Source organism: Somniosus microcephalus, unplaced genomic scaffold, assembly GCF_052327205.1.
Source record: "Somniosus microcephalus isolate GS21.2 unplaced genomic scaffold, FLI_Smic_1.0 unresolved_chr4, whole genome shotgun sequence".
Lineage (NCBI taxonomy): Eukaryota > Metazoa > Chordata > Chondrichthyes > Squaliformes > Somniosidae > Somniosus > Somniosus microcephalus.
The window spans coordinates 6,470,668-6,542,756 of NW_028225182.1; the positions used below are offsets into that span (position 1 = coordinate 6,470,668).

The 72,089-nt window shown below is 46.4% G+C and overlaps 5 non-coding genes across 5 annotated transcripts; 2 read left to right on the plus strand and 3 right to left on the minus strand.

Annotated features, from left to right (window-relative positions):
• Positions 1–3,615: 3,615 nt before the first annotated feature.
• trnan-guu (transfer RNA asparagine (anticodon GUU)) lies at positions 3,616–3,689 on the minus strand. Its single transcript has one exon. It is a non-coding gene; the product is annotated as a tRNA-Asn (tRNA).
• Positions 3,690–12,719: 9,030 nt separating this feature from the next.
• On the minus strand, positions 12,720–12,792 carry trnav-uac (transfer RNA valine (anticodon UAC)). Its single transcript has one exon. It is a non-coding gene; the product is annotated as a tRNA-Val (tRNA).
• Positions 12,793–26,756: 13,964 nt separating this feature from the next.
• On the minus strand, positions 26,757–26,829 carry trnaq-uug (transfer RNA glutamine (anticodon UUG)). The gene has a single exon. It is a non-coding gene; the product is annotated as a tRNA-Gln (tRNA).
• Positions 26,830–57,904: 31,075 nt separating this feature from the next.
• trnae-cuc (transfer RNA glutamic acid (anticodon CUC)) lies at positions 57,905–57,976 on the plus strand. Its single transcript has one exon. It is a non-coding gene; the product is annotated as a tRNA-Glu (tRNA).
• Positions 57,977–58,839: 863 nt separating this feature from the next.
• Positions 58,840–58,912, plus strand: trnaf-gaa (transfer RNA phenylalanine (anticodon GAA)). The gene has a single exon. It is a non-coding gene; the product is annotated as a tRNA-Phe (tRNA).
• The last annotated feature ends 13,177 nt before the right edge of the window (positions 58,913–72,089 follow it).

A 72,089-nucleotide genomic window follows, 5' to 3' on the forward strand; every position in this document is an offset into this window, starting at 1 on the left:
TCACTGTTAACGGAGAGACTGAAAGTTTGTCCCGCGCCGCAGAGAGAAAGCGGCGGCTCATCGGGTGCCTCAGGTGCGCATGTGCGAGCTCTGCCCCCAGAGTGCAGTGCGGCCTGTGTCACAGAGATAGGGCCCTTTCGCTGTCGCTCGGCATTGTGGGAGCTGCAGTCCGCCATTGCGGCCCGGCTACAATTCATTTCGAAAGCGTCAGAATGAAGATCTAAAGGTCCCTGGTTCAATCCAGGGTCTCGCCAATTTTGTTTAATTTGTTTCTCCTTCACCATAAGGGGAGAGGATCAGGAGAGATTTTCCGATCTTGAACTCGCGCCTCCCAGATCAATAGGATGAGGGGACCAAATGTTGTATACAAAGCTGGATGGGAATATTAAGTTGTATGTAAGCTGATGATACAAAGTTGTTAGGAGGATGCAAGTAGGCTTCAGGGGGATATAAACAGGCTACTTGAGTGGGCAAGAACATGGCAAATGAATATAATCTAGAGAAATGTGAAGTTATCCAATTTGGTAGGAAAAACAGAAAAGCAGAGTATTTTTGAAATGGTGAGAGATTGGGAAATGTTGTTGTTCAGAGGGACCTGGGTGTCCTTGTAAACGAATCATGGAAAGTTAAGCAAGCAATTAGGAAAGCAAATGGTATGTTGGCCTTTATTACAAGAGGATTTGATTATAACAGTAAAGACTTCTTACTGCAATTATATAGGACCCTGGTGAGACCATTCTTGAAGTATTGTGTACAGTTTTGATCTCCTTACCTCAAGAAGGATATACTTACCATAGAGGGAGTGCAACGAAGGTTCACCACACTGGTTCCTGGGCTGGGTTGATTGTCCTATGAGGAGAGATTGAGTAGACTAGGCCTATATGCTCTGGAATTTATAAGAATGAGAGGTGACCTCATTGAAACATACACAATTCTTACAGGGCTTGACTGGTTGGATGCAGGGAGGATGTTTCCCCTGGCTGGGGGAGTCTAGATCCAGGGGTAACAGTCTCAGAGTAAGGTGTTGGCCATTTAGGGCTGAGATGAGGAGACATTTCTTCACTCAGAGGGTGGTGCATCTTTGGAATTCTCTACCCCAGGGGGCTATGGAAGCTCAGTCATTGACTATATTCAAGACAGAGATCGATAGATTTTTGAATATTAAAGGAATCAATTATGTTCTTATGATATGGGGATAGTGCAGGAAAGTGGAGATGAGATAGACGATCAGCCATGATCTTATTGAATGGTGGAACAGGTTTGAAGGGCCAAATGGACTACTCCTGCTCCTATTTCTTATGTTCTTATATGTAAACCACATCTGACCCTTTGGATCCGGCTCCAGACGCCCGCTGCGTGTTCGAGTCCGGTTGTGGTGACAGCGGCTCAGGGTCGCGCCGGCTGGTTTTATATCAGGGCAGTGTTTGAGGGAGGGGCTGTTCAGCGGTGGTGTGATAATAACTTTCAGAATTAAGTTTAATAGATTAAAGAGCTCTTTTTCTGTTACTTTCGATTTTCACTCTGCCCAGTTTTATATACGAACAGTTAACAATGTTTAAGCGATGTGGTGTGTTGATTGTTTGTGCAGTAACTCTGTCACCCAGTGGGAGCCTGAAATACAACCACCCAGCCTGGGCTCGAACCTTTCCAAGGGGTACTTTGTTGCCGGTTACCTCAATTGCTGAGAGTGTGGTGCTAATAACGCCAAGGTCACAGGTTCAATCCCCTTTCGGGTCATCAGAATATTTTCAGCAATTTACGGTTTTTCATGAAATTTATAATACAAACTTTATAAGGAAACAAATCCACACCGAATCTCAATGGGGAATTATTTGGATGAACATCCATTGCACCTTCGACCCCAGGGCGGAGAGACTCATAGACCATGGATTTATAGATTGATACGACACAGAAGGAGGCCATTCGGCCAATCAAGTCAGCGCTGGCACATTGAAAGAGCTCTCCAATCAGTCCCGCTCCCCTGCTCTTTCCCCACAGCCCTGGAAATTTCTCCTTTTCAATAGTAAACCAATTCTCTTTTGAAAGTTACTATTGAATCTGCTTCCACTGACCTTTCAGGCAGCACATTCCCAATCACAATAACTCGCAGCGTAAAAAAATTCTCCTCATCTCCCCTCTGGTTCTTTTGCCGGCTATCTTCAATTAGTTTCCTCTGGTTACTGACCCTCCTGCCACTGGATTCTCCTTATTTTGAAAACCTCCATTAAATTTCCTCTTAACCTTCTGAGGAAAAGAATCCCAGCTTCTCCAGTCTCTGCATATAACTGAAGTCCCTCATCCCTGGGCCCACTCTGTGAGACGTCAAACTGAGGATCTCGCTCTTCGTGTCCGTCTCTCTCTCTCTTTGTCTCTGTCTCTCTCTTTGTCTCTTTCTCTCTCTATGTCCGTCTCTTCTGTGTCCTTCTCACTCTGTTCACAGCTCGACTGTTGCTCTGACAGATTTTGTATTTGTTAGTTCTCCTTAGTAGAGTTGTGAGTATCTTTGCCTGTCACGAGAGAGACCGGGCTTCATATTCCCCGATGGAAAGGATGCATTTTAACATCCACAATTTTAAACCTTTGTGATGTTCCTTGGAATAGTTAACAGAGAAAATGAATAGGGGACACAGATTTAAGATTTTTGGCAAGAGATATAGGGGGGATGTGAGGGAAAACTTTTTTACGCAGCGAGTGGTGAGGACCTGGAATTGACTGCCGACGGAAGTAGTGGAAGCGGAGACACTCAGTTTTCAAGGGAAGGCTGGATAGGCACTTGAGGGAAATAAACTTGCAGGGATACTGGGATAGAGCGGGGGAATGGGGCTGATTGGATTGCTCTACAGAGAGCCAGCACAGACTCGATGGGCCGAATGCCCTCCTTCTGTGCCGTGTGACTCTGTGACTCTATGATTCTATTACCTGCATTTGTAGACTGCGGTTCTCTTCTGTGATGTTCTAACGACAGCTCACGGAGCAGAGTTTCCGCAGTGTAGTGGTTATCACATTCACCTAACGCACGAAAGGTCCCATTAGAAACCGGGCGGAAACATTTTGTAAAATATTCCCCATTAAAATTGAATCAATATGAAAAAGTTGAAATCATTTTGTGATTAAATATTAATAAAATAAAATATCTCATAAAACACGTGTATTTTCTCTGTACAATTCTGGGCCATCAGCAGCAGTAGAATTGTATTCAACCACAATCTGTAGCCTCCTAGCCCGGCAGATCCCTCACTCTACCATTACCGTCAAACCAGGGGACCAAACCTGGTTCAGTGAGATGTGTGGAAGAGCAGGCCAGGAGCGGCACCAGGCGCACCTAAAAATGAGACCATTCCAAACTGGTGAAGCTGGATATGGAACCAAGGCGGGCCAATGCAGCTGAGATACAGATTATCCAGGATCTAATTGAATGAAGGAACAGGGCTGAGGTGCTGAAGGGCCTCCTCATGTTGCTATTAGTCTGTCACCATTAAGAAAATGTTACGAAACGGTTTTTTCGGATCCCAGTAGATGATTTCATACTCACCGACATTGTAGCCAGTGCTACAGTTTATCCCATGATCTTGCAGCCAAAATGCACATTTTGAAAACCTGGAAAAGTTAAAACACCGTCCCTGGGTGGGCTCGAACCACCAACCTTTCGGTTAACAGCCGAACGCGCTAACCGATTGCGCCACAGAGACCTGTTCCAAAATTATTTACAACATATACTAAAGCCGGAGATTACCGAGATAAAACCTCAGGTCACGGAGAGCAAGATAGTAACTGTCCAAACTCTGTTTACTTGTGCAAATTAAAGAAATGTAACATTTATTGTCGGAACATGGAAATAGTCGCTGAAAGAAAATCCGTTAAACAAACTGATGTGAAAACCCGCTTTGAGCCATTAGATCGGTTCATCGACCAATGGTGACGGTGAGATATTAACATGGTGTCTGGGTTTCTCACAACTGTTGGAATCTTCCCACGAGTTCTTTTGCTGTTGTATTTGTTCATCAATGTGGAGATCAGATATACACGTGGTCGCTTCACTGTGAGCCCTGGGAACCAGATACACCAGAGCACAGGCCAATGATGGGACTCTGCCCTGTCTGCTCTATGTGGGGGTCAGTAGAAACTGAATGAGAACAACGAACCTACCACGGCCCGTAAAGCCGAAACAGCTTAGTTGGGCAAGCGTTAGATTGACCATTCCAGGTTTCGGCAGGTTTTAGTTACTTTTTGTCTCCTTCACTGTAAGGGGAGCGAATCAGGAGAGATTTTTCGTACCCGAACCCGCGTTTCCTAAAGGAATGAGCGTGAAACCACATCTGAGCCGGGGATTCGGCTCCAGCCGCCGGCTGGGGGTTGGAATCCAGTCGGGGTCCCACCGGCTGTTTTAATACCGGGACTGAGGGAGGGGCTGTTCAGCGGTGGTGCAATAATAATTTTTAGAATGAGGTTTGTTAAACTAAAGAGCTCTTTCTCTGTTACTTTTGATTTACACTCTGCCCAGTTGTATATACGAACAGTTAACCATGTTTAAGCGATGTGGTCTGTTCAATGTTTGTGCAGTAAGTCGGTCACCCAGTATGAGCCTGAACGATAATTCCCCAGCCTGGGTTCAAGACTGGCCAATAGGAGCTTTGTGGCCGGTTAGCTCAGTTGGTGTGAGCGTGGTGCCAATAATGCCAAACTCGCGGGTTCAATCCCCGTATAAACCATCAGGATGTTTTCATTATTTTACGCAATTTCTAAATATTTAAAATACAAACTTTATAAGTAAACCAATCCACACAGAATCTCACGGGGGCTTTATTTGGATTAACATCCATTGCACCTTTACCACCGGGGCTGAGAGACACATCTTTCTGTTTATTTGTGTTTCTGGGTTTGCTGATGAACGTTAAACAGGCGGCCTGTTCCCGATAATGGTCACAAGCAGGTGAGAGACAGACAGAGCGGCTCTGACCCCGCGAGATGGGCAAAAGGCTTCAGTTCAGGACAAATGCATCAATGAAATGTTCGCCGGCACCGAGAGAGACAACATCCAGAGAAAAGCACAGGAGGAAATCGATCAATCTAAAACGTTATAAATATTTCCCGTGCTTGATGTCTCTCTATTCAATCGCCAAACTTTCAGTGCCGGAGAAATAATTCCAGTTTAAATCGTTCAGTTCGAGAATGGCAGCGGAAAGAAACTCAAATGAACTGAAAACTGCCGAATCCCGGGATTGAATCCGGGACCATTATTAAATCTGTGGAGAGAAAAACAGAGTTAACGTTTCAGGTCGATGACCGTTCGTCTGACGTTAACTCTGTTTCTCTCTCTACAGATGCTGCCTGACCTGCTGAGTATTTCCAGCAGTTTCTGTTTTTATTTCAAATTTCCAGCATCCGCAGTATTTTGCTTTTGTACTTTTATAAATCTTCAAGTCGCTCCCCCCAACTGAGCTATTGCGGCTACGGAGCAACCTACAGTGCGTCATCCTCTCGGAGGGAAAGGGAAGGGTTTGTGTCATGAACCCGCTGCGTTTACATCAGGCATCTAATTCACCTGCAGGCTGGAGGAGCAGAGGCAGCTGGAGGGAAAGAAGTGATAGGAGCAGAAGGAGAAGACATTGGAAACTGGCAGAATCTTGTGTCTGACTGTTGTTTCAAATGATGCAGGACAGCCCTGCGTGGATTTGCAGTTTTCCCAGGAGCTGCATTGTTCGGTGCGTGCATTTTAGACATGGAAACATGTCCATCAGGAGCTTGTGGTAATATTTCACCTCACTGTACATTTCAAGTGGATGCCTACCCACACTTGGTGCTGTGGTTGCGCGAACATGTCTTTTGTTATTGTTAGTGCACAAGTGCAGTACAACGAAATGTAGGCTTGCGGCTCGAGCGTGTATGTCTTAATCTAAATGTGCACTCTCGGGAGCCGCAAGCCTACATTTCGTTGTACTGCACTTGTGCACTTACAATGACAATAAAAGGTGATTTGATTTGATTTTTGATTTTGATTTGTGTTTTCACCTAAAATGTAATTTTGTACAAACAGTTTGCCTGGCGCGAAAGAGTTAAAAAGGGGACTTAGACTGAAATGGACGGGGTTGCTGCGGTATGTGAAATATGGTGACGATCTATGGTTATTATCCGAGGCGACGCTGCAGGATCCTTTAAAGATCACCCGCGGATCCACTGAAACTAGCCGAATGTGCAGCTTTGAGAGGGGCTTTCGGCACCGTCAGGGCAGGAAGCGGGAGTGAGGGAGGGACACTGTCATCTGTGCTGTGTTTGAGTCTGTACAGAAATATACAGAGAAAATATACGGGTTCGTTGAGATTTTTACTTGTATTGATAATAAACACAAAATCAGTTCTTCCATATTTTTATATTAATTCAATTTTAATGGGGAAGGTTTTCATAATGTTTCCGCCCGGTATCGAACCGGGGACTATTTCGTGCGCGAGGGGAATGTGACAGCCACCACACTGCAGAAACTCTACCGCCGTTGATTATAGCAAGAGCATCACAGAAGAGAAATGTGGTTTACAAATGCAGGTCCGGGATTAACTTTTGTTTTCATACACTTTATTATCTGAATTTCGTTAAACTCTGTAAAAAGATGAACAATTGTTCTAATTGATGAATCGACTTTCTGTTTCAAACTGAAGGAAATCCTAACATGGTCACCGAGTGAAGGGCAAAACTTTTTTAAGTGGTTTGTCTTTTGCTTGTGATGAATTGTCATCAGTTCTCATTTTACAGACGATATTTGAGGAGTTGGTTAAAACTGTTCAGTGTTTATCACACCGGGAATCTGCTGCAGCCGTTGTTCAGTTTAACAGGGACCGACAATTGTCACCGCTTTTACACAGGGGGAGAAACTCACCCCTGGAGGTTCACCTGGAGCAAGTTCCAAAATCATTCATCCCGCGCTGGAGCACAACCGGGGGCATTTCGTGTGTAAGGCGAGCGGGATAATTGCTACAGTCCCGAAACCTCTGCTCAGTTTGTCAGCCGCGAGTCAGAAGGATGTGTTAAGGGAGAAGGTGACCCGCTGACTCACCTCTCTCTGCACTGATTGAGATTGTGTCGCTTCTCCGTCAAACAACATCATTTCTGTCCCACACTAAAAGCTCTCAATCCTTCTCCTCCGCTCGCTTTCTATTCAAGTAATTGGACAATGAATCAGTAATAAGGTTCCCTCGGGCTTTTGCTGGTGGATTTACTGATAAACCGGGGAATTGAGAGGAAACTGGAGCACAGGCAGGGTCCTTGCGACAGACCAGTCCGGCTAGCCCAGTCGGTGGAGTGTCGGATACTTCATCCCCACGGCGGGGAGTTTGCGTTTTAAATTTTGGGCTGATTTTAAAGGCGATTCCCAGCTCGGCCAATGAGTGTTTCATATAAATGTTGTTCAACAAAATAAGAAAATCTCTCCTTGATTCCGGAATCTTGTCTCTCTCCAGCCGCCCGCTGCTAAAGATTGAACTGACTTTAATTTCACCTTGGCTCGGGGTCAGTGCGGCTCAGTGGGACTTCGGCCCGTCTCTCCCTTCACAACCCATCAGGGCCGAGAAAACAACGGGGGATTTTACACACGTGTTGTGTTCTGTAACTTTTTATAAACACTTCAGTGTATTTCACTCTGTGTCCAACACTGTGAGGTCTTCCCTGGTGTGTCAGCTTCCGGTGTTTATAAACACTTCAGATTTCCTGATAATGTTGTTGAATCACATTTTTTGAAAGAGTCGTTGACCGAGAGGTGCCGGGGATTTAGAGCTGGGGATCGCCTGTGAAACCAGCCCAATAATTTGAAACACAAACCGCCCCTGAGATTAAGAGTCTCAGGCTCTACCGACTGAGCTAGCCGGGCCGGTCTGACCCCGCGCACTGCTTGTGTTACAAATCATGAACCAGTTTCCCCTCAATTCCCAGCTTTACCAGTAAATCTGCCAACAAAAGCCCGAGAGAACCTTATTACTGATACTTTATCCAATCACTTTAATATGTGTTTTCTGGTTAGCAACACTTCTGCCGCTGGAAAATGTTCTCCTTATTTACTTTATTAAAACTCTTCATGATGTTGAACACGTCGACAAAATCTCCCCTTATCTTCTCTGCTCTGAGGAGAACAACCTCTTCTTCTCCACTACTCCACGGAACTGAAGTCCCGCATCCGTCCTAAAGCGCAGTGCCCGAATTACACACAATACTCCAAAGGTTTGGTATAACTTCCTTCCTTTTGCCCTCTATGCCTCTGTTTATAAAGCCCAGGATCCCGTTTGCTTTTCTAAAACAAGACAAAATGCTGCGGATGCTGGAAGTTTGAAATAAAAACAGAAATTGATGGAAATGCTCAGCAGCTGTGGATGGCAGGTGAGTTGGAGAGAAGAGAATTAATTTGTAAAAAAGCAAATTGGCTTCAGAACTCTGCGTGAGGCTCCTGTGGGGTAATGGTGCGCACTCTGGACTTTGAATGCAGTGATCCGAGTTTAAATCTCGGTTGTAAAATTTGGACAAATTAAAGTGATTTTGATGGCAGCTGTGTGATTGGCTGCTCAGCAGCGGGAAGTGTAGAAGCTGAAGGTATGGATGAGAAAAGGCCGGGCCAAAATGGAATGGTGGAGATAAAATTGTCCAGTTTTTCCAATATTGCTGCTGGGCGAGGTTTACAAGTAGCCTTGAGGGGGCAGCGATGTATCGCCATTGCGGTGCTGGTCCCCGACACAAACTCCGTTCCCCAGCCACCGACTTCATCCCAATCCCTGGTCACTGAGGCTGAACCAGGCAGCTTGCAACCTTGATGCTGTATTAGAACTCAGGTCTCCAGATCATCATGAAGTCGGTGGTTGAGGAACAGAGTTTGTGGCGGTGACCAGCACTGCAATGGCGATTCATCGCTTCCCCCTCAAGGCAAACCTCTCCCACCAGCGAGCACTGGGCAATTGTCTCCCCACCATTCCAATTTTTCTCTGGATTACAAGTCGAGTAACATAATCACTGTGCCGCCAAACCCTGTAATTCACTGATTGAAGAATCATTAATGAGCAGCGCAGTGTGAACCAGGTAGAGTCAGTTAGAACAGGGAATCCGGAGTGAGACTGTCGGTATCTGTTGAGTTTGAGTCTGTGAAGAATGGTCGGGGCCCAGGTAATATACGAGCTCTATGCGATATTTTATTTATATTTAATTACAAGATGAATTTTTCCATTTTCAGATTTGTTCTATTTTAATGATAACGATTCCTATCCAGTTTCGAACCAGGAACCATTTTCGAACATAATCTTTCCCGCCCGGGATTGAATCAGGGACTTTTCGCGTGTGAGGCGAACGTGATAACCACTGCACTATAGAAACCTCTATTCAGAACTGTTTAGCGAGAAGGTGAAATGCTGAATCCCAGATTCTGGATTAATTTCCTTTCACTAACATTTCTCTGACTGAAACTGCACAAGTCAAAAATGTTCCTTTGAAAGTCATTAAACTTTCGAATTTCCGCGTCGCCCCTGAATCTTCTGAATCATATGCCTCCAGTTTGCCACTCAATCAATGTCCCTTTGCATTTCCCTGCTCCCATCCACACTAATTACTGTACCAGCGCTGATCAGTGACAATAGATACTCAAAGTGATCAGGCTATGCGAGCTCAGTCGGTAGCACGATCGTGGGACCGGGGCCCACGTTGGCCGAAGGTTTTTGTTAAACTTTTTGTTTGTTGCTTTCACGGTAAAGCATCATGAATTAACCGATAGTTTTCTTTGGCTCAATGAAAGAAATGCTAACTGAGGGAGAGTCGACAGTTCAATAACTTATACTGTTGCCCATATGTCATTTTACACACTGTGCTTTAGGAGTCTGTTTTAAATTGTTCATTGCTGATGACACCAGGAATCTGGGGCAATATTTGTCAAATCGAACAGGACCGGTTATTTCCACCGTGATCAGAAAATAGAAACAGTTGCGAACTAAAATCCCATGGTGCTGACATTCAGATTAAATGCAGTCAGCTTTGAAATAAAGTGAAAACATTTTACAGTGAAAAGATTTGTAAGTATTTGAGCCTTTAATTAAAGTTTGTGGCGTCTGATTCACACTCATGTCTCTTCTTCCTCTGTTGAATAAGAAAGGAGGGGCTTGACGTTGACCAGACTGCACTGTGCCTGATATTTGTGAGCTCATCCTTTATACTGAGCGGTTTCCCGCTTGCTGCTCGATGTCAGCTTTAGCTCAGCGGTTACTTCGCAATAGACGCGTTCCTGTCACCGCGGGAGCTATCTGGCGTTTTTTTATTGTCATGTTCAATCCCCTTCTTCAACACCGAAGCACATGGTAGCCGTGTTTTTAATTTAGCAGAGTGATATTTTTCGAGGACACCCTTAAATGATTCAATAACCTGGTCTTATCAGTGAGTGTGACCCGGGTTCGATTCCCGGTTAGGGAAATAACTTTGACATCACCGTTTTTAATTATTTAAAGTGAAGATATTTAAGTAAATAATTAACATGCAACTAATGTGAAAAAATAAGAAATGTTTTAATCACCATTAATTAACCGATAACCTTTTTTGCAGAATGAAAACTATTCTAATATGGTGACTGAGGGACAGTCGAAAGTTCAGTCATTTATTTTGCTCTTTTCATGTGCTGAACTTTTAACTCATCTCATTTTATACATTGGATTTTACGAGAGTGGTTTAAAATGTTCATTGCTTGTAAGAGCAGGGATCTGAGACAAATTTGGTAAATTTAACAGGACCTGTTTTTTCGCAGAAAAAATATTCCCTGACATAATGTTTTCAGACCAAACACTGACCGATCGTTCTTAGACCCAAAGTGGATGATCTGACACTTGCCCACATTGAACTCCATTAATCGCAGTTCAGGGGATAATTAATAGAGGTGATCGAAATTATGGGGAAACAGTTTCCACTGGCAGGAGGGTCAGCGAGGCTATGGGGGAAGAGCAGCAGAGTGGGACTAATTGGATAGCTCGTTCAAAGATGCTGCATCAATTGTTCATTTTAATCTGCGATTGATAGATTTTTGTTAACCAAAGGTAATAAGGGTCGAGTGAAGTCAGTGAGACTCTTTATAATTGTTTCAATCATCATTAATCAACCCACAACATTGTGTTGCTCACTGCAGGAATTGCTAACAAGTTTACTGGGAGACAGACAAACTGTAATAACTTATTATAGAACCATAGAATCAGCCAGCACAGAAGGAGGCCATTCGGCCCATAGTGCCTGTGCTGGCTCTTTGAAAGAGAGATCCAATTATTCCCACTCCCCTGCTCTTTTCCCAAAGCCCTGCAAGTGTTTCTTTTTCAATTTATTTCCCTTTTGAAAGTTAATATTGAATCTGCTTCCACCACCATGTCAGGCAGAAAAATATTGATATTAATGTTATCCACGTCCCATTTCACACAGTAATTTCCCTGCTTTGCATGTCATGAAATTTTATCCCTTCTGATTTTACACACTCTAATTTAGGAGTTTGCTTAAAAATGTTCGGTGCTTGTGACGTCAGCCATTGTTAGATTTAAAAGGATTGCAGCCACTTTCCTTGGAAATCTCTGCCCCAAGTGCTGTTGATGCTCATTCGTTGAGTATATTCAAGGCAGAGATCGATAGATTTTTGGACTGTAGTGGAATCAATGGATATGGAGATAGGCAGGAAAGTGGAGTTAAGGTCGATGATCAGCCATTATCTGATTGAATGGCGGAGCAGACTGGGGGGCCATATGGCCTACTCCTGCTTCTAATTCTTTTGTTCTTATGTTCTTATGTCCTTTCACAGGAGAGCAAACCGGCCCCTGGACCTGCAAGAGGAGCAAGATCCAACAAAATGATTCCGCGTACCTGATAGCTCCTACACTGCGGAAACGTCTCCACTTTCAGTACCAGGTCAGATGGAAATGTTAAGCGAGCAGGTGAACCACTGAATCCCACTTTTGAGGGATGCCCCAAAGCATTTCACAGTGGCGTCAAAAGAAATGAGTTGCACTTAGTAATTAAATATAAGCAAAGTGAGAAGTGGGATTTGAACGCACGCTTTCAGTAGAGTGCGATTTGAACGCAGCGCCATAGATCTCCCGACCAGCCTGACTGTTGGAAAGCTCACTTGCAAGTTCTCACTTCCGGATTTAGAAAGTTTCAGTCCGGGTGCTTGTTCAATGTTGCTCGGAGGCTCAGTGACCGGGATATAATCTCCCCCGGGTTTTCCTGAGCCTGTGCTCGGTGTATGGGGAGGTTTGGCCCGGGTCCCTGGGATGGACAATAACAACCTGAGCACTGCAGCTGGGGAAGAGCGAGTAATTAATGGGTTTGTCTCCGTGCCTGAAATGCGATTTAGATCTGTTGGTGTTAACCAAGGCCGGGGCTCCGAGATATTGCATTTTGTTCAAGTTTAATCAGAGGAATATCCGCAGTCAGGAGCTGAAAAGGACCAAGAGCTGAAAAAACAAAAGAAAAAAGATAAGAAATATTAGCAATTGTGATAAACTCTTTAAAGTGTTTTCTGGTAGTTTAGTGGTTTAATTGTTTTAATCACCATTCATTAACCGACAGCGTTGATTTTGCAGAATGAAAGAAATGCTCACACTGAGGGACAGTCGAAACTTCAATAACTTAACTTTAATAATTTGCGAAACTTTATTCATTGATGAAATTTTATCACCTATCTGATTTTACACACTGTATATTAATTTACTGTACGTAAATAATACTCTTGACCATAATGTTTCCGCCCGGGATCGAACCGGGGATCTTTCGCGTGTAAAGCGAACGTGATAACCGCTACACTACGGAAACCATTGATGCACGCCGCCTCCAGAAAAATCTGTTCAGGGAGAAGGTGAAATGCTGACGCCCAGATTCTGACTTAATTTCCCATCACTAACATTCTCTGAACAAAACTGTACACTTCAACAATGTTCCTTTCTGTAGTGTATGTGCCTTTAAGTCAGAACTACTTTTTACAGCTCCTGTATACTGTAGTACCGGCAGTGACCACACCGGTATATAAGCTTTGCGCATGCCTCTGTACCCCAGTCTAGAGTTTACCCTCCTCCAGTAAAGACCTGTTATTTGTTAATGTACAGCATCCGTGTGATTATGTATCCACTGAACCACGGATCTAACAGCGGCGACGAGTGTCGATTCGAATCTACCTGCAACATAAAAGAAAAAAAAAAGTAGTCGAGGTCAGGAACACGGGCGTCGACCACGAGCAACCGCCCAGCAGTCAGGCAGAGATCCAACTTCGCTGGGGAGGCTGTGGAGAGCCGGGATTGGTTCCCCAGCCACAACGAGCAGTAAGAGACCGGCGACAGATCCAGAGCATCCAGAGCAGACCCTTCCTGAGCAGTGGCAGCTGGAGCCGACTGATGGCAGAGAGCCGAGCAGCGTCGATGGGGTAAGACAGAGGGTGAAGAGCGCAGGGCGCAGCCGGGGGTTGAACACCGAGCGGCGTCGAGGAAAAATACTGCAAACCAGAAAGAGAGAGGGTAAGAAACAGCCGGGTTCTACACTGAGCGGCGTCGAAAAATATCAAAAGAAGAACACGCAGAGCACAGCCAGGGATCACGGGCTGATCAGGGTCCATGGGGCGAAGCAAGGGGAGATGCCATTGAGCCGCGGAGAAGCAGGAAGAGCGCAGGAGATGCCATTGAGCCGCGGAGAAGCAGGGACAGCACAAGGGACGCCATTGAGCCACGGAGAAGAAGGAAGAGTGTGAGAGGCGCCATTTTGAGAAACCGCAGCGGAGAAGAAGGGCGAGCGCAGGAAGGAAGGAAAGCACGGGAGATGCCATTTTGTGCCAGCGGAGAAGGAGGGGAAGCACGGGAGGCGCCATTGGTGATAGTTAATGCACAACCAAGGATGCCGAAGAGTGGCAGTATCTCTATGTTCGACAATGAAGTCAAAGATTGGGCGACATATGTGGAACGTATTGAGGTGTACTGCAGGGCGAATGAAGTGCCAGATGCTAATAAAGCGCTGGTTCTGTTAAATTCCATGGGTGCAAAAACTTATGGGTTACTGCGAAATCTAATAACCCCAGACAAGCCGGTAAACAAGAATTTTGAAAGCATAGTAGAAATCCTACAGGACCACTTAAACCCCACACCGCTGCTGATAGCAGAACGATTTAAGTTCCATAAAAGGAACCAACACAAAGACGAAAGCAATGCTGAGTACCTAACGGAAGTGCGCAAGCTATCGAAATACTGCCAGTTTGGAGCGGGACTAGCAGACACGTTAAGGGACAAGTTTTTGTGTGGGCTAAAAAGTGAAGGGACCCAGAAACGGCTTCTATCAGAAAAGGACCTTACGCTGGACAAAGCTTTCAGTATGGCAGTATCACATGAAGCAGCCGCAAGGGGCGCTGCAGAGATACAATGGAGACCGCAAGAATATGGCACCAACGAAATGACCTATGGAACAGGGAAGTGCTATCGCTGCGGCAGAACAGCACATGACCAGAAAGATTGTTGGTTCAAGGACCAAGTGTGCAGACAGTGTGGGAAAGCAGGACACATAGCAAGAGTCTGCAGGTCTGGGAAGAAAACCAACACTAAGAAATCTCCACAGGAGAAGTACAAAAAGGTATACCAGGTGATGGACAGTGGTTCAGACGAACAGAAAAGTGACACACACTCCGGAAGCAAGGAGCTGGGCTGTCTGAAACTACATAATGTAACCGAAATGGAGGATCACCAGACTATCTGGGTTACACTCAAGATAGACGGAGTCCAAGTGGAAATGGAATTGGACACAGGGTCAGCTCTAATAGTCATAAATCAAAGAGACTACAAGCGGCTATTTTCACACATACCCTTGAAAGCTACAGAGATTGTCTTGAAGATGTATACGGGGCAAAAAGTCTACCCCAAAGGAAAAATAAGGGTGAAAGTGACATATAAAGGCCAGGAAATACCTAAAATGGGTATATATGTATTGCCAAATGGAGGACCACCACTGCTAGGACGTGAATGGATCCGGAAGATACAATTAGATTGGCATTCCATACAGGCACTGAAAGTTGAGGCCAAAAAGGATGACGACGTCACACCTGGACGACTGTCAAAAATGCTAACTGACGCAAAAGAAGTGTTCCAGGAGGGACTAGGAACACTAAAAGGAATAACAGCAACGATTAAAATAGAGGAAAATGCAAGCCCAAAGTTTCTGAAGGCCACACCAGTGCCTTATGCGATCAGACCAGCTGTTGAAGCAGAGCTGGAAGGGTTGGAACGTTCAGGAGTACTGTCCAAAGTGGACTGGAGCAAGTGGGCTACACCCATCGTTCCTGTAATGAAGAGGTCGTTGAGTAATACACCTGGGGAACCAAAGAAGGTCTGCATCTGTGGGGATTTTAAGGTGACAGTGAACCCAGTCCTTCACATGGTGCAATATCCGCTTCCACGAATTGAGGATATTTTTGCCTCGCTATCTGAGGTAAACGCTTCACCAAAATTGATCTAGCCCAGGCGTACTTGCAAATGGAGGTAGAAGAAGCTTCGAAACATTACCTTACGATCAACACTCATAAAGGTCTCTATCAATACAACCGGCTGGTGTTTGGAGTAGCCTCGGCTCCGGCTATCTGGCAAAAGGCGATGGATCAGGTCCCGCAAGGGATTCCAGGGACCCAGTGTTATTTGGACGACATCTTGGTCACGGGCAAAAATTACGGTGATCACCTCGCTAACTTGGAGAAGGTGCTCACCAGATTAAAGGAGTATGGGCTACGAGCTAATCGCCACAAGTGCGAGTTGTTCCAGAAATAGATCTCGTATTGCAGCCACATCATCAATGAAGAGGTGTTACATAAGTCCCCTGACAAGATTGAGGCAGTAGTCAAGGCTCCAGCACCGGAAAATGTGTCACAACTGAGGTCGTTCCTCGGGCTGGTAAACTATTACCACAAGTTCTTACCAAATTTGTCTACACCCGCTGAACACCCTACTGCAAACAGGGTTACCATGGAGGTGGGATGACGAACGTAGACGAGCTTTCCAGAAGTGTAAAGAATTGATCATATCAAAACAGGTGTTGGCCCATTTCAACCCAGCACTACCAATTCGTTTGGCATATGATGCATCACCCTACGGCATTGGAGTGGTGCTGTCGCACAAATTCCCAGATGGGTTGGAGAGGCCAGTAGCCTTTGTGTCTCAGTCACTAATCTCAGCCGAGCGCAACTATGCCCAGATTGACAGGGAGGCCCTCAGCCTAGTATGGGAAGTAAAAAAATTCAACCGCTATCTGCATGGGCAGATGTTCACCTTGCTGACTGACCACCAACCATTTGTTTCCAACTTTAATCCTAAGAAGGACGTGCCAGTAATGACTGCACAGCAGTTACAAAGATGGTCCCTGTTTCTAGGGGCGAATCAATATGAAATAGAATATAAAGGCATGAAACAGCATGGGAATGCTGATGGGCTATCGCGCCTGCCACTGCCTACTGTGGAGGAAGCACCAGCAGTGGACCTATCAAGATATTTTATTCGTCGATAATTGAACAATTGCCAGTAACAAACGCGGATATAGAGAAGGAGACCCGCAATGATCCGACGCTGTCACGGGTATATGAATTGACAGTGAGAGGATGGCCAACACATGGCAACTCACTGTTTCCAGCATTCTCATCCAGAAGAGAACAGCTGTCAGTATGCCAGGGGACAGTAATGTGTGGATCTAGAGTGGTGATTCCACCAAGTTAAGGGAGAGAGTGCTAAATGAGCTACATGAATGTCATCTGGGGGGAGTGAAAATGAAAAGCCTTGCTACGGCTTATGTGTGGTGGCCGGGAATCGATCAACAAATCGAAGACCTAACTAAGAGCTGCTTCGGATGCCAGAAGGTCCAAAATGCACCACCACGTGCCCCTCTACACCCATGGGAGTGGCCCTACTCTCCATGGCAACGGGTGCACATTGATTTCGCTGGTCCATTCATGGACTCAATGATCTTAATAGCAGTGGATGCTCATTCAAAGTGGCCTGAGGTGATAAAGATGTCTTCAACCACTACAAAGAAAACGATTGCAGTCCTACGGACCATATTTGCCAGAAACGGTTTGCCAGAGCAGATCTGCTCTGATAATGGACCACAGTTTGTGGCCGACGAGTTCCAAAAATTCATGAAAGGAATGGGGTAAGGCATTACACATCCGCCCCATATCATCCAGCCACCAATGGATTGGCTGAGAGGTTCGTACAAACCTTTAAGAAGGCGATAAAGGCCATGTGCAATGAGGAAATTCCACTACAGCATAAGATGGACAATTTCTTATTAGCCTACCGAAACGCGACACATGCAGTTACCAACCAGACCCCGGCCATGATGTTCTTTAACCGAAGGTTGAGATCTCGTCTGGACTTGCTCAGACCAAATGTGCGAAGAAATGGTGAGGACAAACAATTCCAGCACATCAATGAGAAGCCGACAAGGAGCTTCAATGTAGGGCAACCAGTCTTGGCCCATGACTATCGAACAGAGAAGTGGCAACCCGGAACGATATGTACAAGGCAGGGGCCATTAATGTATACAGTGGATGTCGGGGAGAACATTGTGAGACGCCACGTCGATCAGATCTTAGCGTCACAGGAATGCGTCAACCCCATGTCTCGAGTACCTGGGGATGAACCCAACATACCGGTAGCATCTACTTCAGACCCAGTAGCAGTGGAACCCGATGAACTACCCAATGAAAAGGGGTCAGAATCGCCTCTGCATCAAGAACAAGAACCTCTGGAAAGGCGCTATCCCGAAAGGGTCAGGAAGCCACCCCAAAGACTGAATCCATAAATGGACTTTTCTTATTTGATGTACATGTAAAAATGTAATTGTTATTTGAATATTAAGGGGGTATTATTAATCTAAAAGGGGGGGAATTGTAGTGTATGTGCCTTTAAGTCAGAACTACTTTTTACAGCTCCTGTATACTGTAGTACCGGCAGTGACCACACCGGTATATAAGCTTTGCGCATGCCTCTGTACCCCAGTCTAGAGATTACCCTCCTTCAGTAAAGACCTGTTATTTGTTAATGTACAGCATCCGTGTGATTATTTATCCACTGAACCACGGATCGAACACTTTCTAACTCATTAAAGTCCCGAAATGTCTTCCCTCGAATCTTCTGAATCTGATGCCTCTAATTTTGCCAACTCATTCAATGTCCCTTTGCAATTTTCTGCTCCCATCCACACTACTTATTCTGCCACTAACTTAGTGTCGTTAAACTTGGTAATATATGCCTATAGAAGACTTTGGGATTACCTTTTATGTTAGCTGCCATTCTATTCTCAGACCCTCTCTTTGCCCCTCTTATTTTCCTTTTCACTTCTCCTCTGAACTTTCTATATTGAGCCTGATTCTCAGCTATATTAGGATAGTTGAAGGCTCCATTACCACTGCTCTATAGTTCATAGTCATAGAGTCATAACGGCACAGAAGGAGGCCATTCGGCCCATCGAGTTCGTGCTGGTGTTCTTTAGAGCAATCCAGTCAGTCCCATTCCCCCGCTCTATCCCCGTAGCCCGGTATGTTTATTTCCCTCAAGTGCCTATCCATTATCCACTTGAAAACAGTGTGTGTCTCCATTTCCACCACTTCTGTCGGCAGCGAATTCCAGGTCCTCAACACTCGCTGCGTAAAAAATGTTTTCCCAACGTTCCCCCTGTATCTCTTACCCAAAATCTTAAATCTGTGGCCCCTAGCCCTTTTAACATCAACTAGTCGGAACAGCCTTTCCCCGTCTAGTCTATTCAAACTCATGATAATGTTGTCCGCCTCTATCAACTCACCACTCAACTTCCTTTGTCTTAAAATACACCTGTGCCGCGCCTTGGGACGTTTTACTATGTTAAGGGCGCTATATAAATAGAAGTTGTTGTTGTTGTAATGAAAACAAATGCAGCTTCTCCAACCTGTCCTTATAGCTAAGGTCCCCCATCCCCAGAACCATTCTGGTAAATCTCCTCTGCACCCTCTCAATGGCCTTCACATCCTTCCTAAAGTGTGGTGACCAGAACTGGATGCAATACTCCAGTTGTGGCCTAACCAGCGCTTTATAAAGGTTCAGCATAACTTCTCTACTTTTGTACTCAATACCTCTATTTATGAAGTCTTATCCTATATGTTTGTTAATCACTCTATCCATATGTCCTGCCACCTTCAAGGACCTATGCACATTTACTCCCAGGTTCCTCTTTCACTGCACACTCTTTAAAACTGCCATTACGTGTGTATTGCCTCTCGCTGTTCCTTCTGCCAAACTGCATCACCTCACACCTCTCTGTATTAAATTCCATCTGCCATTTTTCTGCCCATTCTGCTACCCTTTCTATGCCCTGCTGCAGTCTATTGGTATCACCTTCACTGTTTGTTACACCCCCAAGTTTGGTGTCGTCGGCAAATTTAGAAATTATACCCTGTATTCCAATATCCAGGTAATTTATAAATATCACAAAAGCAATGGCCCCAGCACTGACCCTTAGGAAACACCATTGTGTACCATCCTCCAGTGTGAAAAACAGCCATTTACCACAACTCGCTGTTTTCTAGCCTTAAGCCAATTCGTTATCCAAGCTGCCACTGACCCACCTATTCCAACAGGCTCAATTTTATTAACCAGCCTTCTATGTGGTATTTTAATCAAACGCCTTCCTAAAATCCATGTCGGCACCATCCAATGCATTTCCTTCTGTGCAGACTTCAGCGAACATCCCCATTGCTGGCCTTATTTTGGAGGGAAGGTCATTGATGAAGCAGCTGAAGATGGTTGGGCCTAGGACACTGCCCTGTCTAGACCTCTGGTGATTTTGAACTTCTCGCAATCTCCTCTGCTCCAAGGAGAACAACCCCAGCTTCTCCAGTCTATCCACGGAACTGAAGTCCCTCATCCCCCGAAACAAGCTTGTAAATCTTTTCTGCCTTCACATCCTTCCTAAGATGTTGTGCCCAGAATCCTCCAGCTGAGGCCTAACCAATGATGTATAAAGGTTAGTGTTACTTCCTTGCTGTTGTACTCTATGGCTCTATTAATAAAGCCAAGGGTCCCGTATGCTTTTTAACAGCCTTCTCAACTTGTCCCGCCACCTTCAAAGATAGATAAATACACCCCCAGGTCTCTCTGTTCCTGCACAGGATTTAAAATTGTACCATTTAGTTTATATTGTCTCAGTTCAATCTTCCTACCAAAATGGATCACTTCACACTTCTCTGTGTTAAATTACATCTGCTGTGTCTCTGCCCATTTCACCACTCTGTAGATGTCCTCATGAAGTATGTTACTTTCCGTCTCATTATTTACTACATTTCTGAGTTTCCTGCCATTTGCAAACTTTGAAATTCTACCCAGTATATCCAAGTCCAGGTAATTAATATATATCAAAAAGTGCAGCGGTCCAAATATCGATCCCTGGGGAACACCACTGTATACTTCCCTCCAGTCTGAAAAATAACCGTTCACCACTATTTACAAATCGTACTCATTCTATAAACACCCATTTTATGTATAAACACCAGACCCATATACAAAACAACAACTTGCATTTATATAGCGCCTTTAAAGTAGTAAAACGTCCCGAGGCGCTTCACAGGAGCGATTATCAGACAGAATTTGACACCGAGCCACATAAGGAGATATTAGGACAGGTGACCGAAAGCTTGGTCAAAGCGGTAGATTTTAAGGAGCGTCTTAAAGGAGGAAAGAGAGGCGGAGATGTTTAGGGAGGGAATTCCAGAGCTTAGGGCCTCGGCTCACACACACAGTTTATATTTTTACACAGCCTTGTTTGCAGTTCCGAATATTGTTTCCCGCCGCAAGTTTAATTGTTTTTCAGAAGCTGCTCGACCAGTTGTGTATTTGGAGCAGTTTCCCAGTTTATTTCCCTGTGATGTGATGATTGTGGGGGCTCGGTGTGTGTAATTGGATTTGCTGCAGTCCGCCGGCAGCAGGTGGTGAAAGCGGGCGTGAGACGGTGAGTGACAGGTGAGCGCTGCTTCTGATGCTGTCTGACACCCGGGGGACTCGAGTGGGCGGGGATTTTAAAGCCCGTTCATTACTCCAAGGCAGGAGAAATGAAACAGTGTTTGATGAACGTGTATATATACAAACATCGCTGTTTGATCTATGGATCTCGTGGCGCAACGGTACCGTGTCTGACTCCAGATTAGAAGGCTGCGTGTTCAAATCACTTCGAAGTCATCGTTCTTTTGGATAATCCCGCAGTTAATATTTTCTTTGCTGTTTCACAATAACCTGATCCTTGCTCTAAAGTCTGTCTCACTGTTTCCCCAGTGTCAGCGAGAGAAGCGCCTGATGCCCTCATGTATTTAATTTTAATATTCACAAATACAGTTATTCGTTCAAAATCAACCTGCAGGTGGCCACACATAGAATAAACAGAGCCAGAGAGACAGACAGAATCGGGAAACACCGGGAAATAGGCAAGAGATATTGACAAGCAGATGTTTCCGAGACCAGAACCTGTCATCATTGATGAAGAACTGGAGCCTGTCCCAAAAACTATCAACACAGAGCTGGATATACTGGGGTTTATAAAGATTGCTGCTATTGCCAGCCCACCTGTCCTCTCTCGGCACTTGCTTCTACCCATAGCCCTGAATAAAGAAGGTAATGAACGGGGAGTGGATTACCTGAAGGAACTGAAGATGAGAACTCTGATTCTCAGATTGCTGGAAAGATGCCGTAGTTTTGTGTCTAAAAGCGCTTTGCGATCTGAACATTGCCTGAAGCCCTGTGGTTAATGAAAGGGCTTTTGATGCTTGATTTTCTTACACAGCTTGGAATTCAGGAGAACCTGGTTCGTGGTTTGCAGAACAAGTTAAACCCCTGGAGCGGAGCCACCAGGCGCCTGGCTGCAATCAGCAACCCAGACGGTTAAAGTAATTAGACCCGGCAAGCTCAGTCGTCCAAGTGTCAGACTCTTAATTTCAGTGTTCGTTAGTTCGAGCCCCACGTTGGACGAAAGCATTTTGTTAAACTTTTATGTTGCTTTCACGGGAAAGCATCATTAATTAACGAATAAACTTCTTTTGCACAATGAAAGAAATGCTAACTGAGGTAGAGTCGATAGTTCAATAGTTTGTACCGTTGCCCATATCTCATTAGTAGTTTAGGAGTCTGGTTTAAAAATGGTCATTACTGATGACACCAGGAATCTGGGGAGCTTTGGTCAAATTTAACAGGACCGGTTATTTCTACCGTGCACAGAAAATGGAATCAGTAGTGAACATAAAATCCCATTGTGCTGAATTTCAGATTCAACGCGATCAGCTTTGAAATAAAGTGAAATAATGTTACAGTGAAAAGATTTGGAAGTAAGTGTTACTCGTATTTGTGCCTTTAATTAAAGTTTGCGGCGTCTGACTCCCGGTCATGTCTCTGAATAAGAAAGGAGGGGCTTGACGTTGACCAGACTTCACGGGCCCTGATATCTGTGAGCTCATCCTTTATATTGAGTTGTTTCCGACTGGTTAGTTGGTGTCAGCTTTAGCTCAGCGGTTACTTCCCTAATACCTGTTTAAATTTAAGCACTGTTTTACCGCGGGCGCTGCCTAGCGTTTGTATTGTCAGTTTCAATCCCCTATTGCATCGAAGCACATTGTAACCGTGCAGTGTGAAATTTTTCTCGGCCAACTTTAAACGATTCATAACGGATTCCTTTCAACGCTGCGACCCAGGTTCGATTCCCGGTTAGGGAATTCATTTTGATATCACCGTTTTTAATTAATTAATGCGAAGTAATTTTATTAAATTAATAACATGCATCTAATGTGATAAAATAAGAATTGATTTAATAACCATTATTGAACCAATAACTTTCTTTTGCAGAATGAAATACATTAAAATATGGTTACTGAGGGAAAGTCGAAATACAGTGGATTATTTTGCTCTTGCATGTGCTGAACTTTTAACCCATATCTCATTTTACACATCGTATTTTAGGAGAATGCTTTCAAATGTTCATTGCTTGTGAGAGCAGGGGTCTGGGGCAACTTCTGTTAAATTAAACAGGACCGGCTATTTCACAGAAGAAGAATATTCTCTGCCAATGTTTTCAGATCATAGACTGACCGATCTTTCTTAGTGGATGACTTGACATTTGCCCACATTGACCTCCATTAATCACATTTCAGGGGAGATTTAAGAGAGTTGTTCAGAATTATGGGGGAAACAGTTTCCACTGGCAGGAGTGTCAGCAGGGCTATGGGGGAAGAGCAGCGGAGTGGGACTATTTGGATAGCTCTTTCAAAGGTACAACATCAATTGTTCATTTTAATCTGCGATTGAGAGATTTTTGTTAACCAAAGTTATTTAGGGATAATTCAAGTCAGTGAGACCCTTTATAATTGTTTCAATCATCACTAATCAACCCACAACATTGTGTTGTTCACTGCAGGAATTAATAACAAGTTTACTGGATGACAGACGAACTGCGATAACTTATTATAGAATCATAGAATCAGACAGCACAGAAGGAGGCCATTCGGCCCATCGTGCCTGTGCCTCTTTGAAAGAGCGATCCAATTATTCCCACTGCCCTGCTCTTTTCCCAAAGCCCTGCAAGTGTTTCTTTTTCAATTTCCTCCCCCTTTGAAAGTTAATATTGAATCTGCTTCCACCACCATGTAAGGCAGGAAAATATTGACATTATTAATATTATCCGAATCCCATTTCACACATTAATTTCCATGCTTTGCATGTCATTAATTTTTTCCCTTCTCATTTTACACACTTTGTTTTAGCAGTTTGCTCTGCAAACCATGAACTAGATTCTCCTGAATTCCAAGGTGTGTAAGGAAACCTAGCTCACCTGTCAGTCACTGTCTCTGGCCCGCTTTCACCACCTGCTGCCGGCGGACTGCAGCAAATCCAGTTACACACACCGAGCCCCCACAATCATCACATCACAGGGAAATAAACAGGGAAACTGCTCAAAATGCACAACTGGTCGAGCAGCTTCTGAACAACAATTAAACTTCCGGCGTATGGACAATATTCAGAACTGTGAACCAGGCCGTGTAAAAATAAAAACAGTGTCATAGAATCATAGATTCAACATTAACTTTCAAATGGGAAATGTAGTTGAAAAAGAAACACTTGCAGGGCTATGGGGAAAGAGCAGGGCAGTGGGACTCATTGAATAGTTCTTTCAAAGAGCCGGCACAGTCATGATGGGGCTTAATGGGTTCCTTCTGTGCTGTCTGATTCTACAAAAATGTTGCTAAAGTTTGACTCTCACCTGGAAAACATGTTAGCATTCCCTTCAGTGTGCAACAGAAAGCAGTGGGTCGATTAAGAGAATTATTAATTGTCTAACAGACTTGAAGTATTTTATTAAACAGTTTTGTAAGAACCAATGGGTCGCGGCGATGAGAGCGCCGAATCCTAACCACTAGACCACCAGGGAACACTTGTACAAACTGCAATGTCTCGCAGATCCTTGCTCGCTTACTACCAGCAGATCAAAACCGTATTTTAGTTTTGGTCACCTTACCTGTTGAAGGATATACTTGCCTTAGATGGGGTGTGAGAAGGTTCACTAGACTGATTCCTGCAATGAGAGGGCTGTCCTATGAGGAGCGATTGAGTAGATTGGGCCTATACTCTCGGGAGTTTAGAAGAACGAGAGGTGATCTCAGTGAATCATACAATCATACAGCTACTTATGCAACTGCCTTTTGAAAACCACGATTGAATCTGCCTCCAGCACCCTTTCAGGCAGTGCATTCCAGGTCCTACGATCGATAACCATAAACCAAGTCTGACAGTGGCACAGTAATTAGTGAGGATCGGAGCAGAAAATTGCAAAGGGACATTGATTGAGTGGGAAAACTGGAGGCAGCTGATACAGAAGATTCGGGGGCGACCTGGAAATTCGACAGTTTAATGACTTTGAAAGGAACATTTTTGACTTGTGCAGTTTCGGTCAGAGAAATGTTAGTGAATGGAAATAAATCCAGAATCTGGAATTCAGCATTTCACCTTCTCGCTGAACAGTTCTTTCTGGATGTTTAGCTAAGCAGAGGTTTCCGTAGTGTAGCGGTTTATCATGTTCACCTCACAGGCGAAAAGTCACCGGCTCGATCCCGGGGGGAAACATTATGTTCTAGAAATGGTGCCCGGTTCAAACTGAAAATAAACCTTTCCTATTGCAATTTAATAAATATGAACAATGGAAGAAATCATATTGTAATTAAATATGAATAAAATAAAATATTTCATAGAGGCTGTACATTATCTGATCCCGGACCATTCTTCATGGACTCAACCTCAGCACAGATACCGACAGTGTCCCTCCCTCACTCCCGTTTCCTGCCCTGATGGTGCAGAAAGCCCCTCTCAAAGCTGCACATTCGACTGGTTTCAGTGGATCCGCGGGAGATCATTAAAGGATCCTGCAGCGTCGCCTCGGATAATAACCATAATAACCATAGATCGTCACCATATTTCACACACCGCATCAACCCCGCCCATTTCAGTCGAAGTCGTCTTAATTTCCACCACGTAACCTCCCTAGCACTGAAAATTAACTTTTATAAGTGTGGAATCTCATTCCTTCAGATATAAATTGTTGTTGAAGATTTTTTATATTATAAAAATGTTTTTACTTTTGTCTCTTTATTTTCTCTCTCTTAATCCAACATTTATTTTCCTCTCTTTATTTCTCTTTCTGTGCCTGATTGGACATTGAATTCCCTGTTCTCACTGACTCTTCCTGGTTCAGATTCTGCGCTGCTCATTAACGATTCTTCAACCAATTAATTATGGGGTATGGCGGCACAGTGATTATGTTACTCGACCAGTAATCCAGAGGAATAGTGGAATGTTGGGGAGAAAATTGTCCAGTGCTTGCTGGCGGGAGAGGTTTGCCTTGTGGGGGCAGCGATGAATCGCCATTGCAGTGCTGGTCCCGCCAAAAACTGTTCCTCAGCCGCAGACTTCATGATGATCTGGAGACCTGAGCTCACAATCCCACCACGGCAGATGGTGGAAGGATTAAAATCGGGGATGTGTAAGAGCCCAGAATTGGAGGAGTGCAGAGATCTCAGAGGGTGTAGGGCTGGAGAAGGTTACAGAGATAGGGGGAGGCGAGTCCATGGAGGGATTTGAAAACAAGGACGAGAATTTGAAAACTGAATTGTCGCCTGGTTGGGAGCCAATGTAGGTGAGTGAGACCCGGGGTGATGGGTGAACGGGACATGGTGCGAGTTAGGATACGGGCAGCAGAGGATTGGATGAGCTGAAGTTTATGGAGGGAGGATGATGGGAGGCCTTCCAGGAGCACATTAGAATCGTCAAGTCTGGAGGTGACAAAGGCAAGGATGAGGGTTTCAGCAGCAGATCAGCTGAGGCAGAGGCGGAGTCGGGCGATGTTACGGAGGTGGAAGTAAACCGTCTTGGGCAGAAGCTCATCTCGGGGTCAAATACCAAGGTTGCAAGCTGTCTGGTTCAGTCTCAGTGGCCTGGGATTGGGATGAAGTCGGAGGCTCGGGAACGGAGTTTGTGGCAGGGACCAGCACTGCAATGGCGATACATCACTGCCCTCTCAAGGCTACTTATAAACCGCGTCCAGCAGCAATATTGGAAGAACTGGACAATTTTAACTCCACCATTCCATTTTGGCCCGGCCTTTTCTCATCCATACCTTCAGCGTCTACACTTTCCCGCTGCTGAGCAGCCAATCACACAGCTACCATAAAATCACTTTTACAACAGTTGGGACAAGAGGGAACCAGGTTCCAACCGAGATTTGAACTCGGACCGCTGGATTCAAAGTCCAGAGTGCTCACCATTACACCGTGGAACCCTTACACACGCTTTAGAACCCAATTCGCTTTTTTCCAACTCACCTGCCATTCACAGCTGCTGAGTATTTCCATCAATTTCTATTTTTTTTTCAAACTTCCAGCATCCGCAGCATCTTGCCTTGTGTTAGAAAAACAAACGGGATCCTGGGCTTTACAGACAGAGGCATAGAGGGCAAAAGGAAGGAAGTTATACCAAACCTTTAGAGTATTGTGTGTAATTCGGGCACTGCGCTTTAGGACGGATGCGGGACTTCAGTCCCGTGGAGTAGTGGAGAAGAAGAGGTTGTTCTCCTCAGAGCAGAGAAGATAAGGGAAGATTTTGTCGACGTGTTCAATATCATGAAGAGTTTTAATAAAGTAAACAAGGAGAACATTTTCCAGCGGCAGAAGTGTTGCTAACCAGAAAACACATATTAAAGTGATTGGATAAAGTATCAGTAATAAGGTTCTCTCGGGCTTTTGTTGGCCGATTTACTGGTAAAGCTGGGAATTGAGGGGAAACTGGTTCATGGTTTGTAACACAAGCAGTGCGCGGGGTCAGACCGGCCCGGCTAGCTCAGTCGGTAGAGCCTGAGACTCTTAATCTCAGGGGCGGTTTGTGTTTCAAATTATTGGGCTGGTTTCACAGGCGATCCCCAGCTCTAAATCCCCCGGCACCTCTCGGTCAATGACTCTTTCAAAAAATGTCATTCAACAACATTATCAGGAAATCTGAAGTGTTTATAAACACCGGAAGCTGACACACCAGGGAAGACCTCACAGTCTTGGACACAGATTGAAATACACTGAAGTGTTTATAAAAAGTTACAGAACACAACACGTGTGTAAAATTCCCCGTTGTTTTCTCGGCCCTGATGGGTTGTGAAGGGAGAGATAGGCCGAAGTCCCACTGAGCCGCACTGACCCCGAGCCAAGGTGAAATTAAAGTCAGTTCAATCTTTAGCAGCGGGCGGCTGGAGAGAGACAAGATTCCGGAATCAAGGAGAGATTTTCTTATTTTGTTGCATCGCATTTATATGAAACACTCATTGACCGAGCTGGGAATCGCCTTTAAAATCAGCCCAAAAATTTAAAACACAAACTCCCCACCCTGGGGATGAAGTATCCGACACTCCACCGACTGGGCTAGCCGGACTGGTCTGTCGCAAGGACCCTGCCTGTGCTCCAGTTTCCTCTCAATTCCCCGGTTTATCAGTAAATCCACCAGCAAAACCCCGAGGGAACCTTATTACTGATTCATTGTCCAATTACTTGAATAGAAAGGGAGCGGAGGAGAAGGATTGAGAGCTTTTATTGTGGGACAGAAGTGATGTTGTTTGACGGAGAAGCGACACAATCACAATCAGTGCAGAGAGAGGTGAGTCAGCGGGTCACCTTCTCCCTTAACACATCCTTCTGACTCGCGGCTGACAAACTGAGCAGAGGTTTCGGGACTGTAGCAATTATCACGCTCGCCTTACACCAGAAATGCCCCCGGTTCCGCTCCAGGGCGGGATGAATGATTTTGGAACTTGCTCCAGTTGAACCTCCAGGGGCGAGTTTCTCCCCCTGTGTAAAAGCGACGACAATTGTCGCTTCCTGTTAAACTGAACAACGGCTGCAGCAGATTCCCGGTGTGATAAACACTGAACATTTTTAACCAACTCCTCAAATACCGTCTGTAAAATGAGAACTGATGACAAGCAAAAGACAAAACACTTAAAAAGTTTTGCCTGTCACTCGGTGACCATGTTAGGATTTCCTTCAGTTTGAAACAGAAAGTCGATTCATCCATTAGAATAATTGTTCATCTTTTTACAGAGTTTAATGAGTTTTGTGAAATTCAGATAATAATGTGCATGAATTCAAAAGTTAATCCCGGACCTGCATTTGTAAACCACAGTTCTCTTCTGTGATGCTCTTGCTACAATCAACGGCAGTAGAGTTTCTGCAGTGTAGTGGCTGTCACATTCTCCTCGCGCACGAAATAGTCCCCGGTTCGATACCGGGCGGAAACATTATGAAAATCTTCCCCATTAAAGTTGAATTAATATAAAAAAATGGAAGAACTGATTTTGTGGTAAATATCAATACTAGTAAAAATCTCAACGAACCCGTATATTTTCTCTGTATATTTCTGCACAGACTCACACTCAGCACAGACACCGACAGTGTCCCTTTCTCACTCCCGTTTCCTGCCCTGACGGTGCAGAAAGCCCCTCTCAAAGCTGCACATTCGACTAGTTTCAGTGGATCCGCGGGAGATCTTTAAAGGATCCTGCAGCGTCACCTCGGATAATAACCATAGACCGTCACCATATTTCACACACCGCAGCAACCCCGCCCATTTCAGTCTAAGTCCCCTTTTTAACTCTTTCGCGCCAGGCAAACTGTTTGTACAAAATGACATTTCAGGTGAGAACACAATAGACATTTTCGCGCAACCACAGCACCAAGTGCGGGTAGGGATCCACTTGAAATACACAGTGAGGTAAAATATTACCACAAGCTCCTGATGGACATGTTTCCATGTCTAAAATGCACGTACCAAACAATGCAGCTCCTGGGAAAACTGCAAATCCATGCAGGGCTGTCCTGCATCATTTGAAACAACAGTCAGACACAAGATTCTGCCAGTTTCAAATGTCTTCTCCTTCTGCTCCTATCACTTCTTTCCCTCCAGCTTCCTCTGCTCCTCCAGCCTGCAGGTGAATTAGATGCTTGATGTAAACGCAGCGGGTTCAGGACACAAACCCTTCCCTTTCCCTCCGAGAGGATGACGCACTGTAGGTTGCTCCGTAACCGCAATAGCTCAGTTGGGGGGAGCGACTTGAAGATTTATTAAAAGTACAAAAGCAAAATACTGCGGATGCTGGAAATTGGAAATAAAAACAGAAACTGCTGGAAATACTCAGCAGGTCAGGCAGCATCTGTAGAAAGAGAAACAGAGTTAACGTCAGACGAACGGTCATCGACCTGAAACGTTAACTCTGTTTTTCTCTCCACAGATTTAATAATGGTCCCGGATTCAATCCCGGGATTCGGCAGTTTTCAATTCATTTGAGTTTCTTTCCGCTGCCATTCTCGAACTGAACGATTTAAACTGGAATTATTTCTCCGGCACTGAAAGTCTGGCGATTGAATAGAGAGACATCAAGCACGGGAAATATTTATAACGTTTTAGATTGATCGATTTCCTTCTGTGCTTTTCTCTGGATGTTGTCTCTCTCGGTGCCGGTGAACAATTCATTGATGCATTTGTCCTGAACTGAAGCCTGTTGCCCATCTCGCGGGGTCAGAGCCGCTCTGTCTGTCTCTTACCTGCTTGTGACCATTATCGGGAACAGGCCGACTGTTCAACGTTCATCAGCAAACCTAGAAAGACAAATAAACAGAAAGATGTGTCTCTCAGCCCCGGTGGTAAAGGTGCAATGGATGTTAATCCAAATAAAACCCCCGTGAGATTCTGTGTGGATTGGTTTACTTATAAAGTTTGTATTTTCAATATATAGAAATAGCGTAAAATAATGAAAACATCCTGATGGTTTATACGGGGATCGAACCCGCGAGCTTGGCGTTATTAGTACCACGCTCTCACACCAACTGAGCTAACCGGCCACAATGCACCCATCGGCCAGGCTTGAACCCAAGCTGGGGAATTATCGTTCAGGCTCACACTGGGTGACCGAGTTACTGCGCAAACATTGAACACACCACATCGCTTAAACATTGTTAACTGTTCGTATATACAACTGGGCAGAGTGTAAATCAAAAGTAACAGAGAAAGAGCTCTTTAGTTTAACAAACCTCATTCTAAAAATTATTATCGCACCACCGCTGAACAGCCCCTCCCTCAGTCCGGGTATAAAAACAGCCGGTGGAACCCCGACTGGATTCGAAACCCCAGCCGGCGGATGGAGCCGAATCCCCGGCTCAGATGTGATTTTACACTCATTCCTTTAGGAAACGCGGGTTCGGGTGCGAAAAATCTCTCCCGATTCGCTCCCCTTATAGTGAAAGAGACAAAAAGTAACTAAAACCTGCCAAAACCCGGGATCGTCAATCTAACGCTCGCCCAATGAAGCTGTTTCGGCTTTACGGGCTGTGGTAGGTTCGTTGTTCTCATTCAGTTTCTACTGACCCCCATATAGAGCAGACAGGGCAGAGTCCCATCATTGGCCTGTGCTCTGGTGTATCTGGTTCCCAGGGCACCCAGTGAAGCGACCACGTGTATATCTGATCTCCACATTGATGAACAAATACAACAGCAAAAGAACTCGTGGGAAGATTCCAACAGTTGTGAGAAACCCAGACACCATGTTAATATCTCACCGTCACCATTGGTTGATGAACCGATCTAATGGCTCAAAGCGGGTTTAACGGATTTTCTTTCAGCGACTATTTCCATGTTCCGACAATAAATGTTACATTCTTTAATTTGGACAAGTAAACAGAGACTGGACAGTCGCTATCTTGCTCTCTGTGACCTGAGGTTTTATCTCGGTAATCTCCGGCTTTAGTATATATTGTAATTAGCTTTCTAATCGGTCTCTGTGGTACAATCGGTTAGCGCGTTCGGCTGGTAACGAAAATGTTGGTGGTTTGAGCCCACCCAGAAACGGTGTTTTAACTTTTCCAGGTTTTCAAAATGTGCATTTTGCCTGCAAGATAATGGGATAAACTGCAGCACTGGGTACAATGTCGGTGAGTATGAGATCATCCACTGGGATCCGAGAAAACCGTTTCGTAACATTCTCTTAATGGTGACAGACTAATAGGAACATGAGGAGGCCATTCAGCCCCTCAGCCCTGTTCCTTCATTCAATTAGATCCTGGATAATCTGTATCTCAGCTGCATTGGCCGCCTTGGTTCCATATCCAGCTTCACCAGTTTGGAATGGTCTCATTTTTAGGTGCGCCTGGTGCCGCTCCGGGCCTGCTCTTCTACACATCTCACTGAACCAGGTTTGGTCCCCTGGTTTGACGGTAATGGTCGAGTGAGGGATCTGCTGGGCCAGGAGGCTGCAGATTGTGGTTGAATACAATTCTGCTGCTGCTGATGGTCCAGAATTGTACAGAGAAAATACAAGTGTTTTATGAGATATTTTATTTTATTAATATTTAATCACAAAATTATTTCAACTCTTTCATATTGATTCAATTTTAATGGGGAATATTTTACAAAATGTTTCCGCCTGGTTTCTAACGGGACCTTTCGTGTGTTAGGTGAATGTGATAACCACTACACTGCGGAAACTGCTCCGTGAGCTGTCGTTAGAACATCACAGAAGAGAACCGCAGTCTACAAATGCAGGTAATAGAATCATAGAGTCACAGAGTCACACGGCACAGAAGGAGGCCATTCGGCCCATCGAGTCTGTGCTAGCTCTCTGTAGAGCTATCCAATCAGCCCCATTCCCCCACTCTATCCCAGTATCCCTGCAAGTTTATTTCCCTCAAGTGCGTATCCAGCCTTCCCTTGAAAACTGAGTGTCTCCGCTTCCACTACTTCTGTCGGCAGTGAATTCCAGGTCCTCACCACTAGCTGCGTCAAAAAGTTTTCCTTCACATCCCCCCTGTATCTCTTGCCCAAAATCTTAAATCTGTGTCCCCTATTCATTTTTTCTGTTATCTATTCCACGGAGCATCCCAAAGGTTTAACATTGGGGATGTTAAAAAGCATCCTTTCCGTCGGGGAATATGAAGCCCGGTCTCTCTCGTGACAGGCAAAGATACTCACAACTCTACTAAGGAGAACTAACAAATACAAATACAATATCTGTCAGAGCAACAGTCGAGCTGTGAACAGAGTGAGAAAGAGACAGAAGAGACAGATGATAGAGAGAGAAAGAGACAAACAGAGAGACAGAGACAAAGAGAGAGAGACGGACACACAGAGCGAGATCCTCAGTTTGACGTCTCACAGAGTGGGCCCAGGGATGAGGGACTTCAGTTATATGGAGAGAATGGAGAAGCTGGGATTCTTTTCCTTAGACGGTTAAGAGGAAATTTAATGGAGGTTTTCAAAATAAGGAGAATCCAGTGGCAGGAGGGTCGGTAACCAGAGGACACTAATTGAAGATAACCGGAAAAAGAACCAGAGGGGAGATGAGGAGAATTTTTTTACGCTGCGAGTTATTGTGATTGGGAATGTGCTGCCTGAAAGGGCAGTGGAAGCAGATTCAATAGTAACTTTCAAAAGAGAATTGGTTTACTATTGAAAAGGAGAAATTTCCAGGGCTGTGGGGAAAGAGCAGGGGAGTGGGACTAATTGGAGAGCTCTTTCAATGTGCCAGCGCTGACTTGATGGGCCGAATGGCCTCCTTCTGTGCCGTATCTATCTATAATTCCATGGTCTATGAGTCTCTCCACCCCGGGGTCGAAGGTGCAATGGATGTTCATCTAAATAATTCCCCATTGAGATTCGGTGTGGATTTGTTTCCTTATAAAGTTTGAATTTTAAATTTCATGAAAAACCGTAAATTGCTGAAAATATTCTGATGACCCGGACGGGGATCGAACCTGCGACCTTGGCGTTATTAGCACCATACTCTCAGCAATTGAGATAACCGGCAACCAAGTGCCCCTTGGATAGGTTCAAGCCCAGGCTGGGTGATTGTCTTTCAGGCTCACACTGGGTGACAGAGTTACTGCACAAACAATCAACACACCACATCGCTTAAACATTGTTAACTGTTCGTATATAAAACTGGGCAGAGTGTAAATCGAAAGTAATAGAAAAAGAGCTCTTTAATCTATTAAGCTTAATTCTGAAAGTTATTATCACACCACCGCTGAACAGCCCCCCCGCCCCCTCAAACACTGTCCTGATATAAAACCAGCCGGCGCGACCCTGAGCCGCTGTCACCACAACCGGACTCGAACACGCAGTGGGCGGCTGGAGAGGGGTCCAAAGGGTCAGATGTGGTTTACATATAAGAACATAAGAAATAGGAGCAGGAGTAGTCCATTTGGCCCTTCAAACCTGTTCCGCCATTCAATAAGATCATGACTGATCTTCTATCTCATCTCCACTTTCTTGCACTATCCCCATATCATAAGAACATAATTGATTCCTTTAATTTTCAAAAATCTATCGTTCTCTGTCTTGAATATAGTCAACGACTGAGCTTCCACAGCCCCCTTGGGTCGAGAATTCCAAAGATTCACCACCCTCATTTCAGTCCTAAATGGCCAACATCTTACTCTGAGACTGTTACCCCTGGATCTAGACTCCCGCAGCCAGGGGAATCATCCTCACTGCATCCAACCAGTCAAGCCCTGTAAGAATTTTGTATTTTTCAATGAGATCACCTCTCATTCTTATATTCTACAGCATATAGGCCTAGTCTACTCAATCTCCCCTGAAAGGACAAGAAACCCAGCCCAGGAACCAGTCTGGTGAACCTTCATTGCACTCCCTCTATGGCAAGTATATCCTTCTTGAGGTAAGGACATCAAAACTGTACACAATAATTCAGGTATGGTCTCACCAGGGTCCTATATAATTGCAGTAAGAAGTTATTACTCTTATACTCAAATCCTCTTGTAATAAAGGCCAACATACCATTTGCTTTCCTAATTGCTTGCTTAACATTCCATGATTCGTTTACAAGGACACCCAGGTCTCTCTGAACAACAACATTTCCCAATCTCTCACCATTTCAAAAATACTCTGCTTTTCTGTTTTTCCTACCAAAGTGGATAATTTCACATTTCTCTAGATTATATTCATTTGCCATGTTCTTGCCCACTCACTTAGCCTGTTTATATCCCCCTGAAGCCTACTTGCATCCTCCTAACAACTTTGTATCATCAGCTTACAGACAACTTACATTCCCATCCAGCTTTGTATACAACATTTGGTCCCCTCATCCAAATCATAGATGAGGGGACCAAATTAATTCCTATTGGTCTGGGTGGCGCAGATTCAAGATTGGAAAATCTCTCCTGATTCTCTCCCCTTATGGTGAAGGAGAAACAAATTAAACAAAATTGGCGAGACCCTGGATTGAACCAGGGACCTTTAGATCTTCAGTCTAACGCTTTCGAAATGAATTGTAGCCGGGGCGCAATGGCGGACTGCAACTCCCACAATGCCGAGTGACAGCGAAAGGTCCCTATCTCTGTAACACGGGCCGCACTGCACTCTGGGGGCAGAGCTTGCACATGCGCACCTGAGGCACCCGATGAGCCGCCGCTTTCTCTCTGCGGCACGGGACAAACTTTCAATCTCTCCGTTAAGAGCGAGCGGTGATTTTGCTGGAAACTGACGACACTTTTCCTTTTAATCGCGTGGTTTTATGGCCGCAACAGCGCGCATGCGCAGTGAGCTGGGTCACAGCAAGATGGCGACCGGGCGGCGAGTGACGCCACAATGCTGGCTGACGTCAGAAGGCCGCTGATTGGCGGTTTGCCCGGGGCCAAGGGTCAGGGGTGAGGGGGCGGCTCCAGTGTCCGGCCAGAGAGAGCGGGCGGGTGGGCGCTGAGATTAGCGGGAGGCCGGAGCAACCTGAATTTCCCCAGCGCCTTTCACAGCCTCAGCCCGGCCCAGAGCCTCACACACAATGGGGGGCTTGTGAAGGGAGCTCACTCCAGGAAATGCGGCAGGCAGAGCAAGATCCCACACACAGCACTGTGGGCACAGCAAGATCCCACACACAGCACTGTGAGCACAGCAAGATCCCTTAAACTGCACTGTGAGCAGAGCAAGATCCCGCACACAGCACTGTGAGCAGAGCAAGATCGCGCACACTGCACTGTGAGCACAGCAGGATCCCATACACTGCACTGTGGGCACAGCAAGATCCCACACACAGCACTGTGAGCACAGCAGGATACCATACACTGCACTGTGGTCAAAGCAAGATCCCACACACAGCACTGTGGGCACAGCAGGATCCCACACACCACTGTGGGCACAGCAAGATCCCACACACGGCACTGTGGGCACAGCAGGATTCCACACACGGCACTGTGGGCACAGCAGGATCCCACACACAGCACTGTGGGCACAGCAAGATCCCACACACAGCACTGTGGCCAATGGCCAAATAATCCACTTTAGTGATGTTGATCAAGGGAGAAATATTGGCCCCAGACCCCGGGGAGAACTCGGCCACTCTTCTTCAAAATGGTGCCGTGAGATTTTTTACATCCACCTGAGAGGGCAGACAGGGCCTCGCGTTAATGTCCCAGCCAAAAGATGGCAACTGCGACAGTGCGGCACTCCCTCAGCACCACACTGCAATGTCAGCTTGGATTTTGTGCTTAACTCTCTGGAGGGGGGCTTGAACACACAACCTTTATGATTCTAGAAGCGAGAGAGTGTTACCAATGAGCCAAGGCCGACACCGAGTACTTCAGAACAGTCCTTAATTGTTCCGTCCCCTAACCCAATGTCTCTTTTTTTCCACAGGAGAAGTCGTGCTGAAACTTCCAGGAATTTTGAGAAGGAATTTTCACCGGTGTTGAAGAAATGTTTTGGAAAATGCTTCATTCCGACTGGAAACCGCTTTGGATGATCACATGGCCAGGAGGCACCGAGACAATTCGATGAGACTGTGAAGGACGTAAAGTGAAATCAGGGACATGGCGAACAACGGTGTTCAGGTAACTGGGGATCCCAGGGGTAATGGCCACTCTGTTCAGGTAACTGGGGATCCCCGGGGTAATGGCCACTCTGTTCAGGTAACTGGGGATCCCCGGGGTAATGGCCACTCTGTTCAGGTAACTGGGGATCCCCGGGGTAATGGCCACTCTGTTCAGGTAACTGGGGATCCCCGGGGTAATGGCCACTCTGTTCAGGTAACTGGGGATCCCCGGGGTAATGGCCACTCTGTTCAGGTAACTGGGGATCCCCGGGGTAATGGCCACTCTGTTCAGGTAACTGGGGATCCCCGGGGTAATGGCCACTCTGTTCAGGTAACTGGGGATCCCTGGGGTAATGGCCACTCTGTTCAGGTAACTGGGGATCCCCGGGGTAATGGCCAATCTCTTCAGGTAACTGGGGATCCCCGGGGTAATGGACACTCTGTTCAGGTAACTGGGATCCCCGGGGTAATGGCCACTCTGTTCAGGTAACTGGGATCCCCGGGGTAATGGCCACTCTGTTCAGGTAACTGGGGATCCCCGGGGTAATGGACACTCTGTTCAGGTAACTGGGGATCCCTGGGGTAATGGCCACTCTGTTCAGGTAACTGGGGATCCCCGGGGTAATGGACACTCTGTTCAGGTAACTGGGGATACCCGGGGTAATGGCCACTCTGTTCAGGTAACTGGGGATCCCCGGGGTAATGGCCACTCTGTTCAGGTAACTGGGGATCCCCGTGGTAATGGCCACTCTGTTCAGGTAATTGGGATCCCCGGGGTAATGGCCACTCTGTTCAGGTAACTGGGGATCCCCGGGGTAATGGCCACTCTGTTCAGGTAACTGGGGATCCCCGGGGTAATGGCCACTCTGTTCAGGTAACTGGGGATCCCCGGGGTAATGGCCACTCTGTTCAGGTAACTGGGGATCCCCGGGGTAATGGCCACTCTGTTCAGGTGGGCAGTTTAAAAGGAAGTGGAACAGTGCGGGGAGAAAGTTAGCTGAGGATCGGAAACAGAGGCTCAGTGTTAATGGGAGTTGCTCAGATTGGGGAAGGGTTGGAAGTGGTTACCCCAGGGCTCAGTGCTGGGCCCACTTTTCTTCTCCCTATACAGAGACTGTTCGGATTTTCACGATCTCAACATTTGCTGATGGCACAAAAGTAGGAGGTTTGACAAACAGTAATGAGACTGTAAATGTGTTCAGGAAGACATTGTGTAGAAAAGGAAAAATCAACCTGGCACTTAATTATTTTGGTCTTAAATTGATATCCTCTGGTTACCGACTCACTAACCAGCGGTGATAGTTTTTTTTATCAGTTAATTGAACAAAAACACCCCTCAAAATTTTGAACCCCATTATCTGACCCCTTTTCAACTTCTCTTCTCGTAAGAAAAGTTCTGTGAAGTCTCCCGTCCTTGGGATCATCTCAGTGAATCTCTTCTGCACCTCTCCATGGCCCCGACATTCTTACTAAAGTAATGCACCAAAAACTGGAGACAATATTCTGACTGTGGACCAACCCATGATTTGTCCAGGTGTAGCATTAACTCTCCATTTATACTCTGTGCCCTTATTTATAAATCCTCAGATTCCATGTGGAATTTTGTAAACCAGCTTTATCAACTTGCCTCCCACTTTTAAAGATTTGTGTATCTGAATCCCTGAATCTCTCTGCTCCTCCACTCCTTCTACAGTTTTACCGTATAGTGTCTATTTCCTCTCATTCTTCTCACCTCACATCTCTGCATTAATTTCCATCTGACATCGACCTGTCCAATCTGCTCACCTGTCTCTCTCCTCCTGAAGTTGCCCACAGTCCTCTTCATGGTTAACCTCACTCCTTATCTTTGTGGAAGCTGCAATGTTTGATATTGTGCTCCAAACACCCAAATTCAGGTCAATCATATCCACATATATTGAGAAAAGCAATGGTGCCCACACTGACCCCTGGGGATCACCACTGTTTAAATCCTTCCAGTGCAAAAAACAGCTGTTAACCACAACTCAGTTTTTTGTTATTTACCCATTCTGTCTCTCTCTCTCTCCCTCCTATCCAAACTCTCACGTTTTTTATCACTTAGTTCTCGGACACAAACAGACACTTTTCCCCTTTTCTCTGTCCTTCTCAATTAAAACAGTCTCTCCCCTTTGTCGCCCCTAGACTCGCTCCTTCTCACTCTTGTATCCACACCATCTCTCGCACTCCCTCCCTTTCCGATCCTCCCTCATTCAGATGCTTACTCTCACATACTGTCTCTCTGAGACTCACTCTCACACACTGTCTCTCTCAAACTCACTCTCATACACTGTCTCTCTCAAACTCAGTCTCACACACTGTCTCTCTCCGACTCTAAATCACACACTGTCTCTCAGATTCACTCTCTCACACACTGTCTCGCTCAGACTCTCTCTCTCACACGCTGATTCTCTGAGATTCACTCTCTCACACTGTCTCTGTCACACTCACTCGCTCACACAGTCTCTCTCAGACTCACTCTCACACTCTGTCTCTCTCAGACTCACTCTCTCACACACTGGCTCTCTCAGACTCACTCTCTCACACACTGTCTCAGACTCACTCTCTCAAACACTGTCTCTCAGACTCACTCTCACACACTGTCTCAGACTCACTCTCTCAAACACTGTCTCTCAGATTCACTCTCTCACACACTGCCTCTCTCAGACTCACTCTCTTGCACACTGTCTCTCTCCGACTCACTCTCTCACACACTGTCTCTCAGACTCACTCTCACACAGACTCAGTCTCTCACACGCTGATTCTCTGAGATTCACTCTCTCACACTGTCTCTGTCACACTCACTTGCTCACACACTGTCTCTCTCAGACTCACTCTCACACACACTGTCTCTCTCAGACTCACTCTCTCAAACACTGTCTCTCAGACTCACTCTCACACACACTGTCTCTCTCAGACTCACTCTCTCACACATTGCCTCTCTCAGACTCACTCTCTCACACACTGTCGCTCTCAGACTCACTCTCTCAAACACTGTCTCTCTCAGACTCTGTCTCTCACACACGGTCTCTCTCAGACTCACTCTCTCACACACTGATTCCCTGAGATTCACTCTCTCACACACTGTCTCTCTCAGACTCACTCTCTCACACACTGTCTCTCTCAGACTCACTCTCTCACACTCACTCTCTCACACACGGTCTCTCTCAGACTCTCTCTCACACACTGTCTCTCTCAGACTCACTCTCTCACACACTGTCTCTCTCCGACTCACTCTCTCACACACTCTCTCAGACTCACTCTCTTGCACACTGTCTCTCTCAGACTCACTCTCTCACACACTGTCACTCTCAGACTCACTCTCTCACACTCACTCTCTCACACACGGTCTCTCTCAGACTCTCTCTCACACACTGTCTCTCTCAGACTCACTCTCTCACACACTGTCTCTCTCAGACTCAGTCTCACACACACTGTCTCTCTCAGACTCAGTCTCACAGACTCTCTCTCACACTGTCTCTCAGATTCACTCTCTCACACACTGTCTCTCTCCGACTCACTCTCACACACACTTTCTCTCTCAGACTCACTCTCTCACACATTGTCTCTCTCAGACTCACTCTCTCACACACTGTCTCTCTCAGGCTCACTCTCTCAAACACTGTCTCTCAGACTCACTCTCTCACATACTGTCTCTCAGACTCACTCTCACACACACTGTCTCTCTCAGACTCACTCTCTCACACACTGTCTCTCTCAGACTCACTCTCTCACACACTGCCTCTCAGACTCACTCTCTCACACACTGTCTCTCTCAGACTCTGTCTCTCACACACGGTCTCTCTCAGACTCACTCTCTCACACTCACTCTCTCACACACGGTCTCTCTCAGACTCTCTCTCACACAATGTCTCTCTCAGACTCACACACTCTCTGACACACTGTCTCCCTCAGATTCACTCTCTCTCATGGTCGCTTTCAGACTCACTCTCTCACACAGTCTCTCTCAGACTCACTCTCTCACACACTGTCTCTCTCAGGCTCACTCTCTCAAACACTGTCTCTCAGACTCACTCTCTCACACACTGTCTCTCTCAGACTCACTCTCTCACACACTGTCTCTCTCCGACTCACTCTCTCACACACCGTCTCTCTCAGACTCACTCTCTCACACACTGTCTCTCTCAGACTCAGTCTCACACACTCTCAGACTCACTCTCTTGCACACTGTCTCTCACAGACTCACTCTCTCACACACTGTCTCTCTCAAACTCACTCTCTCACACACTGTCTCTCTCAGACTCACTCTCTCACACACCGTCTCTCTCAGACTCACTCTCTCACACACTGTCTCTCTCAGACTCACTCTCTCACACACTGTCGCTCTCAGATTCACTCTCTCACACACTGTCTCTCTCAGACTCACTCTCTCTCACACACTGTCGCTCTCAGATTCACTCTCTCTCACACTGTCTCTCAGATTCACTCTCTCACACACTGCCTCTCTCAGACTCACTCTCTCACACACTGTCGCTCTCAGATTCACTCTCTCACACACTGTCTCTCTCCGACTCACTCTCTCACACACTCTCTCAGACTCACTCTCTTGCACACTGTCTCTCTCAGACTCACTCTCTCACACACTGTCTCTCTCAGACTCACTCTCTCACACTCACTCTCTCACACACGGTCTCTCTCAGACTCTCTCTCACACACTGTCTCTCTCAGACTCACTCTCTCACACACTGTCTCTCTCAGACTCAGTCTCACACACACTGTCTCTCTCAGACTCAGTCTCACAGACTCTCTCTCACACTGTCTCTCAGATTCACTCTCTCACACACTGTCTCTCTCCGACTCACTCTCACACACACTTTCTCTCTCAGACTCACTCTCACACTCTGTCTCTCTCAGACTCACTCTCTCACACACTGTCTCTCTCAGACTCACTCTCTCACACACTGTCTCTCTCAGGCTCACTCTCTCAAACACTGTCTCTCAGACTCACTCTCTCACATACTGTCTCTCAGACTCACTCTCACACACACTGTCTCTCTCAGACTCACTCTCTCACACACTGTCTCTCTCAGACTCACTCTCTCACACACTGCCTCTCAGACTCACTCTCTCACACACTGTCACTCTCAGACTCACTCTCTCAAACGCTGTCTCTCTCAGACTCTGTCTCTCACACACGGTCTCTCTCAGACTCACTCTCTCACACTCACTCTCTCACACACGGTCTCTCTCAGACTCTCTCTCACACAATGTCTCTCTCAGACTCACACACTCTCTGACACACTGTCTCCCTCAGATTCACTCTCTCTCATGGTCGCTTTCAGACTCACTCTCTCACACAGTCTCTCTCAGACTCACTCTCTCACACACTGTCTCTCTCAGGCTCACTCTCTCAAACACTGTCTCTCAGACTCACTCTCTCACACACTGTCTCTCAGACTCACTCTCTCACACACTGTCTCTCTCAGACTCTCTCTCTCACACACTGTCTCTCTCTGACTCAGTCTCTCACACACTGTCTCTCTCAGACTCACTCTCTCACACACTGTCTCTCTCCGACTCACTCTCTCACACACACTCTCAGACTCACTCTCTTGCACACTGTCTCTCACAGACTCACTCTCTCACACACTGTCTCTCTCAAACTCACTCTCTCACACACTGTCTCTCTCAGACTCACTCTCTCACACACTGGCTCTCTCAGACTCACTCTCTCACACACTGTCTCTCTCAGACTCACTCTCTCACACACTGTCTCTCTCAGACTCACTCTCTCACACACTGTCTCTCTCAGACTCACTCTCTCACACACTGGCTCTCTCAGACTCACTCTCTCACACACTGTCTCTCAGACTCACTCTCTCACACACTTTCGCTCTCAGACTCACTCTCTCAAACACTGTCTCTCTCAGACTCTGTCTCTCACACACGGTCTCTCTCAGACTCACTCTCTCACACACTGATTCTCTGAGATTCACTCTCTCACACACTGTCTCTCTCAGACTCACTCTCTCACACACTGTCTCTCTCAGACTCTCTCTCTCACACTGTCTCTCTCAGACTCACTCTCTCACACACTGTCTCTCTCAGACTCTCTCCCACACTGTCTCTCTCAGACTCACTCTCTCACACACTGTCTCTCTCAGACTCACTCTCTCACACACTGTCGCTCTCAGAATCACTCTCTCACACACTGTCTCTCTCAGACTCACTCTCTCACACACTGTCTCTCTCAGACTCACTCTCACACACACTGTCTCTCAGACTCACTCTCTTGCACACTGTCTCTCTCCAACTCACTCTCTCACACACTGTCTCTCAGACTCACTCTCTTGCACACTGTCTCTCTCAGACTCACTCTCTCACACACTGTCTCTCAGACTCTCTCTCTTACAGACTGTCTCTCTCAGACTCACTCACCCGCACACGGTCTCTCTCCGACTCACTCTCTCACAGACTGTCTCTCTGAGACTCACTCTCTCACACACTGTCTCTCAGACTCACTCTCACACACTGTCTGTCTCAGACTCACTCTCTCACACACTGTCTCTCTCAGACTCACTCTCTCACACACTGTCTCTCTCAGACTCACTCTCACACTCACTCTCTCACACACGGTCTCTCTCAGACTCTCTCTCACACACTGTCTCTCTCAGACTCACTCTCTCGCACTCACTCTTTCACTCACAGTCTCTCTCAGACTCTCTCTCACACACTGTCTCAGACTCACTCTCTCACACACGGTCTCTCTCAGACTCACTCTCTCACACACTGTCTCTCTCAGACTCACTCTCTCACACACTGTCTCTCTCAGAATCACTCTCTCACACACTGTCTCTCTCAGACTCACTCTCTCACACACTGTCTCTCAGACTCACTCCCTTGCACACTGTCTCTCTCCAACTCACTCTCTCACACACTGTCTCTCAGACTCTCTCTCTTGCAGACTGTCTCTCTCAGACTCACTCTCCCGCACACGGTCTCTGTCCGAGTCACTCTCTCACACACTGTCTCTCTCACACACTGTCTCTCTCAGACTCACTCTCACACAGTGTCTCTCAGACTCACTCTCTCACACACTGTCTCCCTCAGACTCACTCTCTCACACACTCTCTCTCAGACTCACTCTCTCACTGACTCAGTCTCTCACACGCTGATTCTCTGAGATTCACTCTCTCACACTATCTCTGTCCCACTCACTTGCTCACACACTGTCTCTCTCAGACTCACTCTCTCAGACTCACTCTCTCAGACTCACTCTCTCACACACTGTCTCTCTCAGACTCACTCTCACACACACTGTCTCTCTCAGACTCACTCTCTCACACTGTGTCTCTCAGATTCACTCTCTCACACATTGCCTCTCTCAGACTCACTCTCTCACACACTGTCGCTCTCAGACTCACTCTCTGAAACACTGTCTCTCTCAGACTCACTCTCTCACACACTGATTCCCTGAGATTCACTCTCTCACACACTGTCTCTCTCAGACTCACTCTCTCACACACTGTCTCTCTCACACTCACTCTCTCACACACGGTCTCTCTCAGACTCACTTTCTCTCACACTGTCTCTCTCAGACTCACTCTCTCACACACTGTCTCTCTCAGACTCAGTCTCACACACTCTCTCACACAATGTCTCTCTCAGACTCACTCTCTCACACACTGCCTCTCTCAGACTCACTCTCTCACACACTGTCGCTCTCAGACTCACTCTCACACACTGTCTCTTTCAGACTCACTCTCACACACTGCCTCTCTCCGACTCACTCTCACACACACTTTCTCTCTCAGACTCACTCTCACACACTGTCTCTCAGACTCACTCTCTCACACACTCTCTCTCAGACTCACTCTCTCACACACTGTCTCACTCAGACTCAGTCTCTCACACGCTGATTCTCTGAGATTCACTCTCTCACACTTTCTCTGTCACACTCACTCGCTCACACACTGTCTCTCTCAGACTCACTCTCACACTCTGTCTCTCTCAGACTCACTCTCTCACACACTGGCTCTCTCAGACTCACTCTCTCACACACTGGCTCTCTCAGACTCACTCTCTCAAGCACTGTCTCTCAGACTCACTCTCACACACTGTCTCTCAGACTCACTCTCACACACACTGTCTCTCTCAGACTCACTCTCTCACACTGTGTCTCTCAGATTCACTCTCTCACACATTGCCTCTCTCAGTCTCACTCTCTCAAACACTGTCTCTCTCAGACTCACTCTCTCACACTGTGTCTCTCAGATTCACTCTCTCACACATTGCCTCTCTCAGTCTCACTCTCTCACACACGGTCTCTCTCAGACTCACTCTCTCACACACTGATTCCCTGAGATTCACTCTCTCACACACTGATTCCCTGAGATTCACTCTCTCACACACTGTCTCTCTCAGACTCACTCTCTCACACACTGTCTCTCTCAGACTCACTCTCTCACACACTGTCTCTCTCAGACTCACTCTCTCACACACTGTCTCTCTCAGACTCTCTCTCTCTCACACTGTCTCTCTCAGCGTCACTCTCTCACACACTGTCTCTCTCAGCGTCACTCTCTCACACACTGTCTCTCTCAGACTCACTCTCTCACACACTGTCTCTCTCAGACTCAGTCTCTCACACGCTGATTCTCTGAGATTCACTCTCTCACACTGTCTCTGTCACACTCACTCGCTCACACACTGTCTCTCTCAGACTCTCTCTCACACACTGGCTCTCTCAGACTCACTCTCTCACACACTGGCTCTCTCAGACTCACTCTCACACACACTGTCTCTCTCAGACTCACTCTCTCACACTGTGTCTCTCAGACTCACTCTCTCACACACTGTCGCTCTCAGACTCACTCTCTCACACACTGTCTCTCTCAGACTCACTCTCTCACACACTGTCACTCTCAGACTCACTCTCTCACACACTGATTCTCTGAGATTCACTCTCTCACACACTGTCTCTCTCAGACTCACTCTCTCACACACTGCCTCTCTCAGACTCACTCTCTCACACACTGTCTCTCTCAGAATCACTTACTCTCACACACTGTCTCTCTCAGACTCACTCTCTCACACACTGTCTCTCAGACTCACTCTCTCACACACTGTCTCTCAGACTCACTCTCTCACACACTGTCTCTCAGACTCTCTGTCTTACAGACTGTCTCTCTCAGACTCACTCTCTCGCACTCACTCTTTCACACACAGTCTCTCTCAGACTCTCTCCCACACTGTCTCTCTCAGAATCACTCTCTCACACACTGTCTCTCTCAGACTCACTTTCTCGCACTCACTCTCTCACACACAGTCTCTCTCAGACTCACTCTCTCACACACTGTCTCTCTCAGACTCACTCTCTCACACACTGTCTCTCTGAGACTCACTCTCTCACACACTGTCTCTCGCAGACTCACTCTCTCACACTGTCTCTCTCAGACTAACTCTCTCACACACTGTCTCTCTCAGACTCACTCTCTCACACACTGTGTGTCTCAGACTCACTCTCTCACACACTGTCTCTCTCAGACTCTCTCTCACACACTGTCTCTCTGACTCTCTCTCTCTCTCACACTCTCTCTCAGACTCGCTCTCTCTTACACTGTCTCACTCAGACTCACTCTCTCACACACATAGAAACATAGAAGATAGGAGCAGGATTAGACAATTCGGCCCCTCGAGCCTGCTCTGCCATTCAATGAGATAATGGCTGATCATCCAAATTCAGTACCCTGTCCCTGCTTTCTCCCCATATCCCTTGATCCCTTTAGCCTTAAGAAATATATCCAACTCCTTCTTGAATATATTTAATGAATTGGCCTCAACTGCATTCTGTGGTAGAGAATTCCACAGGTTCACCACTTTCTGGGTGAAGAAATTCCTCCTCATCTCAGTTCTAAATGGCTTACCCCTTATCCTTCGACTGTGACCCCTGGTTCTGGACTCCTTGGCCATCGGGAACATCTTCCAGCATCTAGTCTGTCCAGCCCTGTTAGAATTTTATATGTTTCAATGAGATCCCCTCTCGTTCTTCTAAACTGCAGCGAGTATAAGCCCAATCGATCCAATCTCTCCTCATACGTCATTCCTGCCATCCCAGGTATCAGTCTGGTGAATCTTCGCTGCACTCCCTCCATGGCAAGAACATCCTTCCTCAGGTAAGGTGACCAAAACGGCACACAATACTCAAGGTGTGGTCTCACCAAGGCCCGGTACAACTGCAGCAAGATATCCTTGTTCCTGTACTCGAATCCTCTCACGATGAAGGCCAACATACCATTTGCCTTCTTAACCGCCTGCTGCACCTGCATGCTTACCTTCAGCGACTGGTGCACAAGGACACCCAGGTCTCGTTGCACTTCCCCTTCTCCCAATCTATTGCCATTCAGATAATAATCTGCCTTCCTGTTTTTGCCACCAAAGTGGATAACCTCGCTTTTATCCACATTGTACTGCATCTGCCATGCTTCTGCCCAATCACCCAACCTGTCCAAATCATACTGGAGATTCTCGGCATCCTCCTCACAGCACACATACCCACCCAGCTTTTTGTCGTCTGCAAACTTGGAGATATTACATCTAGTTCCCTCGTCTAGCTCATTTATATATATTTTGAATAGCTGGTCTCTCTCAGACTCACTCTCTCACACACTGTCTCTCTGAGACTCACTCTCTCACACACTCTCTCACACACTGTCTCTCTCAGACTCACTCTCTCACACACTGTCTCTCTGACTGACTCTCACACACTGTCTCTCTGACTCTCTCTCACACTCAGACTCTCTCTCTCACACAGTCTCTCTGAGACTCACTCTCTCATACACAGTCTCTCTCAGTCTCACTCTCTCACACACTGTCTCTCTCAGACTCACTCTCTCACACACTGTCTCTCTGACTCTCTCTCACACACAGTCTCTCTCAGACTCACTCTCTCACACACTCTCTCTCAGTCTCACTCTCTCACACACTGTCTCTCTCAGACTCTCTCTCTCACACACTGTCTCTGTCAGACTTACTCCCTCACACACAGCCTCTGGGTCTCTCTCTCACACACGGTCCCTGTCAGACTCTCACTTCTTCTTAGGCAGTCCCTTGGAACAGAGGATGACTTGCTTCATTACTGATAATTAGTTCTCAAGTGACTGATGAGTCCAATGCAGGACCTACAGTCTCTGTCACAGGCGGTGCAGACCGTGCTTGAAGGGGTGGGTGGGTGTGGTGCCTGTGTTGACGTGCGCTCCTTCCACTGTTTGTGCTTGGCTTCCGCTTGCTCCCGTCGAAGAGACTCGAGGTGTTCGGTGCCTTCCCGGATGCTTCTCCTCCACTTTGTGTGGTTTTGGGCCAGGGATTCCCAGGTGTCGGTGGGGATGTTGCAATTTTTCAAGGAGGTTTTTAGGGTGCCCTTGAAGCGTTTCCTCTGCCCACCTGGGGCTCTCATGCCGTGTCGGAGCTCCGAGTAGTGCGCTAGTTTTGGGAGTCTCGTATTGAGCATGCGGACGATGTGGCCCATCCATCGGAGCTGATCGAGCATGGTCGTAGCTTCAATACTGGGGATGTTGCCTGATCGAGAGCACATACATTCATGCGCCTATCCTGCCAATGGATTTGCAGGATCTTGCGGAGGCAGCATTGGAGGTACCTCTCCAGGGCTTTGAGTTGCCTGTTGGACATGGTCCATATCTCTGAAGCATACAGGAGGGCGGGAATCACGACTGCTCTGTAGACCATGAGCTTGGTGCCGGGTTCGACGTCCTGGTCTTCAAACACGCTCTTCCTCGGGCGACTGAAAACTGCACCGGCAAACTGAAGGTGGAGTTGGACTTCATCATCTGCCTCTGAGTCTCACTCTCTCACACACCGTCTCTCAGACTCACTCTCTCACACACTGTCTCTCTCAGACTCACTCTCTCACACACTGTCTCTCTCAGACTCACTCTCTCACACACTGTCTCTCTCAGACTCACTCTCTCTCACAGTCTCTCTCAGACTCACTCTCTCACACACTGTCTCTCTCAGACTCGCTCTCTCTCAGAAGGTTGTGGTTTCAAGTCCCATTCCAAAGACTTGAGCACATAAAGCTATGCTGACACTCCAGTGCAGTGCTGAGGGAGTTCTGCACTGTCGGAGGTGCAGTCTTTCAGATGAGACGTTAAACCGAGATCCCGTCTACTCTCTCAGGTGGATGTAAATGATCCCATGGCACTGTTTCGAGGATGACCAGCGGTCTTGGCCAATATTTATCCCTCAACCAACATAACAGAAACAGATTATCTCGTCATTATCACATTGCTGTTTGTGGGAGCTTGCTGTGCACTAATTAGCGGCTGCGTTACCCACATTACAACAGCAACTCCACTTCAAAAGTACTTCAAAGTACTTTCTTTGTTATTATAGCTAGTGTCAGATATTCCTATCGCACTTTTGCCCTGAATTACATTGAATTTACAGCACAGAAACAGGCCATTGGGCCCAACTGGTGTATGGCGGTGTTTGTGATTGACACAAGCCTCCTCCCAGCCCTCTTCACCTCACCTTTCAGCATCTCCTTCTATTCCTTTCACCCTCAGCTGCTGATCAAGCTGCCCCTCAAATGGGCCTGTGCTGTTCGCCTCAACTACTCCTTGTGGGAGCGAGTTCCACATTCTAACCACTCTCTGGGCAAAGAAGTTTCTCCTGAATTCCCGGTGGGATTTATTAATGGCCAGCTTGTATTTATGGAGCCTAGTTCTGGTCTCCCCCCACAAGAGGAAGAATCTCTCCACGTCTACTCTATCAAACCCCTTCATAATCTTATAGAACTCTGAGCTCACCCCTCAGCCTTCTCTTTTCTACAGGCCTGTTCTGCCTTTCCTGATAATTATAACCTCTTAGTTTTGGTATCATCCTTGTAAATCTTTTTTGCAGCTTCTTCAGTGTCTCTCCATCCATCTTATAATATGGAGACCAGAACTGTGAAATTAAAGTTAAATGTGGTCTAACCAAGGTTCAATACAAGTTTAACAAACCTTGTCTGCTTTTCAATTCGATCCCTTTAGAAACAAACTCAAGGACTTGGTTTGCTTTTTTTGGCCTTATTAACCTGGGTCGCTACTTTTAGTGATTTGAGTATCTGTCCCCCAGATCCCTTTGCTCATCTGCCCCAGTTAGACTATTAAATTCCAAGCAGTCTGTGGCCTCCTTATTCTTCCTACGATAATGTAAAATCTCTCGCTTATCTATATTGAAATTAATTTGCCAATTACACGTCTATTCTGCAAGTTTATTAATGTTCTCTTGTATTTTCTCGCAGTCTTTCCCAGTATTAACTAAACTCCCCCAATTTGGTGTCATCCGCAAATTTTGAAATTGTATTTCCGATTCTCAAGTCCAAACTGTTTGTGTAAATTGTGAACAGTGGTCCCAGCACCGATCCTTGTGGAACACCACTTCCCAACATTTTCCAGTCAGGGTAGCTCCCCTTAACCCCTACTCTCTGTTTTCCATTCTGCAGCCAGCTTGCTATCCATTCTGCTACCTGTCCCCTGACTCCACATGCTCTGACCATAGTCATGAGTCTACGATGCGGTACCTTATCGAAGGCCTTTGGAAAATCCAAATCTATTACATCTACTGTATTATCCTTGTCTTCTCTTTGTTACTACTTCACAGAATTGAATAAGGTTAGTCGTGCATGACCTTCCCTTTTGAAATCCGTCCTGACTATTCTTTATTACGTTTTCTGTTTCCACATGTTTTTCTACTGTGGGTACATTGCAGGATATTTTCATACATCCTTATTGGCCATATGTGGGGGTATCATAGATATTGTTGACATGAATCAACTGAGCGGCCTGCGGTTGGCGCTGTCCAGGGAGAGTATGAAAACTCGGGCACGGGCCCAACTTGCGCAGGACATACTTAACAGGAACTAGTGAATGACACAACTGGACCTCCGTCTGATAAAACATTTGATTAAAGCTTTGTTTAATGCTTAGACCAAGTGCCCAGTAGTTTTCTTACGTCAATTATCATATTGCTTTCCCTGTTCTGTGGGGGTATTGTATGATATGGGATATACCTCAATCATCCATTGCCTTTATTACCGCTGGACTTGACGATTCCAACGCTTTCCTGGCCAGCGTCCCACCTTCTCCCTTCCGTAAACTGCAGGTCATCCAAAACTCTGCTGTCCGTGTCCAACTCGCACCAAGTCCCGTTCACCCATCACCCCTGTGCTCGCTGACCTACATTGACTCCCGGTTAGGAAATGGCTCAGTTTAAAATTCTCATCCTTGTTTTCAAATCCCTCCCGGGCCTCACCTCTCCCTATCATTGTAATCTCTTGCAGCCCCACAAAACTCCCTCCGAGGTATCTGTGCTCCTCTAATTCCGGCCTCTTGAACATCCCTGATTTTAATCACTCCTCCATTAGTGGCCGTGCCTTCAGCTGCCTAGGCCCTGAGCTCTGAATTTCCTCTCTAAACCTTTCTACCTCTCTTTCCTCCTTTAAACCTTTGAACAACATTTTGGTCATCTGCCCTAATGTGGCTCGGTGTCAAATTTTGTCTGAAATGCTCCGGTGAATCATCCTGAGAGTTTTTACCATTTTTAGTACGTTAAAGACGCCATATAAATACAAATTGTTGTTGTATTGCCCTCATGTAAAAGCTTTGTAGGATATTGTCATATATCCCCATTGCCCTTATTGAGGTATTGTAGGATATTGTCATATATCCCTATTGCCCTTATTGAGGGATTGTAGGATATTGTCATATATCCCTATTGCCCTTATTGAGGTATTGTAGGATATTGTCATATATCCCTATTGCCCTTATTGAGGGATTGTAGGATATTGTCATATATCCCTATTGCCCTTATTGAGGTATTGTAGGATATTGTCATATATCCCTATTGACCTTATTGAGGTATTGGTGGATATTGTCATATATCCCTATTGCCCTTATTGAGGTATTGGAGGATATTGTCATATATCCCTATTGCCCTTATTGAAGTATTGGAGGATATTGTCATATATCCCTATTGCTCTTATTGAGGTATTGTAGGATATTGTCATATATCCCTATTGCCCTTATTGAGGTATTGTAGGATATTGTCATATATCCCTATTGCCCTTATTGAGGTATTGTAGAATATTGTCATATATCCCCATTGCTCTTATTGAGGTATTGGAGGATATTGTCACATATCCCCTACGGCCCATATTGAGGTATTGGAGGATATTGTCATATATCCCTATTGCCTTATTGAGATATAGGATATTGTCATATATCCCTATTGCCCTTATTGAGGTATTGTAGGGTATTGTCATATATCCCTACTGATTGAGGTATTGGAGGATATTGTCATATATCCCTACTGTCCTTATTGAGGTATTGGAGGATATTGTCATATATTCCTATTGCCCTTATTGAGGTATTGGAGGATATTGTCATATATCCCCATTGCCCTTATTGAGGTATTGGAGGATATTGTCATATATCCCCATTGCCCTTATTGAGGTACTGGTGGATATTGTCATATATTCCTATTGCCCTTATTGAGGTCTTGGAGGATATTGTCATATATCCCCATTGCCCTTATTGAGGTATTGTTGGATATTGTCATATATCCCTATTGCCCTTATTGAGGTATTGGAGGATATTGTCATATATCCCTATTGCTCTGATGTGGAATATGAGAAACACAGGACATAGAAACAGGAAGAGGCCCTTCAGCCCATCGAGCCTGCCCCTCCATTCAATGAGATCGAGGCTGATCTGTGTCCTAACTCCATCCGCCCGACTTAGCTCCTGATCCCTTAATACTTTTGGCGATGATAAATCTCTCGACCTCAGATATGAAATTATTATTTGAGCCGACATCGACTGCTTTTTGTGGGAGAGGGTTCCACACTTCTACCACCCTTTGTGTGAAGACGTGTTTCCTAAATTCTCTCCTGAGTGGCCTGGCTCTGATTTTAAGGTTATGTCCCCTTGTCCGAGACTCCTCCACCAGTGGAAAAAGGTTTTCTCTATCTATCCTATCAATTCCTTTCAAAATCCTGGAAACCTGAATCAACTCGCCCCTTAACCTTCTATATTCCAGGAATAGAAGCCAGGTTTATGTAATCTCTCCTTATAATTTAACCCTTGGGCCCTGGTAACATTCTCCGAGGCCAGGATATCCTTCACAAGGTGCGGTGCCCAGAACTGTACACAGTGCTCCAGATGTGATCTAACCAGGGCTTTGTATAGCTCGAGCAATCCCCCTTGTATTCTGGCCCTCTCGATATAAAGGCTCACATTCCATTGGCTTTGTTGATTATTTTTTGTACCTGATCACTATATTTTAGTGATCTCTTTACACAAACCCCTAAATGTCTTTGGACCTTCACTGCTCCCAGCTTTCCACCATTTAAACAATACTCACATCTGTCTTTCTTTGGTCCAGAATGGATGACCTCACATTTAACTGTTGAAATCCACCTGCCACAGTTTTGCCCACTCAGTTAATCTATCAATGTCTCTTTGTAATTTTATGCTCCCCTCTACACTACTTACTGTGCCACCTATCTTTGTGTCATCGGCAAACCTGGATATATGGCTCTCTATTATGTTATCCCTGTCATTAATAAATATAGTGAATAGTTGACCCCCAGCACAGATTCTTGTGGACACCACAAGTCACTTCCTTCCAATTCGAGTACATTTCCACTGTCCCTACTCTCTGTCTCCCACCGCCTAACCAATCTCCTAACGAGCCCAATAATTTGCCTTCAATTCCATGACCTTTAATTTTAGCTAACAGTCTCTTTTACGGAACCTCATTGAATCCATTCTGGAAGTCCATATACAACATATCCACAGACATTCCTCTGTCTACTACTTCAGCTAATTCCTCAAAGTTCAATGAGGTTCGTTAGACATGACCTGCCCTCTACACATCCATATTGCCTCTCTCTAATCAACTCAAACTTCTCTCTGTGCTCAGTCACTTTGTCCTTGGCTGTAGGAGATTGTCATATATTCCTATCTCCCGTGTGGATGTATTACAGGATATTGTCAAACATCCTTTATCTCCAATACAAGTTCGAGGTGAAGGGAAACAGTGAAAAAACCTTTGACTTCGTTCAATAAAGTTATAATCAATCAGATACTGAAATATAACCCCTTCCATGCAGTGTATATGAGATATCGGTACCAATAAAACTCACACACCCCAGAGATACTGGCTTTGCTCCTCAAAGAGTCGATTTGAAGAGTTCCCCTTTTTTTATTACTCTGAGCTTCAGATTGCTGTATTCTTATATTTTTCATATTGGGACACGTGTGTGAATCATAAACCATCACTCCCTCCCTGTGTGTATCCTGATGATACAGTGGTTCTCATTTGTTCGGGAAGCCTTGGATGTTTGATCGCTTCCAACCTTTATTGCAAAGACAACGTTTGTCTCTTCTCCACACGAGCAGTCGAAATTCCTGCTTCACACTCCCCCCTGCTGTGATAAAAGCCTGTCTCTTTCAGTGTGTGTCTTTCTCTCGTGTGTTTTAAACTTGCTCCATCCGGAGGGACCACCCGGCATCAAACTCGGCACCAGCTAAGAACACGGCAACGGCACACCCTGCCCCGTCGACCCTGCAAAGTCCTCCTCACCAACATCTGGGCAATTGTGCCAGAATTGGGAGAGCTGTAACACAGACTAGTCAAGCAACAGCCTGACATAGTCATAATCACAGAATCTTACCTTTCAGCCAATGCCCCAAACTCCTCCATCACTATCCCTGAGTATGTCCTGTCCCACCGGCAGGACAGACCCACCAGGGGTGGCGGCACTGTGGTATACAGTCGGGAGGGAGTGGCCCTGGGAGTCCTCAACATTGACTCCAGACCCCATAAAAGTCTCGTTGCTTCAGGTCAAGCATGGGCAAGGAAACCTCCTGCTGATTACCACCTCCCTCCCACCCTCAGCTGATGAATCAGTGCTCCTCCATGTTGAACACCACTTGGAAGAAGCACTGAGAGTAACAAGGGCACAGAATGTACTCTGGGTGGGGGACTTCAATGTCCATCACCATGAGTGGTTCGGTAGCACCACTACTGACCGAGCTGGCCGAGTCTGGAAAGACATATCAGCCAGTCTGGGCCTGCGGCAGGTGGTGAGAGAACCAACATGAGGGAAAAACCTACTTGACCTCGTCCTCACCAATCTACCTGCCGCAGATGGATCTTTCCATGACAGCATTGGCATCAGTGACCACCGCACAGTCACTGAGGAGACAAAGTCCCGTCTTCACACCGAGATCACCCTCCATCGTGTTGTGTGGCACTACCACCGTGCTAAATGGGACAGATTCAGAACAGATCTAGCAGCTCAAAACTGGGCATCCATGCGGCGCTGTGGGCCATCAGCAACAGCAGAATAGTATTCAACCACAATCTGTAACACCAAGGCCTGGCCTGGTTCAATAAGGAGTGCAGAAAACCATGCCAGGAGTAGCAGCAGGCGTACCAAAAATGAAGTGCTAAAAAGCGGAAGCAGCATGCTATAGACAGGGTGAAGTGATCCCACAATCAACGGATCAGATCAAAGCTCTGCAGTCCTGCCACATTCAGTCGCGAATGGTGGTGGACAATTAAACAACTAACGGGAGGTGGAGGCACCATGAATATCCCCATCCTGAATGATGGCGGTGCCCAGTACATGAGTGCAAAAACACGGCTGAAGCGTTTACCACCGCGTTTATCACCACCTCACCCCCTCTCTCTCTCCTCCCCCCTCTCTCTCCCTCCCCTCTCTCTCTCTCCCTCCCCTCTCTCCCTCCCCCCCTCTCTCTCTCCCCCTCTCTCTCTCCCCCTCTCTCTCTCCCCCTCTCTCTCTCCCCCTCTCTCTCTCCCCCTCTCTCTCCCTCCCCTCTCTCTCCCTCCCCTCTCTCTCCCTCCCCCCTCTCTCCCTCTCTCCCTCCCCCCTCTCTCCCTCCCCCCTCTCTCCCTCCCCCTCTCTCCCTCCCCCCCCTCTCTCCCTCCCCTCTCTCTCCCTCCCCTCTCTCTCCCTCCCCCCCTCTCCCTCCCCCCTCTCTCCCTCCCCTCCCCCCCCCCTCTCTCTCCCCCCCCTCCCCCTCTCTCTCCACCCCTCCCCCTCTCTCTCCCCCTCTCCCCCTCTCTCTCCCCCTCTCCCCCTCTCTCTCCCCCTCTCTCTCCCTCCCTCCCCTCTCTCTCCCCCTCTCTCTCTCCCCCTCTCTCTCTCTCCTCCCCTCTCTCTCCCTCCCCTCTCCCTCCCCCCCCTCTCTCCCTCCCCCCTCTCTCCCCCCCCCTCTCTCCCCTCCCCCCTCTCTCCCTCCCCCCTCCCCTCCCCTCCCCTCCCCCTCTCTCTCTCCCCTCCCCCTCTCTCCCTCCCCTCCCTCCTCCTCCCTCCCCTTACCCTCCCCCTCTCCCCTCCCCTCTCCCCTCTCCCCCTCCCTCACCCTCCTCTCCCTCCCTCTCCTCCCCCCCCCTCTCCCCTCCCCCCCTCCCTCTCCCTCCTCCCCCCTCTCCCTCCTCCCTCCCCCTTTCCTTCCCCCTCCCCCTTCCTTCCCCCCCCTCCCGTCCCTCTCCCTCCCCCCCCTCCCGTCCCTCTCCCTCCCCCCCCTCCCGTCCCTCTCCCTCCCCCCCCTCCCGTCCCTCTCCCTCTCCCTCCCCCCCCTCCCGTCCCTCTCCCTCCCCCCCCTCCCGTCCCTCTCCCTCCCCCCCCCCTCCCGTCCCTCTCCCTCCCCCCCCCCTCCCGTCCCTCTCCCTCCCCCCCCCCTCCCGTCCCTCTCCCTCCCGTCCCTCTCCCTCCCCCTCCCTCCCGTCCCTCTCCCTCCCCCCTCCCTCCCGTCCCTCTCCCTCCCGTCCCTCTCCCTCCCCCTCCCTCCCGTCCCTCTCCCTCCCCCTCCCTCCCGTCCCTCTCCCTCCCCCTCCCTCCCGTCCCTCTCCCTCCCCCTCCCTCCCGTCCCTCTCCCTCCCCCTCCCTCCCGTCCCTCTCCCTCCCCCTCCCTCCCGTCCCTCTCCCTCCCCCTCCCTCCCGTCCCTCTCCCTCCCCCTCCCTCCCGTCCCTCTCCCTCCCCCTCCCTCCCGTCCCTCTCCCTCCCCCTCCCTCCCGTCCCTCTCCCTCCCCCTCCCTCCCGTCCCTCTCCCTCCCCCTCCCTCCCGTCCCTCCCCTCCCTCCTCCCTCCCCTCCTCCTCCCCTCCCTCCTCCCCTCCTCCTCCACCTCCCCCCCCCCTCCCCCTCCCCCTCTCTCTCCCACCCTACTACTCACACTGTTGTCTCCCTATTAATGTGTCCAGTTTTAGATGTGGCCGTGTAATAATACTGTGTAATGTCGATGTAATGAGTACAGACTCTGAACACAATGCTTCCTGTGGGGAATTGGGGAGATGAACACCAGCAGACTCTGCAGGAATTCCCACTGGGAGCACAAATTCATAACATCTACTAGTTTATGTCGATTAGATTTGATTGGCTTTCAGGGAAATAATTTTACATCAATTTAAACATCAGCCCACAGCTGTATGACGGGGTTAATTATGAGGTCATCATCAGCAGTGAGGTCATCAGCTGGCAGGTCAGGTGACCGCTTGAGCCACAAGACATCACAACCCGACCTGTGACTGGACTCAGAGCCCAAACCCTGTCACAATGGCCTTTTCAAATCAACTTACTGGCTGCTGGAAAACACAGCAGGTAAACTTTGTGTTTGACCACGAGGAGAGCGAGTGAGAGATTTACAAAACACAATCACATCGTGTGAAGATCAGTGAGTAAAGACTGAGAGCTCTGTGCTCCAGCAGACCGTGAGTTTATCAATAGGAGATAGGCCGAGAGATTCCTTTCCCCGAGAATGGGTGCGGGGATCGAGATGGGCTCGCAACCCAGGCCCGTTCGGAGGACTGCAGGCAGTTTGCCAACTTCATGCTGCCGACACTGCTGAGCGTCTGAACACTGAGCACGGGGGGCGAATAACGCCAAGGGCGCGGGTTCGATCACCGGACGGGCCATCAGCCTAATTTTACGGTTTTTGCGAAAATATAAAATACAAACTTTATAAGGAAGCCAATGTACACAGAATCTCACGGGGGATTTATTTGGATTAACATCCATTGCACCTTTGCCACCGGGGCTGAGAGACACATCTTTCTGTTTATTTGTCTTTCTGGGTTTGCTGTTGAACGTTGAACAGGCGGCCTGTTCCCGATAAGGGTAACAGGCAGGTAATAGACAGACAGAGCGGCTCTGACCCCGCGAGATGGGCAAAAGGCTTCAGTTCAGGACAAATGCATCAATGAAATGTTCGCCGGCACCGAGAGAAACAACATCCAGAGAAAAACACAGGAGGAAATCGATTTCAAGTGGATGCCTACCCGCACTTGGTGCCGAGCTTTCGCGAACATGTCTGTTGTGTTCATAAGTAAAAAATATAATTTTGTCCGAACAGTTTGCCTGGCGCGAAATGATCTGAATTGCAAAGGAGCAGGCAGGAAAAACTGTGTTGCTGGCAGGAGGCTGGCTGCAGCTTCCCTGGTGGTCTAGTGGTTAGGATTCGGCGCTCTCACCGCCGCGGCCCGGGTTCGATTCCCGGTCAGGGAACAGTGCGTTTTGGGGCTGTTTGAATTGCCACCACACAACGCACCCGTATGGGGCAATGCTCGCCCCTGATTCAACTTTCCCCACCACTGCTGAATATCACTCTTCATGCAGCGATACCAAATACACCGGTTTCAAAGTCAGCAGGAATTGATTTCTGTCAACTTTTACACTGGCTGACTTTAAATGTTGCCAACATTTAACTGCAGCTCACAGTGTCAGGGCAGTCACGGTTTTTATCAGTCTTCCGTGTATCTTCTTGCCCACTGCATCTCCCGAACAAACTTACCTTATCACAGGCACGGCTATCAATCAATTCATTGCCAGTGTGAAAAATGCAATATTTGAAACATACAAACGTGTGCAAGCCTGTAATCAGAGAGTCCGTGATAACTTGAGCATTAAGATGTTCATTAGCCCTTCCTGTATTGCTCAGTAGCCCACTGTGTGAGGAACTAAGAACCACGGGCATTTTCACTTCTGTGTGGGGCTCAGCACCCTACCTGCAGCTGAAGATTGAACTTGATTTGGCGCGTGATCAGTGCGGCTCAGTGAGACTTCGGCCCGTCTCTCCCTTCGCAACCCATCAGTGTGGAGAAAAGAACAGGGAATTTTACACATGTGTTGTGCTCTGTAACTTTATTTGAACATGTCATTGCATTTCACGCTGTGTCCAACACGGTGAGGTCCCCCGTGCTGTGTCAGCATTGTATCTTTATCAACACTGCAGCTTTACATTAACACAACCTGAGCTCCGAGATCTGGTCGGGTCACATTGCCCGAAGTGAGGAATGAGCGAGAGGGGCAATTCCACCCGGGGATAGAAAATGCTCCAAAAGAACGACAGAATAGGGATTTGATGTGAAGCCGAAATAGCTCAGTTGGGAGAGCGTTAGACTGAAGATCTAAAGGTCCCGGGTTCGATCCCGGGTTTCGGTAGGTTTTAGTTACTTTCTGTCTCCTTCACTACAAGAGGAGCGAATCAGGAGAGATTTTACGCTCCTGCTGCCGCGTTTCCCAAACGAATGGGAGTGAAACCACATCGGACATGCTGGATCCGGCTCCGACCGTCCGCTGCAGGTTCGAATCCAGTCGGGGTGCCGCCGTCTCCTTTTATACTGGGACAGTGTTTGAGGGAGGGGCTGTGGTGCGATAATAAATTTTAGATGAGGTTTGTTCGACCATAGAGCTGTCTTTCTGTTACTTTCGATTAACACACTGCCCAGTTGTATAAAGGAACAGTTAACAATGTTTAAGCGATGTGGTGTGTTCAATGTTTGTGCCGTAACTCGGTCACCCAGTGTGAGCTTGAAAGACAATCTCCCAGCCTGGGTTCGAGCCTGCCCAAGCAGAGCATTGTGGCCGGTTAGTTCAGTTGGTGAGAGCGTGGTGCTCATAACGCCAAGTTAGCGCGTTCGATCCCCGTACGGGCCATCGGAACATTTTTATAATTTTACGCTTTTCCCGCACATTTAAAATACAAACGTTATAAGGACGCCAATGCACACAGAATCTCCCGGGGGATTTAATTGGATTAACATCCATTGCACCTTTGCCACCGGGGCTGAGAGACACATCTTTCTGTTTATTTGTCTTTCTGGGTTTGCTGTTGAAAGTGGAGCAGGCGGCCTGTTCCCGATAATGGTCACAAGCAGGTAAGAGACAGACAGAGCGGCTCTGACCCCGCGAGATGGGCAAAAGGCTTCAGTTCAGGACAAATGAATCAATGAATTGTTCGCCCAGCACCGAGAGAGACAACATCCAGAGAAAAACACAGGAGGAAATCGATCAATCTAAAACGTTATAAATAATTCCCATACTTGATGTCTGTCTATTCAATCGCTAATCCTTCAGTGCCAGAAAATAACTCCTGATTAAATCGTTCAGTTCGAGAATGGCAGCGGAAAGTAACTCGAATGAATTGAAAACTGTCGAATCCCGGGATTGAATCAGGGACCATTATTAAATCTGTGGAGAGAAAAACAGAGTTAACGTTTCAGGTCGATGACCGTTCGTCTGACGTTAACTCTGTTTCTCTCTCTACAGATGCTGCCTGACCTGCTGAGTATTTCCAGCAGTTTCTGTTTTTATTTCAAATTTCCAGCATCCGCAGTATTTTGCTTTTGTACTTTTATAAATCTTCAAGTCGCTGCTCCCCACTGAGCTATTGCGGTTACGGAGCAAACTACAGTGCGTCATCCTCTCGGAGGGTAAGGGAAGGGTTTGTGTCATGAACCCGCTGCGTTTACATCAAGCATCTAATTCACCTGCAGGCTGGAGGAGCAGAGGAAGCTGGAGGGAAAGAAGTGATAGGAGCAGAAGGAGAAGACATTGGAAACTGGCAGAATCTTGTGTCTGACTGTTGTTTCAAATGATGCAGGGCAGCCCTGCCTGGATTTGCAGTTTTCCCAGGAGCTGCATTGTTCGATGCGTGCATTTTAGACATGGAAACATATACATCTGGAGCTTGTGCTAATAGTTCACCTCACTGCATTTCAGGTAGATGCCTACCCGCACTTGGTGCTGTGGTTGCGCGAACATGTCTTTTGTGTTCTCACCTGAAATGTCATTTTGTAGACACAGTTTGCCTGGCGTGATATATTTAAAAAGTGGACTTGGACTGAAATGGACGGGGTTGCTGCGGTGGGTGAAATATGGTGACGATCTATTGTTATTATCCAAGGCAACGCTGCAGGATCCTTTAACGAGCTCCCATGGATCCACTGAAACCAGCCGAATGTGCAGCTTTGAGAGGGGCTTTCTGCACCGTCAGGGCAGGAAACGGGAGTGAGGGCGGGACACTGTCGGTATCTGTGCTGAGTGTGAGTCTGTGCAGCATTGTACAGAGAAAATATACGGGTTCTGCGAGATTTTTCACTTTATTGAAATTTAACCACAAGATCAGTTGTTCCTTTTTTATATATTAATTCAATTTTAATGGGGAACGTTTTCAAAATGTTTCCTTCCGGTTACAAACCGGGTAATTTTCCCGTGTTATGCGACCGTGCTAACCATTACACTACGGAAACTCTGCCATTGGTTAGGCCAAGAACATCACAGAAGAGAACTGCGATCTGCAAACGCAGGTCCGGGATTAACTTTTGCATTAATACACTTTATTATCTGAATTTGACAAAGCTCAATAAACTCTTTAAAAAGGTGAACAATTCTTCTAATTGACGAATCAACTTTCTGTTTCAGACTGAAGGAAATCCTAACATGGTCACCGAGTGACAGGCAAAACTTTCATAAGTGTTTTGTCTTTTGCTTGTGATGAATTTTCACCAGTTCTCATTTTACAGACGGTATTTGAGGAGTTGGTTAAAAATGTTCAGTGTTTATCACACCGGGAATCTGGTGCAGCCGTTGTTCAGTTTAACAGGGACCGACAATTGTCGCCGCTTTTACACAGGGGGAGAAACTCGCCCCTGGAGGTTCACCTGGAGCAAGTTCCAAAATCATTCATCCCGCCCTGGAGCGGAACCGGGGGCATTTCGTGTGTAAGTCGAGCGTAATAATTGCTACAGTCCCGAAAGCTCTGCTCAGTTTGTCAGCTGCGAGTCAGAAGGATGTGTTAAGGGAGAAGGTGACCCGCTGACTCACCTCTCTCTGCACTGATTGAGATTGTGTCGCTTCTCCGTCAAACAACATCACTTCTGTCCCACACTGAAGGCTCTCAATCCTTCTCCTCCGCTCGCTTCCTGTTCAAGTAATTGGACAATGAATCAGTAATAAGGTTCCCTCGGGCTTTTGCTGGTGGATTTACTGATAAACCGGGGAACTGAGAGGAAACTGGAGCACAGGCAGGGTCCTTGCGACAGACCAGTCCGGCTAGCCCAGTCGGTGGAGTGTAGGATACTTCATCCCCACGGTGGGGAGTTTGCGATTAAAATTTTTGGGCTGATTTTAAAGGCGATTCCCAGCTCGGTCAATGAGTGTTTCATCTAAATGTGGTTCAACAAAATAAGAAAATCTCTCCTTGATTCCGGAATCTTATCTCTCTTCAGCCGCTCGCTGCTAAAGATTGAACTGACTTTAATTTCACCTTGGCTCGGGGTCAGTGCGGCTCAGTGGGACTTCGGCCCGTCTCTCCCTTCAAAACCCATCAGGGCCGAGAAAACAACGGGGGATTTTACACACGTGTTGTGTTCTGTAACTTTTTATAAACACTTCAGTGTATTTCACTCTGTGTCCAAGACTGTGAGATCTTCCCTGGTGTGTCAGCTTCCGGTGTTTATAAACGCTTCAGATTCCCTGATAATGTTGTTGAATCACATTGTTTGAAACAGTCATTGACCGAGGGGTGCCGGGGGATTTAGAGCTGGGGATCGCCTGTGAAACCAGCCCAACAATTTGAAACACAAACCGCCCCTGAGATTAAGAGTCTCAGGCTCTACCGACTGAGCTAGCCGGGCCGGTCTGACCCCGCGCACTGCTTGTGTTACAAACCATGAACCAGTTTCCCCTCAATTCCCAGGTTTACCAGTAAATCGGCCAACAAAAGCCCGAGAGAACCTTATTACTGATAGTTTATCCAATCACTTTAATATGTGTTTTCTGGTTAGCAACACTTCTGCCGCCGGAAAATGTTCTCCTTGTTTACTTTATTAAAACTCTTCATGATAGTGAACACGTTGACAAAATCTCCCCTTATCTTCTCTGTTCTGAGGAGAACAACCTCTTCTTCTCCACTACTCCACGGAACTGAAGTCCCGCATCCGTCCTAAAGCGCAGTGCCCGAATTACACACAATACTCCAAAGGTTTGGTATAACTTCCTTCCTTTTGCCCTCTATGCCTCTGTCTGTAAAGCCCAGGATCCCGTTTGTTTTTCTAACACAGGACAAAATGCTGCGGATGCTGGAAGTTTGAAATAAAAACAGAATTCGCTGGAAATACTCAGCAGCTGTGAATGGTAGGCGAGTTGGAAAAAAGCGAATTGGCCTCAAAAATGCTGTATAAGGGTTTCATGGTGTAATGGTGAGCATTCTGGACTTTGAATCCAGCGATCTGAGCCTCGGTGGAACCAGGTTTCTTCTTGTCCCAGCTGGGGACAAATAAAACAAATTTTGATCGCAACTGTGTGATTGGCTGCTCAACAGTGGCAAAGTGTAGACGCTGAAGGTGTGGATGAGAAAAGGCCGGGCCAAAATGGAATGGTGGAGTTAAAATTGTCCAGTTCTTCCAATATTGCTGCTGGACGGGGTTTGCAAGTAGCCTTGAGAGGGCAGTGATGTATCGCCATTGCAGTGCTGGTCCCCGACACATACTCCGTTCCCGAGCCACCGACTTCATCCCAATCCCTGGCCACTGAGACTGAACCAGACAGCTTGCAACCTTGGTAATTGTCCCGAGATGAGCTTCTGCGCAAGACGGTCTACTTCCACCTCCGTATCATCGCCCGACTCTGCCTCAGCTGATCTGCTGCTGAAACCCTCATCCTTGCCTTTGTCACCTCCAGACTTGACGATTCTAATGTACTCCTGGAAGGCCTCCCATCACCCTCCCTCCATAAACTTCAGCTCATCCAATCCTCTGCTGCCCGAATCCTAACTCGCACCATGTCCCGTTCACCCATCACCCCGGGTCTCACTCACCTACATTGGCTCCCTTCAGGCGACAAATCAGTTTTCAAATTCTCTTCCTTGTTTTCAAATCCCTCCATGGACTCGCCTCCCCCTATCTCTGTAACTTTCTCCAGCCCTACACCCTCTGAGATCTCTGCACTCCTCCAATTCTGGGCTCTTACACATCCCCGATTTTAATCCTTCCACCATCTGCCGTGGTGGGATTGTGAGCTCAGGTCTCCAGATCATCATGAAGTCTGCGGCTGAGGAACAGTTTGTGGCGGGACCAGCAATGCAATGGCGATTCATCGCTGCCCCCTCAAGGCAAACCTCTCCACCAGCAAGCACTGGACAATTTTCTCCCCACCATTCCACTATTCCTCTGGAATACTGGTCGATTAACAAACTCACTGTGCCGCCCTACCTCATAAATAATTGATTGAAGATTCGTTAATGAGCAGCGCAGAATCTGAACCAGGAAGAGTCAGTGAGAACAGGGAATTCAATGTCAAATCAGGCACAGAAAGCGAAATAAAGAGAGGGAAATAAAGGTTGGATTCAGAGAGAGAGAAAAAAAATAGAAGAATGTAAAAACATTTTAATTATATAAAAAATATTCAACAACAATTTATATCTGAAGGAATGAGATTCCACACTTATAAAATATATTTTCAGTGCCAGAGAGGTTATTTGGCAGTAATTAAGACTGTTAAAAAGGGGACTTAGACTGAACTGGTCGGAGTTGAGGCGGTGTGTGAAATATGGTGACGGTCTATAATTATTAGCAGAGGCGACGCTGCAGGATTCTTTAAAGATCTCCCACGGATCCACTGAAACCAGTCGAATGTGTAGCTTTGAGAGCGGCTTTCTGCACCATCAGGGCAGGAAACGGGAGTGAGGGAGAGACACTCTCGGTATCTGTGCTGAGTTTGAGACTGTGAAGAATGGTGTGGGCTCAGATAATATACGGGCTCTATGAAATATTTTATTTTATTGATATTTCATTACAATATGAATTCTTCCTTTTTCATATTTATTCAATTTTAATGGGGAAGGTTTACATTCCAGTTTTGAACCGGGCACCATTCATCGAACATAATGCTTGAGCCCGGGATTGAATCGGGGACTTTGCACTTGTGAGGCGAACGTGATAACCACTACAATATGGAAACCTCTGTTTAGCTAAATATCCAGAAAGAACTGTTCATCGAGAAGGTGAAATGCTGGATCCCAGATTCTGGATTCATTACCTTTCAGTAACATTTCTCTGACCGAAACTGCACAAGTCAAAAATGTTCCTTTCAAAGTCATTAAACTCTCGAATTTCCGCGTCGCCCCCGAATCTGAATCAGATGCCTCCAGTTTTTCCACTCAATCAATGTCCCTTTGCAACTCTCTGTTCCCATCCACACTAATTACTGTGCCACTATTGATCAGTGATAATAGATAGTCAAAGTGATCAGGCCATGCGAGCTCAGTCGGTAGCAGGCTCCTGTGTTCGTGCCCACGTTGGTAGAAGGTTTTTGTTAAACTTTTTGTTTGTTGCTTTAACTGTAAAGCCTCATGAATTAACCGATCATTTTCTTTGTCACAATGAAAGAAATACTAACTGAGGGAGAGTCGACAGTTCAATAATTTGTACTGTTACCCATATCTCATTTTACACACTGTACTTTAGGAGTCTGGTTTAAAATGGTCATTGCTGATGACACCAGGAATCTGGGGAACTTTGTTCAAATTGAACAGGACCGGTTATTTCTACCATGCGCACAAAATAGAAACAGTTCTGAACTTAAAATCCCATGGTGCTGACATTCAGATTAAACGCAGTCAGCGTTGAAATAAAGTGAAAGAATTTGACAGTGAAAAGATTTGTCAGTAAGTATTTGTGTCTTTAATTAAAGTTTGTGGCTTCTGATTCCCGTTCATGTCTCTTCCTCCTCTGTTGAATAAGAAACAAGGGATTTGACATTTGACTGCACTGCGCCTGATATCTGTGAGCTCATCCTTTATATTGAGCGGTGTTTCGCCCTTTGATCGGCGTCAGCTTTAGCTCAGCGGTTACTTCGCAGCACCAACTTAATTCTAAGTTCAAGCCCTGTTTCACCGCGGGCACTGCCTGGCGTTTTTTTTTGACATTTTCAATCCCCTTATTTTACACCGAAACAAATTGCAGCCGTGATTTTAATTTAGCAGAGTGATATTTTTCGAGGGCACCTTTACATGATTCAATAAGTTATACTGATCCGTAAGTGTGAAGGGTTCGATTCCCGGGTAGGGAAGTAACTTTGACATCACCGGTTTTAATTAATTAAAGCGAAGAAATTTGAGTAAATAAATAACATGCAACTAATGTGAAAAAATAAGAAATGTTTTAATCACCATTAATTAATCACAATTAACCGACAGCCTTCTTTTGCAGAATGAAAAATATTATAATATTGTGACTGAGTGTCAGTCGAAGCTTCAGTCATTTATTTTGCTCTTTGCATGTGCTGAACTGTTAACCCATATCTCATTTTACACATTGTAATTTAGGAGAATAGTTTAAAATGTTCATTGCTTGTGAGAGCAGGGATCTGGGAAACTCTTGTTAAATTAAACAGGACCGTTTTTTTCACAGAAAAGTTATTTTCTGACATAGTTTTTTCAGACCAAACACTGACCGATCTTTCTTAGACCCAAAGTGAATGATCTGACACGTGCCCACATTGAACTGCATTAATCACAGTTCAGGGGAGATTTAATAGAGTTGTTCAAAATTATGGGGGAAACAGTTTCCACTGGCAGGAGGGTCAGCGGGGCTATGGGGGAAGAGGAGCGGAGTGGGACTAATTGGATAGCTCTTTCAAAGATGTTACATCTATTGTTCATTTTAATCTGCGATTAATGGCCCAGAACTTGGTGTCGGGGGCTTGCCGCGCGTGCAAGCCCCCGATGTGCGCTCACCCTGCGCGCCGACATCTGAAACCTGGCCCGCAGTGGTATTCCTGTCAGTGGCCAGGTTCTGATGTCGGCGCGCTGTGCTAACCTGATCCAGCACCAAGTGGTGTTCATATATTTTGGCCAGAAAAGGCAGCAAACCTGAGGATTAGGAGCAGTTTAGGATTTAGCAAAGGAGGAGAAAAGGATTAATTAATAGGGGGAATATAGATTTTGAGAGTAAGCTTGCAGGGAACATAAAAACTGACTGTAAAAGCTTCTATAGATATGTGAAGAGTAAAAGATTGGTGAAGTCAAGCATAGGGCCCTTGCAGTCAGAATCAGGGGAATGTATAATGGGGAACAAGGAAATGGCTGACCAATTAAATACATACTTTTGTTCTGTCTTCACAAAGGAGAGCACAAATACCCTCCCAGAGATGTCGGGCAACATAGGGTGTAATGAGAGGGAGTAATTGACTGAAATCAGTATTTGTAGCGAAATGGTGTTAGCAAAATTGATGGGATTGAAGGCCAATAAATCCCCAGGGCCTGATAATCTACATCCTAGTATATTTAAGGAAGTGGCCCTAGAAATAGTAGAAGCATTGCTGGTCATCTTCCAAAATTCTATGGACTCTGGAACAGTTCCCATGGATTGGAGGATAGCTAATGTAACCCCACTATTTAAAAAGGGTGGTAGAGGGAAAACAGGGAATTATGGAATGGTACACCTGACATCGGTAGTGGGGAAAATAATAGAGTCAATTATAAAAGATGTAATAGCAGAGCACTTGGAAAACAGTGACAAAGTCAACATCGATTTACAAAAGGTAAATCATGCTTGACTAATCCAGTGGAATTTTTTGAGGATGTAACTGGTAGAATAGATAAGGGAGAACCAGAGGATGTTGTGTATTTGGACTTTCAGAAGGCTTTTGGTAAGGTCCCACATAAGAGATTAGCGTGTAAATTTAAAGCACCTGGGATTGGGGGTAATGTACTGACTTGGATAGATAACTGGTTGGCAGACAGGAAGAAAAGAGTTGGAATAAACGGGTCTTTTTCTGAGTGGCAGGCAGTGACTAGTGGGGTACCGCAGGGATCGGTGCTAGGACCCCAGCTATTCACAAGATATATAAATGATCTAGACAAGGGAACTAGATGTAATATCTCCAAGTTTGCAGACGACACAAAGCTAGGTGAGTGTCTCTGCTGTGTGGAGGATGCAGAGAAACTCCAGTATGATTTAGACAGGTTAGGTGATTTGGCAGATGCATGACAATTGCAGTATATTGTGGATAAATGGGAGGTTATCCACTTCGGTGGCAAAAACAGGAAGACAGATTATTATCAGAACGGCAATAGATTGGGAGAAGGGGAATTGCAAGGAGACATGGGTGTCCTTGTGCACCAGTCGCTGAAGGTAAGCATGCAGGTGCAGCAGGCGGTTAAGAAGGCAAATGGTAATTTGGCCTTCATAGCGAGAGGATTTGAGTACAGGAGCAAGGATGTGTTGCTGCAGTTGTTCAGGGCCTTGGTGAGACCACAACTTGACTATTGTGTGCCGTTTTGGTCGCCTTATCTGAGGAAGGATGTTCTTGCCATGTAGAGAATGCAGCGAAGATTCACCAGATTGATACCTGGGATGGCAGGAATGACGTATGAGGAGAGATTGGATCGATTCGGCATATATTCGCTAGTGTTTGGAAGAATGAGAGGGGACCTCATTGAAACTTATAAAATTCTAACAGGACTAGCCAGACTAGATGCAGGTAGGATGTTCCCGATGGCGGGGTAGTCCAGAACCAGGGGTCACAATCTATGGCTAAGGGCTAAGCCACTTACGACTGAGATGAGGAGGAATTTCTTCACCCAGAGTGTGTTGAACCTGTGGAATTTTCTGCCACACAGGGAAGTTGAGGCCAATTCATTAAATATATTCAAGAAGGAGTTGGATATATTTCTTGAGGCTAAAGGGATCAAGTGATATGGGGATAAAGCAGGGACAGGGTACTGAATTTGAATGATCAGCCATGATCTCATTATGTAAGAAGTCACACAACACCAGGTTATTGTCCAACAGCTTTATTTGAAATCACAAGCTTTCGGAGCGCTGCTCCTTCATCAGGTGAAGTGGAGAAATGCATAAAGGCACAGCTTACACCATTCACACCTTTGATTGCTGTGATTATCTCTCTGCCGAGGTGTGATAAATGGCAGTTGGAAAGATTACCTGTAAACATCTGACATTATTCTGTGACTATATAAGCTGTGTCTTTATGCATTTCTCCACTTCACCTGACGAAGGAGCAGCGCTCTGAAAGCTTGTGTTTTCAAATAAAGCTGTTGGTCTATAACCTGGTGTTGTGTGACTTCTTACATTTGTCCACCCCAGTCCAACTCCGGCATCTCCACACCAAGATCTCATTAAATGGCGGAGCGGGCTCGAGGGGCCGAATGGCCGACTCCTGCTCCTATCTTCTATGTATCTATGTTCAACATGGAGGAGTACTGATTCTTCAGCTGAGGGAGGGCGGTAGGTGGTAATCAGCAGGAGGTTTCCTTGCCCATGCTAGACCCCTCCTGATTTTGAACACCTCCATCAAATCTCATCGAATACTTCTCTACTCTGAGGAGAACAACGAAAACGTCTCAATCTATACACCTAACTGAAGTCTCTCATCCCCCGAAACAAGCTTGTAAATCTTTTCTGCCTTCACATCCTTCCTAAAATGTTGTGCGCAGAATCCTCCAGCTGAGGCCTCACCAATGATGTATAAAGGCTCAGTCTTACTTCCTTGCTTTTGTACTCTCTGGCTCTATTAATGAAGCCAAGGATCCCGTGTGCTTTTTAACAGCATTCTCAACTTGTCCCGCCACCTTCAGAGATAGATAAATACACCCCAGGTCTCTCTGTTCCTGTATCCGATTTAAAATTGTATCATTTCGTTTATATTGCCTCAGTTCAATCATCCCACCAAAATGGATCACTTCACACTTCTGTGTTACATCTGCTGTGTCTCTGCCCATTTCACAACTCTGTAGATGTCCTCATGAAGTCTGTTACTTTCCGTCTCATTATTTACTATAGTTCTAAGTTTCCTGTCATCTGCAGACTTTGATATTATGCCCAGTATACCCAAGTCCAGGTAATTAATGTATATGAGAAAGAGCATTGGACCTAATACCGATCCCTGGGGAACAGCGCTGTATACTTCCCTCCAGTCTGAAAAATAACCGTTCACCACTATTTACAACTGACACACGTGCACAGCATCGCACTTATTCTATAAACACCCATTTTATATATAAACACCACACACATATAAATAACAACAACAACTTGCATTTATGTAGCACCTTTAAAGCAGTGAAACGTCCCAAGGCGCTTCACAGGAGCGATTATCAGACAGAATTTGACACCGAGCCACATAAGGAGATATTAGGACAGGTGACCAAAAGCTTGGTCAAAGTGGTAGATTTTAAGGAGCGTCTTAAAGGAGGAAAGAGAGGCGGAGATGTTTCGGGAGGGAATTCCAGCGCTTAGGGCCTCGGCTCACACACACAGTTTATATTTTTACACAGCCTTGTTTGCAATTCCGAATATTGTTTCCCGCCGCAAGTTTAATTGTTTTTCAGAAGCTGCACGACCAGTTGTGTATTTTGGGCAGTTTCCCAGTTTATTTCCCTGTGATGTGATGATTGTGGGGGCTCGGTGTGTGTAATTGGATTTGCTGCAGTCCGCCGGCAGCAGGCGGTGAAAGCGGGCGTGAGACGGTGAGTGACAGGTGAGCGCCGCTTCTGATGCTGTCTGACACCCGGGGGACTCGAGTGGGCGGGGATTTTAAAGCCCGTTCATTACTCCAAGGCAGGAGAAATGAAACAGTGTTTGTGAAACGTGTATATATACAAACATCGCTGTTTGCACTGTGGAGCTCGGGGCGCAACGGTACCGTGTCTGACTCCAGATTAGAAGGCTGCGTGTTCAAATCACGTCGAGGTCATCGTTTTTTTGGATAATCCCGGAGTTAATATTTTCTTTGCTGTTTCACAATAACCAGATCCTTGCTCTAAAGTCTGTCTCACTGTTTCCCCACTGTCAGGGAGAGAAGCACCTGATGCCCTCATGTATTTAATTTTGCTATTCACAAATACAGTTATTCATTCAAAATCAACCGGCAGTTGGCCACACATAGAATAAACAGAGCCAGAGAGACAGACAGAATCGGGAAACACCGGGAAATAGGCAAGAGATATTGACAAGCAGATGTTTCCGAGATCAAAACCTGTCATCATTGATGAAGAATTGGAGCCTGTCCCGAAAACTATCAACACAGAGCAGGATATACTGGGGTTTATAAAGATTGCTGCTATTGCCAGCCCACCTGTCCTCTCTCGGCACTTGGTTCCACCCATAGCCCTGAATAAAGAAGGTAATGACCTGGGGAGTGGATTACCTGAAGAAACTGAAGATGAGAACTCTGCTTCTCAGATTGCTGGAAAGATGCCGTAGTTTTGTGTCTAAAAGTGCTTTGCGATCAGAACATTGCCTGAAGCCCTGTGGTTAATGAAAGGGCTTTTGATGCTTGATTTTCTTACACACCTTGGAATTCAGGAGAACCTGGCTTTTGGTCTGCAGAACAAGTTAAACCCCTGGAACGGAGCCACCAGGCGCCTGGCTGCAATCAGCGACAAAGACGTTCAAAGTTATTAGACCCGGCGAGCTCAGTCGTCAGACTGTTAGACTCTTCATTTCAGTGTTCGTTAGCTCGAGCCCCACGTTGGGCGAAAGCATTCTGTTAAACTTTTATGTTGCTTTCACGGGAAAGCATCATTAATTAACCAATAATCTTCTTTTGCACAATGAAAGATTTGCTAACTGAGGTAGAGACGATCGTTCAATAATTTGTACCGTTGCCCATATCTCATTGTACACACTGTACTTTAGGAGTCTGGTTTAAAAATGGTCATTGCTGATGACACCAGGAATCTGGGGAGCTTTGGTCAAATTTAACAAGACCGGTTATTTTTACCGTGCACAGAAAGTAGAATCAGTAGTGAACATAAAATCGCATTGTACTGAATTTCAGATTGAACGCGATCAGCTTTGAAATAAAGTGAAATAATTTTACAGTGAAAAGATTTGGAAGTAAGTGATACTCGTATTTGTGCTTTTAATTAAAGTTTTTGGCGTCTGACTCCCTTTCACGTCTCTGAATAAGAAAGGAGGGGCTTGACGTTGACCAGACTTCACGGGCCCTGATATCTTTGAGCTCATCCTTTGTCTTACCGCGGGCGCTGCCTAGCGTTTGTATTGTCAGTTTCAATCCTCTGTTACATCGAAACACATTGTAACCGTGATTTTAATTTAGCAGTGTGAAATTTTTCTAGGACAACATTAAACGATTCATAACCGATTCCTTTCAACACTGCGACCGGGGTTCGATTCCCGGTTAGGGAACTAATTCTGTTATCACCGTTTTTAATTAATTAATGCGAAGTAATTTTATTAAATTAATTACATGCATCTAATGTGATAAAATAAGAATTGATTTAATAACCATTATTGAACCAATAACTTCCTTTTGCAGAATGAAATACGTTAAAATATGCTTACTGAGGGAC